Source organism: Rhinoderma darwinii, chromosome 2, assembly GCF_050947455.1.
Source record: "Rhinoderma darwinii isolate aRhiDar2 chromosome 2, aRhiDar2.hap1, whole genome shotgun sequence".
Classification (NCBI taxonomy): Eukaryota; Metazoa; Chordata; class Amphibia; order Anura; family Rhinodermatidae; genus Rhinoderma; species Rhinoderma darwinii.
This window is the reverse complement of record NC_134688.1, coordinates 415027537-415099625: the sequence shown is the minus strand read 5'-3', so window position 1 is coordinate 415099625 and position 72089 is coordinate 415027537. Positions and strand designations below refer to the sequence as shown.

The 72089-nt window shown below is 45.2% G+C and overlaps 2 long non-coding RNA genes across 2 annotated transcripts; both read right to left on the bottom strand.

Annotated features, from left to right (window-relative positions):
- Positions 1–23231: 23231 nt before the first annotated feature.
- Positions 23232–29063, bottom strand: LOC142741451 (uncharacterized). Its single transcript, XR_012881143.1, has 6 exons — positions 29032–29063; positions 27208–27258; positions 26958–27002; positions 26386–26418; positions 23600–23647; positions 23232–23299 (listed from the first exon to the last, which is right to left on the bottom strand). It is a non-coding gene; the product is annotated as an uncharacterized LOC142741451 (long non-coding RNA).
- Positions 29064–32893: 3830 nt separating this feature from the next.
- On the bottom strand, positions 32894–55170 carry LOC142741450 (uncharacterized). The gene is made up of 4 exons (XR_012881142.1): positions 54913–55170; positions 33463–33513; positions 33363–33384; positions 32894–32913 (listed from the first exon to the last, which is right to left on the bottom strand). It is a non-coding gene; the product is annotated as an uncharacterized LOC142741450 (long non-coding RNA).
- Positions 55171–72089: the final 16919 nt, after the last annotated feature.

Genomic DNA, 72089 nt, shown 5'->3' with positions numbered 1-72089 from the left:
TGACGGGAGCGTTGCTAGGAGACGTCTGTAAATAGTCACTGTCCAGGGTGCTGAAAGAGTTAAGCGATCGGCAGTAACTGTTTCTGCACCCGGGACAGTGACTACCGATCCCAATATACATGTATCTGTAAAAAAAAATGAAGTTCATACTTACCGAGAACTCCCTGCTTCTGTCTCCAGTCCGGCCTCCCAGGATGACGTTTCAGTCTAAGTGACGGCTGCAGCCAATCACAGGCTAATAACAGGCTGCAGCGGTCACATGGACTGCCGCGTCATCCAGGGAGATCGGGCTGGATGCCGAAGGAGGGACGCGTCACCAAGACAACGGCCGGTAAGTATGAATTTCTTTGACTTTCACAAGGGAAAGTGCTGTCCCTTCTCTCTGTCCTGCACTGATAGGGAGAAGGGAAGTACTTTTACCGCAGTCCGCAGCAGCTAGTCCGCATCAATTTACTGCACATTTTGTGCAGATCCGCAGCAGAATCTGCAACGCAGATTCTATGCGGCATTGATGCGGACAGTTGCGGAGGAAATCCGCCACGTGTGGTCATGCCCTAACACGTTTTTCTGCATGCTTTTGGCAGACTTGATGTAGGTCTTTGCAAAACATAGCCAGGTTGGATGTTTTTCTTTGTTAGAAAAGGCTTCCATCTTGCCACCCTACCCCACATCCCAGACATATGAAGAATATGGGAGATTGTTGTCACATGCACTACACAACTCTTACCTGTCAGAAAGTCCTGCAGCTCCTTTAATGTTGCTGTAGGCCTCTTGGTAGCCTCCCGGACCAATTTTCGTCTTGTCCTTTCATCAAGTTTTGAGGGACGTCCAGTTCTTGGTAATGTCACTATTGTGCCAAATATAATCCACTTCTTGATGACAGTCTTCACTGTGTTCCATGGTATATCTAATGCTTTGGAAATTCTTTGGTACCCTTCTCCTGACCGATGCCTTTCAACAATCAGATCCCTTTGATGTGTTGTAAGCTCTTTACGGAGCATGGATTTTGCTGTCACATGCAACAAAGAAAATGTCAGGAAAATCCTAATAGAACAGCTGAACTTTATATGGGGGTAGTCAGAATCACTTTAAATAATGGCAGCTGTGTACTGACTACTATTTAACATGAGTTTAAATGTGACTGGCTAATTCTGACATATACATATATTACTTACTCAGGGGCGTAACTGGGGAAAACTGGGTCCCATAGCAAACTTTTGACTGGGCCCCACCCATGGTAGACAGCACCAAACAGCCCCCCCTGTAGATTGTGCCATACAGCCTCCCTGTAGATTGTGCCATACAGACCCCCTGTAGATTGTGCCATACAGCCCCCCTGTAGATTGTGCCATACAGCCCCCCTGTAGATTGTGTCATACAGCCCCCCTGTAGATTGTGCCATACAGCCCCCTGTAGATAGTGCCATACAGCCCCTACTTGTAGATAGCACCCCCACCTCTCCCTTGAAGATAACGCCCCCGCAAACAAATAAAATTATACCCACCATTCCTGTGACTAACGGAGCTTCTCCAAAGCATCCTCAACGCCGATGGGATCCATGTGTAGGCGGCGTCTGTAGCCAGGGTCGGATTGGGAGCTTAAACTGGCCCTGGAAAAAAATCTAAAGTGGCCTTGATATTGCAGGTAGGTCAAAATTGGTGGCAGGCGGGGCCAACACAAGTAGACAGGCAAAAAAAATCATTAGCCATAGTCACATTGGTGGTAGTTCAAGCCAATGCAAAAATACAAAGTCGGAGCATTTACAGTAGGGCGAGGGGCTAACACCCAATTAAGCGAGGCATTGCACCTCAGCGGTCCCGTGTCATACTTTAGGCTGGGTTCACACACTGCGGTTGCCGTTTTTGCAAAATCACAAAAAAAACTGTAGCATTTAGAAACTATATTGCGCTAATCGCAGCAAAAAAAGGACCAAAGCTGCAGCTTGAAAACCCAGCCTGAGGTCGGGTTCCCACGGGTCGGATATGCTGCATAAAAACTGCTCAGTGTATCTGACCTGGAACCCGCAGCACGTTTCGTCTGAAAAAACCGCACCACACCATTTTTTTTAACTGAAATTTTGCTGCAGAATGCAGCGCTGAGGTAAAAATAAAAACTTCCATACTTACTCCTCCCCCTTTTCTACGCGTACTCCAGCCGCCCAAGATGACGTCGCAGCCTATTTGCCGCTGCAGCCTGTTATTGGCTGCAGTGGTCACATGGGATGAAACATCATCCCAGGAGTCCGGACTGCAGGAAGAAGGAGAAAGTTCTGGGTAAGTATGATTTTTTTTTCTGAGTTGCGATTTTTGCGGCGGAATCGCACATGGCTTTCTGTTGCGGGTTTTGCAACCCAATTGAATTCAAAAGGGAAAAGTCACAACAGAAAACACAAAGCATACACAAAGAAAACACAGCATAAATTGACAAGCTGCGGATTTAAATTCCGCACCGCAGGTCAATTTATGAATGTCTACGCTGTGGTTTTTTTCTGCAGTGTGGGCATGAGATTTTCTAAATATTATTCACTTTGCTGTTCCTGTAAATGCTGCGGGATTTCCACACAGATTTCCGTTGTGGAAATTCTGAGGCGGAGGCTGAAACTGGGCTTTCCCAGCGCAGTCAAGACACATTTTTACCACGACGTTAAACCCAAAGTTATAGAACAGGGCACAGGAGTGGCACATATTCATGAGGCTGTGTTCACATGCCATGATCAAAATTAATTTTGTGTGATTTTGCCTAGATTTTTGGAAAATCGCAGGATAATGGTGCGGTTAAACACATTTTTTGATCACTGCATATGAAACCAGCCTTTTGAATGTGGCAATTTTTTTTCACATTTTCATCCCACCTGCCCCAGCACATTAAATATATCAGACATTTTCCCCCAACATTACTCTTAGGCCGGATACACACGAGCGTGTGCGTTTTGCGCGTGCAAAAAACGCAGCGTTTGTACATAACAGCTCCGTGTGTCAGCAGCGTATGATGCGTGGCTGCGTGATTTTCACGCAGCCGCCATCATTATGACACTCCGTTTGTATGTTTGGAAACAGAAAAGCACGTGGTGCTTTTCTGTTTATATTCATAGTTTTTACTGCTGTTGCACGAATCACGCGCGTCACACGGAAGTGCTTCCGTGTGCTGCGCGTGATTTTAACGCACCAATTGAATTTAATTGGTGCGTGATGCACGAAATACGCACAAATATAGGACATGTCGTGAGTTTTACGCAGCGGGCACACGCTGCATGAAACTCACGGACTGTCTGAATGGCCCCATTGATGAACATAGGTCCGTGCGAGGCACATGAAAATCACGCGCGTTGCACGGACGTATATCACGTTCGTCTGAATAAGCCCTAACTTTTACTAGTACATTGCAGCCTAGGCTCTTTTACTCACTCCTGCAACTTGCCTTGCAGGGCCACCTTCATGTCAAGGCTCCTCCCACTATCACTCCATTGGTTCTCCCATAGCTGCAAGAGGACCTGCTCATTGGACTAATGGACTTATGGGCTAATGGACTAAAAACTCTCATCCAATTAGCAATTTCAAGTGGCACAGAGTGTGCTGTGTGCAGGGGAGCTGGAGATATTGGAGAGGCCCGCTGACTGACCAGCCCACCAGGAATAGTTTACATTGCCATTCCGCCCCTACCTGTAGCCCAGTAAATGGCATAGCAGGGAGATATCTCCCTGCTCTGTCATAGTGTTCAATTGTATCTGCGTCCTAAGAACGCAGATACTATTGAATGTGGCGTCGTTACCACTGTAGCAGCCATAGCGGTTGCTAGCGGAACCACAAGGCATGGGGGACACCTCATGCCGCGGGCCCCCTGGCATCCGCTATGGCTGCTACAGCAGTAGTTACGCAGCTGTACTTACTTAAGACAACATAGTTATAAGGCAATTTTCTATGTATGATAATATACCTCTAATGATACAGTAATACAGTTAAAGGGGTTTTCCTATAGTCAATATTTTACATCTATCCCCATATGAAAGGAGCAGTACTGCGCATGCTCGGCTGCACATTACCGCTCCTGTCATATGAGGTGCACCGGGACAGTCAGGTAAGCCCATTCTCAAGATCGGTGGGGATACCAGTGATCGGAACCCAACCAATAAGATATTTATCACATATCCTTTGGACAGGTGATAAATATTGATAATGGGAAAACCCCTTTAATAAATATTACTACTATTTAATACAGAAATATCACCATAATGTTACTGAACAAAACCCAGTATACCAAGGCCTAAAACAGCCTAAGGCTTACAAGAGTAAGTAGTGGGTGCAGCCGGATCCCACCCCACACTGCTGCAGTATCACATTTCCCAGTCATGCACAATTGCTTTCCAAAATCTTAACAACTTTCATCAACTAAATTGAACGGAGCAATTCGACTAATAATATCTACTGATACATTGTATCTTTTAGGCTCGGTCTTCACGCGGTGGATTTCGCGGATTTTGCTGCAGATTTCACCACTCATTAAAAATACAGGAAACATCCGCAACAGCAGGTGACATAATGTGGATTTTAAAATCCGCTACGCATCTCAAGATCGGTGCTGGAATATTCCACACCATGTACATGAGATTTCTTCAAATCTCATCTACATGGCTGGTACTGTATTCCGCAGTCGATTTTCCGGCCGGAAATGCGCAAAGCATGAGTGTTGTAAGTATTTGTTCAAAATTGTGAACTCTGGTTTGGTACACACTTCACAATAGATTCCAGACATTTTAGATTCATAATTATAGCTTCAGCTGGCAGAATACTGTATCACTAAGCACAGGTTTGCCTTAGGCCCTATTCACACGACAGGGTTTCCCTGCCTTCTCGACAAGGTTTCCCTGCCTTCTCCTTTTTCTGATAATAAGGTGGCCTCCTCCTCCCCATATGAGACAAATGACTCCTCCTCCTGATGGTAAGGGCACCTCATTTGTCTATCGATGGTATAGGCACCTTCTACTCTTCCAGACTCCTCCTGATGTTAAGGAAGACTTTTCCACATTCTGATGATAAGGGGTGCCTTTAACACCCCATATAAGACAAATGACTCCTGCTGCTGTTTCTTAAGGGCTTCTGATTTGTCTCTAGATGGTATGGGCAACTCCTGGTTGTTAGGGATCTGCCAGGTACTTCATCTAGGTATACTCCTGGGATTAATCAATCCACACCTGAGGCCAGACCTGTTCGACTGACACCATCTCCCACCAACCAGGGTGGCAGGCTTCGGAGTGGGAGAGCCTATCGCGGCCTGGTCTGTCGGAGTTAGCTCCGCCCCCTGTCCTTTATTACCTGCCCTGTTCTCTCCCTCAGCGCTTGTAATTCTTTTGGATTCCTGGCCCCACTGCTGCTTGCTCCAGCCTGCTTCTGCCGTGCTTCTGCCTTGCTGCAGTTCTGCTTGACCTGCTTTGCTTTGCCCCTGGCTTGCTTCTGTCTCCGTGCCCGCTTGGGTGTACTCACTTCGTCCTGGTCCTGACTGTTCGTTCGCCGCTCCGTTTCCTCGTGGCGTTCCGTGGCTACTGCCCCTTCCCTTGCGTGTTCCCTGTTTGTTTTCCTGTGCACTTAGACAGCGTAGGGACCGCCGCCCAGTTGTACCTCGTCGCCTAGGGCGGGTCATTGCAAGTAGGCAGGGACAGGGCGGTGGGTAGATTAGGGCTCACTTTCCCTTCACCTCCTTCCTGCCATTACATAATTACAAGCCCTTACCTAGTCTACCATTTCTCCTACGCTGACGCTATCATGGACCCCCTTGAGACCCTGACCCAGCAGATGCAGGGCCTCTCCCTACAGGTCCAGGCCCTGGCCCAAAGGGTCAATCAGGGTGACGCTGCTTTAGTAGTACCCCTCACCTCACCTCTAGAACCCGACCTCAAGTTACCTGACCGGTTCTCAGGGGACCGTAAGACGTTTCTCTCCTTCCGGGAGAGTTGCAGACTGTATTTCCGCCTAAAGCCCCACTCCTCAGGTTCCGAGAACCAGCGGGTGGGTATCATCATATCCCGACTCCAGGAAGGGCCCCAAGAGTGGGCCTTCTCCTTGGCTCCTGACGCCCCTGAACTTTCCTCTGTTGATCGTTTTTTCTCTGCCCTCGGACTCATTTACGACGAGACTGACAGGACTGCTTTAGCCGAGAGTCAGCTGGTGACCTTACGTCAGGGTAGGAGACCGGTTGAGGAATACTGTTCTGATTTTAGGAAGTGGTGCGTAGCTTCTCAGTGGAACGATCCGGCCCTAAGGTGCCAGTTTAGGTTAGGATTATCTGACGCCCTGAAGGATCTGCTGGTTAGCTACCCCTCGTCTGACTCCCTTGACCAGGTTATGGCCCTAGCAGTACGACTTGACCGACGTCTCAGGGAACGTCAGCTAGAACGCTTCAGTGTGCTCCCCTCTGACTTTTCTGCGATCCCCCCCGAAGTCCCGTCTCCTCGCCCCTCCACGGAGGACTCGGAGATACCTATGCAACTCGGGGCCTCCATGTCCCCTCGACAACGTAGGGAGTTTCGCAGAATGAATGGTCTCTGCTTCTACTGTGGGGACGACAAGCATCTACTGAACACCTGTCCCAGGCGCAAGAATAAGAAGCCGGAAAACTTCCGCGCCTAAGTGATCATCGGGGAGGTCACTTGGGCGCACAGGTATTTCCCGTTAATGTGAAACGCAATAAAATTTTGCTTCCCTTTCAGGTCTCGTTTGCTGGCCGGTCTGCCACGGGCAGTGCTTTCGTGGATTCTGGCTCATCTGCTAATATCATGTCTGTGGAATTTGCTATGTCTCTAAAGATGCCTTGTATTGATTTACCTTATCCTATCCCTGTAGTAGGAATCGACTCAACTCCCCTTGCTAATGGTTATTTTACTCAGCATACTCCTGTTTTTGAACTCCTGGTTGGCTCCATGCATTTGGAGCAGTGCTCTGTACTGGTGATGCAGGGATTATCGTCTGATCTGGTTTTAGGCCTTCCCTGGTTGCAGTTGCATAATCCCACGTTTGATTGGAATACTGGGGATCTCACCAAATGGGGTAATGAATGTCTTATGTCATGTCTTTCTGTTAACTCTATTTCTCCCCGGGAGGAGGTAAACACGCTTCCTGAGTTTGTTCAGGACTTCGCCGATGTGTTTTCTAAGGAGGCCTCCGAGGTGTTGCCCCCCCATAGAGATTACGATTGCGCTATCGATTTGGTGCCTGGTGCCAAGCTTCCTAAGGGTAGGATATTTAATCTTTCATGTCCTGAACGTGAAGCTATGAGGGTGTATATCCAAGAATGCCTGGCCAAGGGTTTCATTCGCCCCTCGACTTCTCCTGTAGGTGCTGGCTTCTTCTTCGTGGGGAAGAAGGATGGTGGTCTTAGGCCGTGCATTGATTATCTTAACCTGAATAAGGTCACCGTAAGGAACCAGTACCCACTTCCTTTGATTCCGGATCTTTTTAATCAGGTTCAGGGAGCCCAATGGTTTTCTAAGTTCGATCTACGGGGGGCATATAACCTTATCCGCATCAAAGAGGGGGATGAGTGGAAAACTGCGTTCAACACACCCGAGGGTCATTTCGAATACCTGGTCATGCCCTTTGGGTTGTGTAATGCCCCTGCTGTCTTCCAGAATTTTATTAATGAAATCCTGAGAGAGTACCTGGGTAATTTTCTTGTTGTGTACCTTGATGACATACTGGTGTTTTCCAAGGACTGGTCCTCCCACGTGGAGCATGTCAGGAAGGTGCTCCAGGTCCTTCGGGAGAATAATCTGTTTGCTAAGACTGAAAAATGTGTCTTTGGGGTACAGGAGATACCATTTTTAGGGCAAATCCTCACTCCTCATGAATTCCGCATGGACCCTGCCAAGGTTCAGGCTGTGGCGGAATGGGTCCAACCTGCCTCCCTTAAGGCGTTACAGTGTTTTTTAGGGTTCGCCAACTATTACAGGAGATTTATTGCCAACTTCTCGGTCGTCGCTAAGCCTCTTACGGACCTTACCCGCAAGGGTGCTGATGTCCTCCATTGGCCCCCTGAGGCCGTCCAGGCCTTTGAGACTCTCAAGAAGTGCTTTATCTCGGCCCCCGTGCTGATTCAGCCCAACCAAGAGGAGCCATTTATTGTGGAGGTTGACGCTTCCGAGGTGGGAGTGGGGGCCGTCTTGTCCCAGGGTACCAGCTCCCTCACCCATCTCCGCCCCTGTGCTTACTTCTCTAGGAAGTTTTCGCCCACGGAGAGTAACTATGATATTGGCAACCGCGAACTTCTAGCCATTAAATGGGCTTTTGAGGAGTGGCGGCACTTCCTGGAGGGGGCCAGACACCAGGTAACGGTCCTTACGGATCACAAGAATCTGGTTTTCCTAGAATCGGCCCGGAGGCTTAATCCTAGACAAGCTCGGTGGGCACTATTCTTTACCAGATTTAATTTCTTGGTTACCTATAGGGCTGGGTCCAAGAATATTAAGGCTGATGCTCTGTCACGTAGTTTCATGGCCAATCCTCCTTCCGAGAAGGATCCTGCTTGTATTTTACCCCCTGGTATAATCGTCTCTGCCACGGATTCTGATTTAGCTTCTGATATCGCGGCTGATCAGGGTGCAGCTCCCGGGAACGTCCCTGGGGACAAACTGTTTGTTCCCCTGCAATACCGGCTGAGGGTACTCAGGGAAAACCATGACTCCGCTCTATCTGGTCATCCTGGCATCTTGGGCACCAAACACCTCATTACCAGAAACTATTGGTGGCCTGGGTTGCCTAAAGACGTTAGGGCTTACGTCGCCGCTTGTGAGGTTTGCGCTAGGTCCAAAACTCCTAGGTCCCGACCTGCGGGCCTACTACGTTCCTTGCCCATTCCCCAGAGACCTTGGACCCATATCTCCATGGATTTTATCACCGATTTGCCTCCATCTCAGGGCAAGTCGGTGGTGTGGGTGGTAGTCGACCGCTTCAGCAAGATGTGCCACTTTGTGCCCCTTAAGAAGCTACCTAACGCCAAGACGTTAGCTTCTTTGTTTGTGAAACACATCCTGTGTCTCCATGGGGCCCCAGTCAATATCGTTTCTGACAGAGGGGTACAATTTGTTTCCTTATTTTGGAGAGCTTTTTGTAAAAAGTTGGAGATTGATCTGTCCTTCTCCTCCGCCTTCCATCCCGAAACTAATGGCCAAACGGAAAGGACCAACCAATCCCTGGAACAATATTTAAGGTGTTTCATCTCTGACTGTCAATTCGATTGGGTCTCATTCCTTCCCCTTGCTGAATTTTCCCTGAATAACCGGGTCAGTAACTCGTCAGGGGTCTCCCCGTTTTTCTGTAATTTCGGGTTTAACCCAAGGTTCTCCTCCGTCTCCCCTGGTTGTTCCAATAATCCTGAGGTAGAGGATGTTCATCGGGAACTGTGCACTGTCTGGGCCCAGGTTCAGAAGAACCTAGAGGCGTCCCAGAGCGCACAAAAGATTCAGGCGGATAGTAGACGTTCTGCTAACCCCCGGTTTGTCGTCGGGGATTTGGTCTGGTTGTCGTCCAGGAACTTGCGCCTTAAGGTCCCGTCCAGGAAGTTTGCTCCCCGATTTATTGGACCTTATAAGATCATTGAAGTCCTCAACCCTGTATCCTTCCGTCTGGAGCTCCCCCCATCCTTTCGCATACATGACGTCTTCCATGCCTCCCTCCTTAAACGCTGCTCCCCGTCCTGGTCCCCCTCGAGGATACCTCCTGTTCCCGTTCTCACCCCTGAGGGGGTGGAATTCGAGGTGGCCAAGATTATGGACAGTAGGATGGTCCAGGGCTCCCTCCAGTACCTGGTCCATTGGAGAGGATACGGGCCGGAGGAGAGGACTTGGGTACCTGCCCGTGATGTTCACGCTGGGGTATTGATCAGGAGGTTCCACCTTCTCTTCCCCACTAAACCGGGTCCCCTTAGTAAGGGTCCGGTGGCCCCTCATAAAAGGGGGAGTACTGTTAGGGATCTGCCAGGTACTTCATCTAGGTATACTCCTGGGATTAATCAATCCACACCTGAGGCCAGACCTGTTCGACTGACACCATCTCCCACCAACCAGGGTGGCAGGCTTCGGAGTGGGAGAGCCTATCGCGGCCTGGTCTGTCGGAGTTAGCTCCGCCCCCTGTCCTTTATTACCTGCCCTGTTCTCTCCCTCAGCGCTTGTAATTCTTTTGGATTCCTGGCCCCACTGCTGCTTGCTCCAGCCTGCTTCTGCCGTGCTTCTGCCTTGCTGCAGTTCTGCTTGACCTGCTTTGCTTTGCCCCTGGCTTGCTTCTGTCTCCGTGCCCGCTTGGGTGTACTCACTTCGTCCTGGTCCTGACTGTTCGTTCGCCGCTCCGTTTCCTCGTGGCGTTCCGTGGCTACTGCCCCTTCCCTTGCGTGTTCCCTGTTTGTTTTCCTGTGCACTTAGACAGCGTAGGGACCGCCGCCCAGTTGTACCTCGTCGCCTAGGGCGGGTCGTTGCAAGTAGGCAGGGACAGGGCGGTGGGTAGATTAGGGCTCACTTTCCCTTCACCTCCTTCCTGCCATTACACTGGTCCTTCGGACTTCTCCAGATGTTTAGGGAGCCTTCACCTCATTCTGATGGTTAGGGGGCCATTTCCTCCCCATATGAGACAAATGACTTCGCCTGATGGCAAAGGCGCCTCATTTGTCTCTATATGGTATGGGCGCCTCCTCCTCCCAGAAGTTAATGGAGCCTCCTCCTTATTCTGATAGTAAGGGGGCCTTCTCCTCCCCTTATGAGACAATTGAATCCTTCTCCTGATAGTAAGGGTGTCTCATTTGTCCCTAGATGGTATTGGTGCCCCCTACTCCTCCAGATGTTAACAGAGCCTTTTCCTCATTCTGATGGTAAGGGGGTATTTCCTCCCCATATGAGACAAATTTCTCCTCCTCCTGATGGTAAGGGTGCCTCATTTGTTTCTAGATGGTATGGGCGCCTCCTCCTCATCCATATTTCCCCAAATGTTAAAGGAGTCTTCTCCTTATTCTGATGGTAAGGGGGCCATTTCCTCCCCATATGAAACAAATGACTCCTCCTCCTGATGGTAAGAGCACCTCATTTGTCTCTAGATATTACGGGCGCCTCCTCCTCCTCCAGGCTCCTTCAGATGTTTAGGAAGCCGTCACCTCATTCTGATGGTAAAGCGGGTTTTCTACTCCCCATATGAGAAAAATAAATCCTCCTCCTGATGGAAAGGTCGCCTCATTTGTCTCTGCATAGTATTGGCGCCTCCTACTCCTCCAGATGTTAAAGGAGCCTTCTCTTGTTTCTGATGGTAAGGGGGGACATCTCCCCATACGAGATAAATTACTCCTCCTCCGGATAGTAAGGGCGCGTCATTTGTCTCCCGATGGTACAGGCGCCTCCTACTCCTCCAGTCTCCTGATATTAAGGGAGCCTTCTCCTCATTCTGATGGTAAGGGGGCATTTCCTCTCCATATGAGACAAATGACTCCTCCTCCTGATGGTAAGGGCGCGTCATTTGTCTCTAGATGGTACGGCGCCTCCTCCTCCTCCAGGCTCCTTCAGATGGTAAGGGAGACTTCACCTCATTCTGATGGTAGAGGAGGTTTTCTACTCCCTATATGAGACAAATGAATCCTCCTCCTGATGGTAAGGGCGCCTCATTTGTCTCTTGAAGTATAGGCGCCTCCTACTCCTCCAGACACCAGATGTTAAGGGAGCCCTCTCCTCATTCTGATGGTAAAAAGGGCATTTTCTCCCCATATGAGACAAATGACTCCTCCTCCTGATGGTAAGGGTGCATCATTTGTCTCTCGATGGTATAGTCGCCTCGTAATCCTCCAGACTCCTGATGTTAAGGGAGCCTTCTCCTCATTTTGATGGTAAGGGGGCATTTCCTCCCCATATGAGACAAATTACCTCCTCCTGATGGTAAGGCCGCCTCATTTGTCTCCAGATGGTACGGCGCCTCCTCCTCCTCCAGGCTCCTTCAGATGTTAAGGGAGCCTTCACCTCATTCTGAGGTTAAAGGGAGTTTTCTCCACCCCATATGAGACAAATGACTCCTCCTCCTGATGGTAAAGGCGCCTCATTTGTCTCTTGATGTTATAGGTGCCTCCTACTCCTCCAGACTTGTGATGTTAAGGGAGCCTTCTCCTCATTCTGATGGTAAGGGGGCATTTTCTCCCCATATGAGACAAATGACTCCTCTTCCTGATGGTAAGGGCGACTCATTTGTCTCTCTATGGTATAGGTGCCTCCTACTCCTCCATACTCCTGATGTTAAGGGAGCCTTCTCCTCATTCTGATGGTAAGGGGGCATTTCCTCCCCATATGAGACAAATGACCTCCTCCTGATGGTAAGGGCGCCTCATTTGTCTCTAGATGGTACGGCGCCTCCTCCTCCTCCAGGCTCCTTCAGATGTTAAGGGAGCCTTCACCTCATTCTGTTGGTAAAAGGTTTTTTTTCCTCCCCATATGAGACAAATGAATCCTCCTCCTGATGGTAAGGGCGCCTCATTTGTCTCTTGAGGTTATAGGCGCCTCCTACTCCTCCAGACTCCTGATGATAAGGGAGCCTTCTCCTTATTCTGATGGTAAGGGGGCATTTCCTCCCCAAATAAGACAAATGACTCCACCTCCTGATGGAAAGGGCGCCTCATTTGTCTCTAGATATTACGGGCGCCTCCTCCTCCAGAATCCTTCAGATGTTTAGAGAGCCGTCACCTCATTCTGATTGTAGAGGAGGTTTTCTCCTCCCCATATGAGAAAAATAAATCCTCCTCCTGATGGAAAGGTCGCCTCATTTGTCTCTATATGGTATGGGCGCCTCCTCCTCCCAGAAGTTAATGGAGCCTCCTCCTTATTCTGATAGTAAGGGGGCCTTCTCCTCCCCTTATGAGACAATTGAATCCTTCTCCTGATAGTAAGGGTGTCTCATTTGTCCCTAGATGGTATTGGTGCCCCCTACTCCTCCAGATGTTAACAGAGCCTTTTCCTCATTCTGATGGTAAGGGGGCATTTCCTCCCCATATGAGACAAATTTCTCCTCCTCCTGATGTTAAGGGTGCCTCATTTGTTTCTAGATGGTATGGGCGCCTCCTCCTCATCCATATTTCCTCAAATATTAAAGGAGTCTTCTCCTTATTCTGATGGTAAGGGGGCCATTTCCTCCCCATATGAAACAAATCACTCCTCCTCCTGATGGTAAGAGCACCTCATTTGTCTCTAGATATTACGGGCGCCTCCTCCTCCTCCAGGCTCCTTCAGATGTTTAGGGAGCCGTCACCTCATTCTGATGGTAAAGCGGGTTTTCTACTCCCCATATGAGAAAAATAAATCCTCCTCCTGATGGAAAGGTCGCCTCATTTGTCTCTGCATAGTATTGGCGCCTCCTACTCCTCCAGATGTTAAAGGAGCCGTCTCTTGTTTCTGATGGTAAGGGGGGACATCTCCCCATACGAGATAAATTACTCCTCCTCCGGATAGTAAGGGCGCGTCATTTGTCTCCCGATGGTATAGGCGCCTCCTACTCCTCCAGTCTCCTGATGTTAAGGGAGCCTTCTCCTCATTCTGATGGTAAGGGGGCATTTCCTCTCCATATGAGACAAATGACTCCTCCTCCTGATGGTAAGGGCGCGTCATTTGTCTCTAGATGGTACGGCGCCTCCTCCAGGCTCCTTCAGATGGTAAGGGAGACTTCACCTCATTATGATGGTAGAGGAGGTTTTCTACTCCCTATATGAGACAAATGAATCCTCCTCCTGATGGTAAGGGCGCCTCATTTGTCTCTTGAAGTTATAGGCGCCTCCTACTCCTCCAGACACCAGATGTTAAGGGAGCCCTCTCCTCATTCTGATGGTAAGCAGGGCATTTTCTCCCCATATGAGACAAATGACTCCTCCTCCTGATGGTAAGGGTGCATCATTTGTCTCTCGATGGTATAGTCGCCTCGTAATCCTCCAGACTCCTGATGTTAAGGGAGCCTTCTCCTCATTCTGATGGTAAGGGGGCATTTCCTCCCCATATGAGACAAATTACCTCCTCCTGATGGTAAGGCCGCCTCATTTGTCTCCAGATGGTACGGCTCCTCCTCCTCATCCAGGCGCCTTCAGATGTTAAGGGAGCCTTCACCTCATTCTGAGGTTAAAGGGAGTTTTCTCCACCCCATATGAGACAAATGACTCCTCCTCCTGATGGTAAAGGCGCCTCATTTGTCTCTTGATGTTATAGGTGCCTCCTACTCCTCCAGACTTGTGATGTTAAGGGAGCCTTCTCCTCATTCTGATGGTATGGGGGCATTTTCTCCCCATATGAGACAAATGACTCCTCTTCCTGATGGTAAGGGCACCTCATTTGTCTCTCTATGGTATAGGTGCCTCCTACTCCTCCATACTCCTGATGTTAAGGGAGCCTTCTCCTCATTCTGATGGTAAGGGGGCATTTCCTCCCCATATGAGACAAATGACCTCCTCCTGATGGTAAGGGCGCCTCATTTGTCTCTAGATGGTACGGCGCCTCCTCCTCCTCCAGGCTCCTTCAGATGTTAAGGGAGCCTTCACCTCATTCTGTTGGTAAAAGGGGTTTTTTCCTCCCCATATGAGACAAATGAATCCTCCTCCTGATGGTAAGGGCGCCTCATTTGTCTCTTGATGTTATAGGCGCCTCCTACTCCTCCAGACTACTGATGATAATTGAGCCTTCTCCTTATTCTGATTGTAAGGGGGCATTTCCTCCCCAAATAAGACAAATGACTCCACCTCCTGATGGAAAGGGCGCCTCATTTGTCTCTAGATATTACGGGCGCCTCCTCCTCCTCCAGAATCCTTCAGATGTTTAGAGAGCCGTCACCTCATTCTGATTGTAGAGGAGGTTTTCTCCTCCCCATATGAGAAAAATAAATCCTCCTCCTGATGGAAAGGTCGCCTCATTTGTCTCTATATGGTATGGGCGCCTCCTCCTCCCAGAAGTTAATGGAGCCTCCTCCTTATTCTGATAGTAAGGGGGCCTTCTCCTCCCCCTATGAGACAATTGAATCCTTCTCCTGATAGTAAGGGTGTCTCATTTGTCTCCCGATGGTATAGGCGCCTCCTACTCCTCCAGTCTCCTGATGTTAAGGGAGCCTTCTCCTCATTCTGATGGTAAGGGGGCATTTCCTCTCCATATGAGACAAATGACTCCTCCTCCTGATGGTAAGGGCGCGTCATTTGTCTCTAGATGGTACGGCGCCTCCTCCTCCTCCAGGCTCCTTCAGATGGTAAGGGAGACTTCACCTCATTCTGATGGTAGAGGAGGTTTTCTACTCCCTATATGAGACAAATGAATCCTCCTCCTGATGGTAAGGGCGCCTCATTTGTCTCTTGAAGTTATAGGCGCCTCCTACTCCTCCAGACACCAGATGTTAAGGGAGCCCTCTCCTCATTCTGATGGTAAGCAGGGCATTTTCTCCCCATATGAGACAAATGACTCCTCCTCCTGATGGTAAGGGTGCATCATTTGTCTCTCGATGTTATAGTCGCCTCGTAATCCTCCAGACTCCTGATGTTAAGGGAGCCTTCTCCTCATTCTGATGGTAAGGGGGCATTTCCTCCCCATATGAGACAAATTACCTCCTCCTGATGGTAAGGCCGCCTCATTTGTCTCCAGATGGTACGGCGCCTCCTCCTCCTCCAGGCTCCTTCAGATGTTAAGGGAGCCTTCACCTCATTCTGAGGTTAAAGGGAGTTTTCTCCACCCCATATGAGACAAATGACTCCTCCTCCTGATGGTAAAGGCGCCTCATTTGTCTCTTGATGTTATAGGTGCCTCCTACTCCTCCAGACTCCTGATGTTAAGGGAGCCTTCTCCTCATTCTGATGGTAAGGGGGCATTTTCTCCCCATATGAGACAAATGACTCCTCTTCCTGATGGTAAGGGCACCTCATTTGTCTCTCTATGGTATAGGTGCCTCCTACTCCTCCATACTCCTGATGTTAAGGGAGCCTTCCCCTCATTCTGATGGTAAGGGGGCATTTCCTCCCCATATGAGACAAATGACCTCCTCCTGATGGTAAGGGCGCCTCATTTGTCTCTAGATGGTACGGCACCTCCTCCTCCTGAAGGCTCCTTCAGATGTTAAGGGAGCCTTCACCTCATTCTGTTGTTAAAAGGGTTTTTTTCCTCCCCATATGAGACAAATGAATCCTCCTCCTGATGGTAAAGGCGCCTCATTTGTCTCTTGATGTTATAGGCGCCTCCTACTCCTCCAGACTCCTGATGATAAGGGAGCCTTCTCCTCATTCTGATGCTAAGGGGGCATTTCCTCCCCATATGAGACAAATAACTCCTCCTCCTGATGGTAAGAGCACCTTATTTGTCTCTAGATGGTACGGCGCCTCCTCCTCCTCCAGGCTCCTTCAGATGTTAAGGGAGCCTTCACCTCATTCTGTTCGTAAAGGGGGTTTTCTTCTCCCCATATGAGACAAATTAATCCTCCTCCTGATGGTAAGGGCGCATCTTTTGTCTCTTGATGTTATAGGCGCCTCCTACTCCTCCACACTCCTGATGTTAAGGGAGCCCTCTCCTCATCCTGATGGTAAGCGGGGCATTTCCTCCCCATATGAGACAAATGACTCCTCCTCCTGATGGTAAGGGCGCCTCATTTGTCTCTTGATGTTATAGGCGCCTCCTAGTCCTCCAGACTCCTGATGTTAAGGGAGCCCTCTCCTCATTCTGATGGTAAGAGGGGCACTTCCTCCCCATATGAGACAAATGACTCCTCCTCCTGATGGTAAAGGCGCCTCATTTGTCTCTAGATATTACGGGCACCTCCTCCTCCTCCTCCAGGCTCTTTCAGATGTTAAGGGAGCCTTCACCTTATTCAGATGGTAAAGGGGGTTTTCTCCTCCCCATTTGAGACAAGTGAATCCTCCTCCTGATGGAAAGTGCGCCTCATTTGTCTCTGCATAGTATTGGCACCTCCTACTCCTCCACTCCTTCAGATGTCAAAGGAGCCTTCTCTTTTTTCTGATGGTAAGGGGTGGCATTTCCTCCCCATATGAGACAAATGACTCCTCCTCCTGATGGTAAGGGCGCCTCATTTGTCTCTCGATGTTATAGTCGCCTCCTACTCCTCCAGACTCCTCATATTATGGGAGCCTTCTCCTTATTTTGATGGTAAAGGGGCATTTCCTCCCCATATGAGACAAATGACCTCCTCCTGATGGTAACGGCACCTCATTTGTCTCTAGATGGTACGGCACCTCCTCCTCCTCCAGGCTCCTTCAGTTGTTAAGGGAACCTTCACCTCATTCTGTTGATAAAAGGGTTTTCTCCTCCCCATATGAGATAAATGAATCCTCCTCCTGATAGTAAGGGTGCCTCATTTGTCTCTTGATGTTATAGGCGCCTCCTAGTCCTCCAGACTCCTGATGTTAAGGGAGCCTTCTCCTCATTCTGATGGTAAGAGGGGCATTTTCTCCCCATATGAGACAAATGACTCCTCCTCCTGATGGTAAGGGCGCCTCATTTGTCTCTTGATGTTATAGGTGCCTCCTACTCCTCCAGACTCCTGATGTTAAGGGAGCCCTCTCCTCATTCTGATGTTAAGCTGTGTATTTCCTTCCCATATAAGGCAAATCACTCCTCCTCGTGATTGTAAGGGCGCATCATTTGTCTCTCGATGGTATAGCCGCCTCCTACTCCTCCACTCCTTCAAATGTCAAAGGAGCCTTCACTTTTTTCTGATGGTAAGGGGGACCTCTCCTCCCCATACGAGACAAATGGCTCCTCCTCCGGATGGTAAGGGCGCCTCATTTGTCTCTCGATGTTATAGGCGCCTCCTACTCCTCCAGACTCTTGATATTAAGGGAGCCTTCTCATTCTGATGGTAAAGGGGCATTTCCTCCCCATATGAGACAAATGACTCCACCTCCTGATGGCAAGGGCGCCTCATTTGTCTCCAGATGGTACGGCGCCTCCTCCTCCTCCAGGCTCCTTCAGATGTTAAGAGAGCCTTCACGTCATTCTGATGGTAAAGGGGGTTTTCTCCTCCCCATATGAGACAAATGAATCCTCCTACTGATGGTAAGGGCGCCTCATTTGTCTCTTGATGTTATAGGCGCCTCCTACTCCTCCAGACTTGTGATGTTAAGGGAGCCTTCTCCTCATTCTGATGGTAAGGGGGGCATTCCCTTCCCATATAAGACAAATGACTCCTCCTCCTGATGGTAAGGGCACCTCATTTGTCTCTAGATGGTACGGCGCCTCCTCCAGGCTCCTTCAGATGTTAAGGGAACCTTCACCTCATTCTGTTGGTTAAAAGGGTTTTCTCCTCCCCATATGAGACAAATGAATCCTCCTCCTGATGGTAAGGGTGCCTCATTTGTCTCTTGATGTTATAGGCGCCTCCTACTCCTCAAACTCCTGATGTTAAGGGAGCCCTCTCCTCATTCTGATGGTAAGCGGGGCATTTCCTCCCCATATGAGACAAATCACTCCTCCTCGTGATGGTAAGGGCGCATCATTTGTCTCTCGATGGTATGGGCGCCTCCTTCTCCTCCATATTTCCCCAGATGTTAAAGGAGTTTTCTCCTTTTTCAGATGGTAAGGGGGCCATTTCCTCCCCATATGAAACAAATGACTCCACCTCCTGATGGTAAGGGCGCCTCATTTGTCTCTAGATATAACGGGCGCCACCTCCTCCAGGCTCCTTCAGATGTTAAGGGAGCCTTCACCTCATTCTGATGGTAAAGGGGGTTTTCTCCTCCCCATATGAGACAAATCAATCCTCCTCCTGATGGTAAGGGCACCTCATTTGTCTCTTGATGTTATAGGCGCCTCCTACTCCTCCAGACTCCTGATGTTAAGGGAGCCCTCTCCTCATTCTGATGGTAAGCGGTGTATTTCCTTCCCATATGAGACAACTCACTCCTCCTCGTGATTGTAAGGGCGCATCATTTGTCTCTCGATGGTATAGGCGCCTCCTACTCCTCCAGACTCCTGATGTTGACGGAGCCTTCTCCTCATTCTGATGGTAAGGGGGCATTTCCTCCCCATATGAGACAAATGACTCCTCCTCCTAATGGTAAGGGCGCCTCATTTGTCTCTAGATGGTACGGTGCCTCCTCCTCTTCCAGGCTCCTTCAGATGTTAAGGGAGCCTTCACCTCATTCTGTTGGTAAAGGCGGTTTTCTCCTCCCCATATGAGACAAAAAAATCCTCCTCCTGATGGTAAGGGCGCCTCATTTGTCTCTTGATGTTATAGGCGCCTCCTACTCCTCCAGACTCCTTATGATAAGGGAGCCTTCTCCTCATTCTGATGGTAAGGGGGCATTTCCTCCCCAAATAAGACAAATTACTCCTCCTCCTGATGGTAAGGTGCCTCATTTGTTTCTAGATGATATGGGCGCCTCCTCCTCCTCCATATTTCCCCAGATGTTAAAGGAGTCTTCTCCTTATTCTGATGCTAAGGGGGCATTTCCTCCCCATATGAGACAAATGACTCCTCCTCCTGATGGTAAGGGTGCCTCATTTGTCTCTAGATGGTACGGCGCCTCCTCCTCCAGGCTCCTTTAGATGTTAAGGGAGCCTTAACCTCATTCTGATGTTAAATGGGGTTTTCTCCACCCCATATGAGACAAATGACTCCTCCTCCTGATGGTAACTGCGCCTCATTTGTCTCTTGATGCTATAGGTGCCTCCTTCTCCTCCAGACTCCTGATGTTAAGGGAGCCTTATCCTCATTCTGATGGTAAGGGGGCATTTCCTCCCCATATGAGACAAATGACTCCTCTTCCTGATGGTAAGGGCGCCTCATTTGTCTCTCGATATTATAGGTGCCTCCTACTCCTCCATACTCCTGATGTTAAGGGAGCCATCTCCTCATTCTGATGCTAAGGGGGCATTTCCTCCCCATATGAGACAAATGACTCCTCCTCCTGATGGTAAGGGCGCCTCATTTGTCTCTAGATTTTACGGCGCCTCCTCCTCCTCCAGGCTCCTTCAGATGTTAAGGGAGCCTTCACCTCATTCTGTTGGTAAAGGGGGTTTTCTCCTCCCCATATGAGACAAATAAATCCTACTCCTGATGGTAAGGGCGCCTTATTTGTCTCTTGATGTTATAGGCGCCTCCTACTCCTCCAGACTCCTGATGATAAGGGAGCCTTCTCCTCATTCTGATGGTAAGCGGGGCATTTCCTCCCCATATGAGACAAATTACTCCACCTCCTGATGGTAAGGGCGCCTCATTTGTCTCTAGATATTACCGGCGCCTCCTCCTCCTCCAGGCTTCCTTCAGATGTTAAGGGAGCCTTCACCTTATTCTGATGGTATAGGGGGTTTTATCCTCCCCATTTGAGACAAGTGAATCCTCCTCCTGATGGAAAGGGCGCCTCATTTGTCTCTGCATAGTATTGGCACCTCCTACTCCTCCACTCCTTCAGATGTCAAAGGAGCCTTCTCTTTTTTCTGATGGTAAGGGGGACCTCTCCTCCCCATACGAGACAAATGGCTCCTCCTCCGGATGGTAAGGGCGCCTCATTTGTCTCTCGATGTTATAGGCGCCTCCTACTCCTCCAGACTCTTGATATTAAGGGAGCTTTCTCCTCATTCTGATGGTAAGGGGGCATTTCCTCCCCATATGAGACAAATGACTCCACCTCCTGATGGTAAGGGCGCCTCATTTGTCTCTAGGTATTACGGCGCCACCACCTCCTCCAGGCTCCATCAGATGTTAAGGGAGCCTTCACGTCATTCTGATGGTAAAGGGAGTTTTCTCCTCCCCATATGAGACAAATTAATCCTCCTCCTGATGGTAAGGGCGCCTCATTTGTCTCTAGATGGTACGGTGCCTCCACCTCCTCCAGGCTCCTTCAGATGTTATGGGAGCCTTCACGTCATTCTGATGGTAAAGGGGGTTTTCTCCTTCCCATATGAGACAAATGAATCCTCCTCCTGATGGTAAGGGCGCCTCATTTATCTCTTGATGTTATAGGCGCCTCCTACTCCTCCAGACTCCTGATGTAAAGGGAGCCTTCTCCTCATTCTGATGGTATTGGGGGCATTTCCTCCCCATATGAGACAAATGACTCCTCCTCCTGATGGTAAGGGCGCCTCATTTGTCTTTCGATGGTATAGGCACCTCCTACTCCTCCAGACTTGATATTAAGGGAGCCTTCTCCTCATTCTGATGGTAAGGGGGCATTTCCTCCCCATATGAGACAGATGACTCCACTTCCTGATGGTAAGGGCGCCTCTTTTGTCTCTAGATGGTATGGCGCCTCCTCCTCCTCCAGGCTCCTTCAGATGTTAAGAGAGCCTTCACCTCATTCTGATGGTAAAGGGGGTTTTCTCCTCCCCATATGAGACAAATTAATCCTCGTCCTGATGGTAAGGGCGCCTCATTTGTCTCTAGATGGTACGGCGCCTCCACCTCCTCCAGGCTCCTTCAGATGTTATGGGAGCCTTCACGTCATTCTGATGGTAAAGGGGGTTTTCTCCTCCCCATATGAGACAAATGAATCCTCCTCCTGATGGTAAGGGCGCCTCATTTATCTCTTGATGTTATAGGCGCCTCCTACTCCTCCAGACTCCTGATGTAAAGGGAGCCTTCTCCTCATTCTGATGGTATTGGGGGCATTTCCTCCCCATATGAGACAAATGACTCCTCCTCCTGATGGTAAGGGCGCCTCATTTGTCTCTCGATGGTATAGGCACCTCCTACTCCTCCAGACTTGATATTAAGGGAGCCTTCTCCTCATTCTGATGGTAAGGGGGCATTTCCTCCCCATATGAGACAGATGACTCCACCTCCTGATGGTAAGGGCGCCTCTTTTGTCTCTAGATGGTACGGCGCCTCCTCCTCCTCCAGGCTCCTTCAGATGTTAAGAGAGCCTTCACCTCATTCTGATGGTAAAGGGGGTTTTCTCCTCCCCATATGAGACAAATTAATCCTCCTCCTGATGGTAAGGGCGCCTCATTTGTCTCTAGATGGTACGGCGCCTCCACCTCCTCCAGGCTCCTTCAGATGTGATGGGAGCCTTCACGTCATTCTGATGGTAAAGGGGGTTTTCTCCTACCCATATGAGACAAATTAATCCTCCTCCTGATGGTAAGGGCGCCTCATTTGTCTCTAGATGGTACGGCGCCTCCACCTCCTCCAGGCTCCTTCAGATGTTATGGGAGCCTTCACGTCATTCTGATGGTAAAGGGGGTTTTCTCCTCCCCATATGAGACAAATGAATCCTCCTCCTGATGGTAAGGGCGCCTCATTTATCTCTTGATGTTATAGGCGCCTCCTACTCCTCCAGACTCCTGATGTAAAGGGAGCCTTCTCCTCATTCTGATGGTATTGGGGGCATTTCCTCCCCATATGAGACAAATGACTCCTCCTCCTGATGGTAAGGGCGCCTCATTTGTCTCTCGATTGTATAGGCACCTCCTACTCCTCCAGACTTGATATTAAGGGAGCCTTCTCCTCATTCTGATGGTAAGGGGGCATTTCCTCCCCATATGAGACAGATGACTCCACCTCCTTATGGTAAGGGCGCCTCATTTGTCTCTAGATATAACGGGCGCCTCCTCCTCCTCCTCCAGGCTCCTTCAGATGTTAAGGGAGCCTTCACGTCATTCTGATGGTAAAGGGGGTTTTCTCCTCCCCATATGAGACAAATGAATCCTCCTCCTGATGGTAAGGGCGCCTCTTTTGTCTCTTGATGTTATAGGCGCCTCCTACTCCTCCAGACTCCTGATGTAAAGGGAGCCTTCTCCTCATTCTGATGGTAAGGGGGGCATTTCATCCCCATATGAGACAAATGACTCCTCCTGATGGTAAGGGCGCCTCATTTGTCTCTCGATGGTATAGGCACCTTCTATTCCTCCAGACTCCAGATGTTAAGGGAGCCTTCTCCTCATTCTGATGGTAAGGGGGCATTTCCTCCCCATATGAGACATATGACCTCCTCCTGATGGTAAGGGCGCCTCATTTGTCTCTAGATGGTACGGCGCCTCCTCCTCCACCAGGCTCCTTCAGATGTTAAGGGAGCCTTCACCTTATTCTGATGGTAAAGGGGGTTTTCTCCTCCCCACATGAGACAAATGAATCCTCCTCCTGATGGTAAGGGCGCTACATTTGTCTCTAGATGGTATGGGCGCCTCCTGCTCCTACAGATGTTAAGTGAGCCTACACGTCATTCTGATGGTAAAGGGGGACCTCCTCCTCCCCCATATGAGACAAATTACTCCTCCTCCTGATGGTAAGGGCACCTTATTTGTCTACAGATGGTACGGGTGCCTCCTTCAGACTCCTCCAGATGTTAGGCGAGTCTCCTCCTTCTCCTCAATCTGATGGTACGGTGTGACCTAGATTGGAGATATACCAAGCAAACATATTAGCAAAACATAAACACAAGTTCTGTATTAAATTATAAGCATATCATATTTCACATTTCTAAGCTTCATTTTAAAATAAAAACAGGAAAACAATGATCCACAGCATTCCCAATTTGCTATTACATAATATACAGGTCTGGCCTGTCCATGTGTACCTTTTTGTGTCGTATAAATATGGTTTATCATTAGGATACTTAACGAGTAACACTTTATATTTAGCCTGAGAGCAGGACAGCCGATTGTGTTCAGATTTAAATTTTCGGTACTCACTTTTAATGATCTTGAATGCGCGAGGAGCAGCAAAACAGAGATCTTAGTCTAAGAAAAAAAGAAAACCAATCATTACTTTCATGACATTAGACACATCACAGCAGTGATGGAGAATACGCTTTTGCCTGGATAGAAAGGAATCAGTGACACCCTAGTGGGTGTGATGTAGACACTGGTAGTGGTTACAGGGGGCTGTGCCATGCAGGAGGGTTCACGTACGGGTAGTAATACAAGCCAATGTGATGGTTACACAAAAATGTTTTCTTACATAGTCTATGCCTAGAAAAAGTTTGTCAATATCGCTTTCTGAGGGGCTTAACCCCTTAGTGACCACCAGTATGCCGTTTCACATTGGTCACTATGGGGCCTTAGGCTAGGCCAACACCTTTTCACGTTGGCCCAGTCTAAGTCCTGCACGGGTCTCCCATGCAGGCTGGTGCCGGGGCTCTGCTGTCTAATGACAGCTGGGCTCCTGAACCAACAGCCGCAATCGAAGTTTACTTAGATCGCGGCCGTTTAACCTGTTAAATGCCACCGTCAATAGCGACCGCGGCATTTAACTTGTTTACAGAGGGAGTGAGCTCCCTCTGTCACCCATCGGCGGCCCGCAAATGCAATCGCGGGTCTCCGATGGGGTGTTATGGCAGCCAGGGGCTTGATAAAAGGTCTGCCCTGGACATATGCCTATTAGGACGCGCCGGAGGCAAGTCCTAATAGATTGCCTGTCAGATTTACACTGACAGGCAATAATGCTCTGGTATATGAAGTATACCAAAGCATTATAGCAGCGATCTTAAGATAGCACAGTAAAGTCCCCTAGTGGGACTAATAAAATAAGTAATAAATGTGAAATAAAGATTAATAATAAAAATGATAGTAAAAAAAAACAAAAACATTTTTTTCCATAAAAAGTGGTTTTACTTAGTAAAAGTGTAAAAAATAAATAAAAGTACACATATATGGTATCACCGCGACCATAATGACTCAATTAATAAAGTTAATATGTAATTTAAACCGCAAGTTGAACACCGTAAAAAAAAAAGCAAAAAACAATGGCGAAATTGCAATTTTTTTCCATCGCCACCCAAAAAAGTCATAATAAAAATGAATCAATAAGTCCCATGCACCTCAAAACAGTACCAATCAAAACTACGTCTCGTCCCGCAAAAAACAAGCCAAAAAAATCACTACATTGATGGAAAAATAAAAAAGTTACGGCTCTTGGAAAGCAACGATGCAAAAACAAATAATTTTAGTTCAAAAGTGTTTTTATTGTGCAAACGTCGTAAAACATAAAAAAAACTCTACATATGTGGTATCGCCGTAATCGTAATGACCCATAGAATAAAGTTAACTTGTTATTTACGCCGCACAGTGAACGGCGTCAATTTAAAAACACATAGAACAATGATGGAATTTCAGGTTTTTTTATAATTCCCCCCAAAAAAGGTAATAAAAGTTAATAAAAAAATTATATGTACCCAAAAATGATGCTATTAAAAAGTACAACTAATCCCGCAAAAAACAAGTCCTCATACAGCTATGTAGACGAAAAAATAAAAACGTTATAGCTCTTTGAATGCGACTATAGAAAAACGAATAAAATAGCTTGGTCATTAGGACCTAAGATGGGCTGGTCACTAAGGGGTTAAAGAGGATCTGTCACTTGTTTATTAATGCCCCATCTCCTAACTAATCTAATAGGCGCTATTATGCTGATAACTACAATGTACTTTTTTTTTTCAAAAACGTTTATTATTTGCAAAGTAATGTGCATTTTTCTAAATACAGTATGCTCATTTGGCTATACTTGCCAAATGGGAGGTAACTCTGGGCGGTGTATTGTTTTCAGTAGGACGCTGTCCAATCAGCGTCATACAGTTCTCCTCTTCCAAGCCCAGCAACATAAAATCATCATACAGTATACAGCTTCCATTCCAGACTGTATTTTCAACTGGTGAGACCTCCAGTTGTTTCACAGCTAGAACTGCAATCGATTAGAATCTCATCTTTTATATGCCACCATAAAAGATTTCCAAAGCCGGAGTTATGGCTATTTGGAGTGATCCCCCTTCCTTTCAGCCTCAGTCTCTCACACTGTGTGAAGCAGCTTCATGCTGATAGGACAGCGTCAGAGACTGTGAGGTAGCTCCACCTCAGGAGAATCGCTGGTGTTGACACCCACTTGTCTGGTATAGATTCATTTGCATATTTAGAAAAGAGCTCATAACTTTTTATATAATATACATTTTGGGACACAATTTTTACTATCATTAGTGTTAGAGTTTTAGATTAGCTAGGAGATTGGGCATTACTAAACTAGTGACAGATCCTCTTTAGGCCTCAACAACTTCTGATAGTTATTTACTTATCCACCGGAGAGACCTATGGCTGACACAACGTAATTTACTTTACTGTGGGATGTGTTAGATAAATGAGCCCTTTGTCTATTGAAACCGGGTTATATCACATAAAGATATTTACTCCAACATTATATCACACAATAAAACGTATAGGGGGAATTTATTACAACTGGCGTTTCATATGCCAGTCTTACCCTAAATAGCGCTGAAGTAAGATGTTTCTTACTTTATTACACCTCTTAATAAGTTAGGAGCATCTCTGGATGCTCAGCTCTCGCGCCAGAAAAGAACATCTGCGCAAACTATGAGATGTGAACAGAGTCTAACAAGTGTAGAAAAAAAGAGGGTGACAACACTGGAGCGCTGTTTGTCCCAGTAGCAGTTTCTTTATAATGTAAATGCATTGACCACACTTGTATTTACCTGGATAGCCAACTGGTTTTCCTGTTGCTTTTCCTGAAGAGAAATGACCAAGAAATGATCAGAAATAAATTATTACTTTAACAAAACTAGAAATATTATATGGAAAAGGATATAAAGAAAACGTAATCTTGTAGCCAGGTCACCAACGCATGCAGGTGGATATATTATGTTCATTATGATTATAGTTACATCCTTGCAGCAAAACATTACTGCCCTGCAATATTCTAAACATATTATAAAAAGTCTTCTAAAACGATATACAATATTGTTCTGGTAACGAAGGGTGACATTACGCAGTCAATGTCTTTACATTTCCTTCTATAAAGTACAGATGGCAAAACGAATGTAAAAGAATTCAGTAAAATGCCGCTGCAGCAACAGTGTTGGCCGATTATACTATAGATGTGAACAGAGTCTAACGTCTCTGGACAATCTGTTTAGGTCATACAGGACTTCTCCGTTCTTCCATATTTGGAGCAACTGCTGGCAAAAGCCATGTAAGAGAAAACTACAATTAATTTCTGTTTAACCCCTTGATGCCATATGCTGAGTTATAACTATTGGTTCCTCACCTGGGAATCTGCACGGGATCCTCTGTCTCTTCTACTGCAACCTCCCTGTTTATATATATTACATAAAACAGTTCTTATATAAATATATAATATATATGACTGGCAGTCAGCGGGGATACATGATTATACAAATACTTGTTGGGGGGGGGGGATTATAGAGGAAAACCTCACAACAGATCACAATGGGTTCATATGTCAACCCATAGTCTCCAGCAGTATGATGTCCGCTCTTCTGCTTCTTCATACTTACATGGTGGTCTCCAGTTTAGGGCGCCATTTATATTCCTTGAACTTAAATGGTCTATAACAAAAAGCACATATTTGTTTAGGATTATTGACACTTTGTCCTATTTGAAAGTTACAGAAAATCTCATGTAGGTTAGGAACACACACAACGTATTCAGTGCGGATACACTGCATCAAGCTGTGCAGCGTATCCGCCCTGAACACCGCAGGGAATGCCGTCCGAAATCCCACAACACACTGTGGTGCATTATTTCGGGTGTACATTCTGCTGCATAAATAATCGCACATACTTACCCCCTCCCTCCTCTGATGTCCGCTCCGGCCTCCCTGTGATTGGCTGCAGTGGTCACATGGCCTGCAACGTCATCCAGGGAGGCTGGACTGGAGAAGAAGCAGGGAACTCTGGGTAAGTATAACTTTATTTTAATTTTTTCTTACTTGCGGTTTTAGCGGTGCATCGCTGTGATTCCGCCACAAATATCGCAACACACGCTGCTAGGTTGCAGGTTTAAAGAGGCTCTGTCACCAGATTTTGCAACCCCTATCTGCTATTGCAACAGATAGGCGCTGCAATGTAGATTACAGTAACGTTTTTATTTTTAAAAAACTAGCATTTTTGGCCACGTTATGACCATTTTTGTATTTATGCAAATGAGGCTTGCAAAAGTACAACTGGGCGTGTTTACAGTAAAAGTACAACTGGGCGTGTATTATGTGCGTACATCGGGGCGTTTTTACTTCTTTTACTAGCTGGGCGTTGTGTATAGAAGTATCATCCACTTCTCTTCAGAACGCCCAGCTTCTGGCAGTGCAGACACACCGCGTGTTCTCGAGAGATCACGCTGTGACGTCACTCACTTCCTGCCCCAGGTCCTGCATCGTGTCGGACGAGCGAGGACACATCGGCACCAGAGGCTACAGTTGATTCTGCAGCAGCATCAGCGTTTGCAGGTAAGTCGATGTAGCTACTTACCTGCAAACGCCGATGCTGCAGAATGAACTGGATCCTTTGTCGCCTGCTGCCGATGTGTCCTCCTCGCTCGTCCGACACAGGATGCAGGACCTGGGGCAGGAAGTGAGTGACGTCACAGCGTGATCTCTCGAGAACACGCTGTGTGTCTGTGCACTGCCAGAAGCTGGGTGTTAACGAACAGAAGTGGATGATGCTGATTCGTCAGCATCATACACTCCCATTCCTAACGCCCAGCTAGTAAAAGAAGTAAAAACGCCCGATGTACGCACATAATACACGCCCACTTGGACTTTTACTTTTAAACACACCCAGTTGTACTTTTGCAAGCCTCATTTGCATAAATACAAAAATGGTCATAACTTGGCCAAAAATGCTCGTTTTTTAAAAATAAAAACGTTACTCTTATCTACATTGCAGCGCCGATCTGCTGCAATAGTAGATAGGGGTTGCAAAATCTGGTGACAGAGCCTCTTTAAGCACCCCTTTGAATTAAATGGGTAAACCCGCAACAGAAGAGTTGCGTATCCGCAGAAATCATCGACATGCTGCCGTTGAAGTAACCGCACCGCAGGTCAATTTATGTGCGGTTATTCCGGCGGAAATTTACCGCAGTGTGGGGGACAAGATTTGTTGAAATCTCACCCACACTGCTGCCACTGTAATATGCAGCGGATTTTCCCAATTAATCCGTTGCGGAAAATCCGCAGTGTTTACGCTGTGTTTGTTCCTACCCGTATAGTGAAAGCTCAATAAACTACATGAATTAAAACCTCAGGATTTAATGTTGTTAAATTGACACAAATCCCAGACTAATTCCGAGTCCCTATGTCAAGAAGACAGATAACAGATAAATACCTGAATTCTCTCGGTGTCTTCATCACCTTCTCAATCCATCTATTGTGAAAAAAAGAAGAAATGTTACATATAATAAGGGGGTAACAGTCACTCCTCCAGGTGCTACACATTGGGGGAGATTTATCAAAACTAGTGAATTGAGGAGTAGTTGCCCATAGTAACTAATCTGGTTGCAGTCACACGCTGTGTTGTTGAATCATAGTTTGGCTGCAATTTTGCACAAAACCGCAGAAAAAACTGCAATTCAACCTCAATGTGTGAATACAAGGCTGGAATCACACATGCAGTTTTTATCTATGTAGTACATTTTATATTGTACTATAGACTTTAGGCGACATGCACACGGCCGTAGATTTAGTCCGCAATTACAGACCCATTTATTTCTATTGATCACGGACACCTTCCCATATATTTTCGAGAAGGTGCCCAGGCCGTAGAAATCCGCCGCAAAAGATAGGACATGTCCTATCTCTTGCTTTATACGGACGATACTCACATACTTTGTATGCAAGCACGGGCCGAAAATGCAGGTGGCTGTCCGCGGCCGCCAACGGCCGGCCTTGCACGTAATTGCAGATCGTGATTACGGGCACTGCCGTGTGCATGGGGCCTAAGTATAACATCTAACCGCACAAAAAAAAAACATAAAATAATGCTGCGAAACCACCATTAAAACGCCACGAAAAACGCAGCATAACGCTGTATGTAAGTCCAGACTAGGGCCACTTTCACAGTATTTAGGTCAGTATTTTGTATCAGTATTTGTAAGCCAAAACTAGATGTGGGTCTAAAACACAGGAGAGGTGCAAATATTTCCATTAGACTCTTTCTATTTATGTTCCACTCCTGGTTTTGGCTTCAAAATACTGACCAAAATACTGCTGTGTGAAAGTGGCATAAGGACAAGTTCACACAGAGTTTTTATATGCTGATTTTGACGTGGAAACCGCTTCGGAATCAGCACCAAAAAACAGCTGAAATCGCCCCCCATTGATTTCAATGGGAGGTGGAGGGATTTTTTTCCGCAGCAAGTTTTAGCCGTTCGCAGTAAAAAAAAAGTGTCCCGGTTTTTTTTGCCGCTCTTACGCCTCAATGGGAGGCAGAAAAAGTAGTTTTCGTGGCGCTTTTTGCCTGCGGCGCTCAATGGCCGCGAGTTCAAAATGCAGCGAAGATCGCAGCAGAATTTACAGGCAGGTCATAATCTGCCTGCAAAAAAAACGTGCGAACAGGGCCTAAGGATTTATTCACGCTGTTTTTATGGACTTTTTTTTTGCTAGCGCTTCTTAATAGAACATGCATTTTTTTAATGCATTTTTTTCAAATATAAAAAAGTCTATATAAAACTCCTATGGAGAATGTTGCGTGTTGAAAAAAAACACCACTGACCCATAAAGCGCACCAAAAGGTCAGAAAAACGCCACAAGTAAAAAACATTGTTTATAGTGTGTTTAGTATTTCCCTGTTGAATTTCAGCAAACATCTGGCCGCCACTGTTTCTGCCTTAAAAAAAAGCTGGAGAAATGCAGCAAAAAGCGCAGGGTTTTTCCTAAAAACGCTATGTAGGCTTTTGCTCTACTTCTCACTTGCATCATTTTTTATAAATCTCCTCCATTGTCTTCATTCATTACACAATATCTTACAATGATATACTTACAGCACGTCCTCTGGAAACAGAGTCCTGATAGTCACAGAATAGAGAAGACAGTGAGTACAGTGAGAATTATTTATGTCATTTCATCAGTTTTCTGGCGTAATAGTATCTAGAAGAATCTAATTTATAAGTGAATGTCCTCCCAGCAATAATACAGTCGTCATTTGTATCTGTGAGGCTAAATTCACACTGCGTTCCATGTTTATGTTTGCTGAACATATAGACAAACTTATGGAACTGTGTCTGTACAGTTGCATGTGTCTGTCTTAGGCCCCATTCACACGAGCGTGAATCACGTCCGTGTGCTGTGCATTGAAACAACACACAGCACACAGACCCATTGATTTCAATGGGGCCATTCACATATGCTTGATTTTTTACGCAGCGACAATCCGCTGCATGAAACTCACTGCATGTCTTATATTGGTGCGTTATCACGCACCTACGCGCCCATTGTGTGCGGTGCGTGATTTGGCCATCAATTCAGTAGAAAGTGCCAATACTCCCCCTGTATATAGTGCCATATACGCCCCCTGTATATAGGGCAACATACTTCCCCTGTATATATTGCCACATACTCCCCCTGTAGATAGTGCCACATACTCCCCCTTTACATAGCCCCCACCTCCTGTAGATAGAGCTGTTGTGGCTCCCTCTATGAGCAGAATCCCCGGCCAGACGTCAGCAATGCTCTGGCCGGTGATTCCGCTGCAGGAGGTGCCCCTGACGTTACTGCCCTTAATGATGTCATGGGCTACTCATGGAGTGTCGGAATCCCGGCCAAAGCGTTGCCAGCGCCATGGCTGGGAATTCCACTCTTAGAGAGAGCCCTGACTTCACTGTCCATATAAGGGCAGCAACGTCAGTGGCACCTCCTGCAGCGGAATCACCAGACAGGGTGTCGGCAAAACCCTTTGGCCAGGGATTGCGCTCCAGGAGGAGTGATTGGCAGAGCAGGAAGCTGATAGTTTTCTGCTTTGCCATAGTATTCAATTGTATCTGCGTCCTGAGGACGCAGATATAATTGAATGTAGCACTTGCCGGGACAAGTCCTGGGACAGTAATTTTCCGGGACCATCTCTGAAAACTTGGGACATTCCCAGCAAATTCGGGACAGTTGGCAATTATGTGATTGCCCATGATAGTTTATGGGTATGTTGGCTTATATGACAGAAGATTTTCCTGGCGTATACATCACACCACAAACAGAAGGGGTGACTTTAGCTTCAAAGGGACTTTTCTGTTCAGAACAATGCCAGTGAAGTGAACAATGTTAGGTTGTTCAGCAGTGTGCGTCATAACAGACGTGCTGCGTTGGGGAGTACATTCCCAGCTACACCTGTTATACCAGATAGGGAGCATAGGAGACTTGAAGCTTTCCCCTTTGTCATCCACTGAGCATATGGCTGTAACCACACGGCGAGTTCGGTGGCACAACATCAAGTTACATTAAAATTGTGCGACAAGAAAAAAAAAAGTGTGCGTTTTCTCTGCGACATGCTGTTACATTAAAGTTGCAGGACTATTTTGGTGTGCTATTTGTTTGCAAGTCGCATACGATTTAGGGTTTGCGACATCCAAAATACAACCACATGTCAAAAATGAGTCACAGTCACATGCGATTTAACTCTGTGCTGGAAAAGTCGCTTGCGATCTGCGACCAAAAATCCAGCAGATGTGGTCGCATCACGTCACATGTTGTAAGAGAACCACATTCACAAGCATACTTGTGATGTCGCAATGCAACCTAGCGATCTTTGTATCACGCGACCAGCCATGTAGCCCTAGCCTTATTTAAATATCCCGGATTTTATAAGAGAAAAATAGTGCAGCATGGAATATAGAAATTATACTGGACTCCAACCAATCAACATGCTGCCTTGCGCCAAATATTATAGGAAACAGAAAGTAGTACCTTGATTATTCACTATATGTGCACACACTTACTAAAAAAACATCTGAAAATACAGAGCTGTTTTTCAAGGGAAAACAGCTCCTGATTTTCAGCCGTTTTTTTAGCAACTCTCGTTTTTCGCAGCTTTTTTAACGGCCGTTTTTGGAGCTGTTTTTCTAGAGTCATTGAAAAACGGCTAAAGAAGTGACATGCACTTCTTTTTCGTGGGCGTTTTTTTGACCCTTGAAAACAGCTCCGTAATTTCAGACGATTTTGATTTTGTGTGTGCACATACCCTAACAATGAAGATTTACTTACCGGAATCTTCGTTCTGCAACTGAAAAAAGAAAAACAATAATTTAAATTGAGATTTGCACAAGCAATTATATAAAATAAGAATGAAATTAAAAGTCGTTCATATTATTGGTACAAGATCAGGACCCCACTCAGTTGTCAGATCACTATAGACTCCGATCATCTTAGATCTTAGCCAGTGAAGCCGCAGGTCTGGGTCTTACAGATATAATACGTATGGACACTAAAATGCAGCCATATTATGACTCAATTGCTTTGTAATGGGCTTTACTGACCCTTTTACTCCTATCACAGAGATGCCATATTTGATCAGCACGACTACAATGTGTAATAGGACGATTTTCTTTCAACCTCACCATGTAACTATCACAATATTATAACATAATGGGGGGTTATGAAGTGACAAATGTGTCAGTAGAAGATGTCAAACATGGAAACTATGGAGATAAATTGCTATAGAATGGCACTCACCCTGTGCTTCTTTCACTGCAGCCTGCAATAGTAAAGACAGAGGGTAAGCAGAGAATAGAAATGTGCCACGCGGTATACGGTTATGTAATATTACGTTTACCTCGATGTAGCTCTGCGTCTGCAGTTCCTTTATATATAGAGATGCCGGAACCTGAAAAGTAAGAAAAAAACCTACATGTTATCTGCTGAACATCAAATATCTCTCTTTATCCATCGAATCTATTGGATTGTATGTGATAGTCTGGTGGGGGCAACAAGTAAAGTTATTAACACTTTCCTGGCTGGACTGTTTGCTGTTCCAGTTTTTGGGATTTACTCCTATATAACAGGCTCTATACTTATGTTTTGGTTGGCACCACTCAATATATCACTAGTGCAAACATGCAAAGCACCTTACACAAACATGTACATACTTATTTATAAGATAGAGTAAGAATAGCATACATGCACTGATATTATGTCAAAATATAATCCTTCATTTAAAGGGGTTATGTGGGGACCAAAAATGATTCGCCGTGTACTCACTGCAATATATGAGTACACTGCTAATATATATTCCGGTCCCCCGTCACGCTGATTCCGAGATTTTTTATAGATTTTTAGTGTTACCAGGGGACTAGAAGTCTAATTGCACAGTCTTCTTTGATGACGATACGACTCTTTGTCATGTGACTGGCTCCGCTGTAATCACTATACTACTGCTCCTGCATATACATGGAGTACAGCGGTGTCGGTAACATGATGAAGAGTCATATCGTGATCAAAGAAGACTGTGCATCTAGACTTCCAGTCCCCCAATGTTCTTTTATTGGAATTTTTAACTGCATACAGAGCAGCTGTATCTAGCGTTATTTACTCAATCCGTCAGTCCTGCGAACCTGACGGGTTCAGTGACAGCGGTTCCTGCGTGCAGGGCCGGCCTTAGGGGTGTGCGACCATTGCACAGGGCGCATCACTCCAGCAGATGGAAGTGAATAGCGTTAGAAGATACAGCTGCTGTGTATAGAGAATACGGAGCAGCTGTATCTAAAAAAGTAAAAATATTTTTTAATAAAAAGTATTTGTAAAGTTGCACCAGACACACTGATACACCTTTTTATTAAAAAAGAAATAAAAAAATTGCCTTACAAATGTTTACATAGCCTTTAATTTACATAAAAGTCCCCGTCCCCCCCCAAAATAAAATAAACCTCTATTTTTTATTAAATATTATAAAAAATTAGGTACTGCCACAATCGTAACGACCCATAGAATAATGATAACTTGTTATTTATACAACATGGCACATGGCATAAAAAAAACTAATTTGTCAATAAGAAAACAATAGTGGAATTGTTCTTTTTTTGTATTCCCTTCCCAAAAACATAATAAAAGATAATCAATACATTATATGTACCCCAAAAAAACAAGCCCTCATAAAGCTACATCGACAGAAAAATAAAAACTAAAGTTATGACTCTTGGAATGCGAGTATAAAAAATAACAGTTTGGTCAGTAAGGCCCAAATAGGCCCGGTTGTTAAATGGGTTGTCCAGGTTGGGGGCTGTTTTTTATACTGATGACCTATCCACGGGATAGGTCCTCAGTATATGATCGTGGGGGTCCAAACCCCGGACCCCACAACTGATCAGATGTTCCAGTTGCCTCCGGGCGCCGAAAACTATGTAGGGTCGGTGCTCCTCCAGGAAGACGGTCCCTGCATCGCCTCCAGCTGTGCTAGAATGACTGTCATCCGCAGCAGCAGCATGGAGCGATGCAGGGACCATTTTCCTGGAGGAGCGCTGAGTCGCTGTGTTGAAGGACCTGTGGCCGGAAGTGACAACACAGCGTGATCTCGCGATTGAAGATGGGATCACGCTGGGCTGTGAAGAGGAGAACTGTATGACACTGATTGGACAGCGTCATACAGAAAACATTGCACAGCCCAGAGTGAAAAGAAAGTCCCCTCCCATTTGACAGGTATAGCCAAATTAGCATATTTAGAAAAATGCTCATAACTTTGCAAATAATAAACATTTTAGATTTTTTTTTTACACTGTAGTTATCAGCATCATAGCGCCTATTAGATTAGTCAGGTGATACGGAATTAAAAAACTAGTGTCAGAGCCTCTTTATATACACAGCATAATAATTTTTGGGGTCAGTGGCGTTTTTATCAAAATGCAGCATGCTGAAGGTATTAAGATTTTTTTAGTAATTTTTCTCCACAGGTTTCTCTATAGAACTTCAAAACTGCCTGGAAAAACACATGTACAAAATTATACAAATTTAAAAAAAAATGTTTTCAAAAATGCTTGTGGCGTTTTTGAGGCAATTTTGTAGTCAGTGTTTATTTTTCCAAACGCAGCATGCTCTGGGTATAGCAATTTTTCAGGCGTTTTCCCATTGGATTCTCTATAGGCATTCAAAAACGCCATAAATAAAGCACGTACAAAATTATACCAAATGAAAAACACCATAAAAAGGCATGTTGCCTTTTAATAACGCTAGCATTTTTAGAAGTGTTTTATTTCGCCGTTTAAATTGCCTAAAAATACTCAGTATGAAGGAGGCCTTTGGGCATGTTCACACGTGGCGGAATTGCTGTGGAATTTCGCTACGGACAGTCCGCACTGGAAATTCGCAGCATACATCTGTCCATTGGTTTTCACACCTTTTTAGTTATCTTCGTGCAGGCATTGCAGACTACTCTGCTGCGGACCATAGGCTGCGGTGCGGAATTTGGTGTCCGCAGCATACACTGGCTGTTGCGGACTTGATACGTACTTGTGGCAGAATTTCTCCATTGACTTCAATGGAGTTGCAAAATAACGCAATGAAATCTGCAGATGTTATGTGTGTTGCGTTGCGGATTGCTTTCACGAACAGGATATTTCATCATTCTGGCTGGACCTATCTGTGTCGAGGTCTATAGCTAGATTGAGAAGGAATGTTTTAAAAGAGAGCAGGATGTACTCTTCACCTGAATCCGCAAACGACTAATCCGCAGCAATTTACTTCACATTTTTTTCAAAGGCGCAACGGAAACTGCAATGCAGATTATGTGCGGCATTGATGTGGACAGTGTCTGCAGAAATCAGCCACGTGTGACCATGCCCTTAGTGTCATACTCAGAGCCAGGGCCGCCATCAGGGGGGTATTACTGGTACTCCCGTCAGGGGCCCGGCCACATGGATGAAGAAAAGGGGCCCGCCGGGCTGCCGTCGCCCCCCCCCTCGGACTGTTGCCGTCGCCCCCCACCCCTCGGACTGTTGCCCCCCCCCCTCGCAACGCTCACGACCCCCCCTCGCAACGCTAACGGGCCCCCACTCGCAACGCCCGCGGCACCCCCCTAGCGACCCCCCCCTAGCGACACCCCCCTAACGACAATCCCCTAGCGACACTCCCCTAGCGACACTCGCGGCAGCCCCTGCATACCTGTTGTAGCTTCACTGGATGGGGAAGATGCAGCATGTGCTGAAGCTGCGTGTGGAGATCCCGCCCCCCAGCTCCTCTACACTGCCGACCGGACCTGCAGGCTGGTGAGTATGTTCCCCTATCCCTCCTGCTTCCCATCCCCCTGACCCCATTTGTAGATTGTATAAAGTTGGTTAAAAAGTTTTTTAGTATTCTTTCGTTTTCCTAGCGTTTTTTTGCCGCGATTTTCGTAATCGCGGCAAAAATGGCGCAGTTTTGCCGCGATTATATAAAAATTGCGGCAAAACCGCGTGATTTGTGCCGCAGTTACGAAAATTGCATAAAAAAAGATACAAAACATTAAAAGTGCTGTTAGGCTATATTCTCACAGTGCGGTCAAGTCCCGTTTTTGCAAAAATGTTGGCAAAAAAATGGGATTTCACCGCACTGTGTAACTAGACTAAGGCCTTATTCAGATGGCCGCATTCGGTCCGTGACATACGGAGCGTGTATCGGCCGTATTTCCCAGGCTGACCACAATTCATGGAGCCGGACTCCTAGCATCATAGTTATCAGTGTTGCTGGGAGTCCCTGCCTCTCTGCGGGAATACTGTCCCATACTGTAATGATGCTTTCAGTACGGGACCGGGGACAGTATTCCCACGGGAAGGGAGGGACTATGATCACAGATAACTGTGATGCTAGAAACCCGGCTCCCTGAACTGTGGTCGGTCCGGGAAATATGGCCGATACACGCTCCGTATATCACAGACCGAACATGGACATCTGAATAAGCCACTTACTTGCCTCCTATTTTTGGTGCGGATTGCGCACTGAAAATACACTACAAATTACAATATAAGGCCTTATTCACACGAACGTGTTATACGTCCGTGATACTTATTACGTCGCACGGACTTATGTTAGTGAATAGGGGCCGTTCAGACTGTCTGTGAATTTCACACAGCGTGTGTGCGCTGTGTAAAACTCACGACATGTCCTATACTTGCCCATGTTTCGCGCAGCACACACCCATTGAAGTCATTGGGTGCGTGCAAATAGTGCACGGCACACGGAAGCACTTCCGGGTGACGCGCGTGATTCGCGCTACAGTAGGTAAAGAAGTGAAGGGAAACATAAAAGCCCCCCCTTCTTTACTGTGTTGTAACATCAAAACAGAGTGTCATAATGATGCCGGCTGCGCGAAAATCACGCAGCCGCGCACCATATGCTGACGGCACACTGAACTTTTGCTCGGGCAAAATGCAGCGTTTTTTGCGCGTGCAAAACGGACACGTTCGTGTGAATAAAGCCTAAGGCGATATTCAGACCAACGTGTGTGAAATCAGACGTGAAGAACGGCCATTTTTGTGGCCGATTTGCAGCCGTTCGGGACCCGTTCTCACAGACTTGAGTCTATTGAGGGATCCGTGAAAACGCACAAAAATAGGACATGTCCTATTTTTTTACAGGCCCTTCACACGATCCGTTAGAACAACAACCGTGTGAATAGCCCCATAGAAATACCTGCAGCCGTGTGACGGCCATTAAAAAAACGTCCTTCACACGGACGATTAACACGTTAGTCTGAATAAGCCCCAACTCATGTGAATGGGGTTTGTCAGAACGTCATGCACGTGTAGCATTTCACCCCACAAATATTTTTTTTTCAGCTTCCCAGTACATTATGCGGTACAATAAATGGTGCCATGAAAAACTACAACTAGTACCGCAAATAACAAGCCCTCAAGTAAAAAAAATTATAGCTTTTGCAAGGTGGAGAGGAAAAAACAAAAGTTAAAATCCAAAAAATGGCTGAGGAGGGAAGGGGTTAAATAAGCTTCATGCCTATTAGCCCTTATTCACACGACAGGGTTTCCCGGCCTGGTGACGGCCGTTCATAAATCAGCCGTCACCCGGCTGCAGTAGGAACAATAGACCCCTAAAGGGCTATTCACACGACCAATTTTTTGACGGGCCGGGAAAACCGGCCGTCAAAAAATGGGACATGCCCTATTTTCGGCCGTTTACCCGGCCGCCCGGCTCCCATAGAAGTCTATGGGGCCGTGTAATACACGGCCATCACCGGAATGTGTCCCGAGTGATGGCCGTGTCTACCGTCGCTCTCTCCTCCTCACATCGCAGAGTGCATGTGAGGAGGAGGAGTGTATCTCATTCAGAAGAAGCGCTCTATGCTGGAGGTAACACTGTGGGGGTACTGCTGTTGCGACGTCTCTGCTCTGCTATGTGCAGGGGTACTGTGTGGCAGGGCTGTGGTGTACAGCAGGTGGAAGGGGGCGCTGCGCTGGCTCCCTTCCCAAATCGCCCTGGCCCGGCGAATCAGCCTCCTTTCCGCCCTGGCGCTTCTTCAGGCATCGCTACAGCTATAGCAGCCATAGCGGCTGCTAGCGGCGACACCCACCATGGCCGATGGCGCCGCTAGCAGCTGCTGTGGCTGCTACTGCTGTAGCTTCGTCCCAGCTCTGCTATGTGCTAGCCCCACTTTAGCTCCCTGAAGGAGCGGAATCCCTGTGTGTTCGGGGATTCCGCTCCTGGACAGAGCTCTTGATGTCTCTGTCCATATATGGGCAGTGACATCAGGGGAAACTCCTGAAGCGGAATCCCCGAACACTCTGTGACCGGGGATTCCACACCAGGAGAAGCCAGTAACGTTCAGTGTCCATAAATGGACACAGACGACAGGGGCTTTTCCTGAAGTGGAATCACCGGCCACATGGGGATTCCCCTTCAGGAGTTGCCCCTGATGTCACTGTAGAGATATGCCCGGCCCGGAACAGATGCAAAACTAATGCAAACCGACCGGGAAAAACAGTGGGACACTGTGGTGTGAATAAGGCCTAAGGGTATGTTCACACAATTAGCAAAAACAGTCTGAAAATACAGAGATATTCAAGGTAAAACAGCTCCTGATTTTCAGAAGTTTTTTTAAGCAAACTCGTGTTTGCTCATCCACTTCTCTTCGTTACCACCCAGCTTCTGGCAGTGCACAGACACACAGCGTGTCCTCGCGAGATCACGCTGTGACGTCACTCACTTCCTCCCACAGGAACTTAATTGCGTCGGATAAGCGAGGACACGCTGTGTGTCTGTGAACTGCCAGAAGCTGGGTGGTAACGGAGAGAAGTGGATGATGCTGATTCGTCAGCATCATACACTTCTATTCACAACGCCCAGCTAGTAAAACAAGTAAAAACGCCCAGATGTACACACACAATACACGCCCACTTGGGCATAACTTTAAAAACGCCCAGTTGTACTTAAAAAAGGCTCATTTGCATAAATATAAAAATGTTCATAACTTGGCCAAAAATGCTTGTTTTTAAAAAAAAAAAAAAACCTTACTGTTATCTACATTGCAGCGCCGATCTGCTGCAATAGGAGATAGGGGTTTGAAAATCTGGTGACAGAGCCTCTTTAAGGCCCCTTCACATCGTATTGTTGCCCTAAGTTTATTGTGTAGTCAGGAAATCTCCTACCTTACAGTATAAACAACGTAGACGATAATTCACAGGCCTCCATTATGTCCTTTTAGCCTCCGTCGGGCTGGTGGACGTCGGTTTACCTTCTTTTTGAAGGATGAAATGGCGTAGTAAACTTTGTTATTCCGGAGTCCCCAGGCAGCATCACAAGTGCTCTACCCGTGGACTTTGTCCCTGGGAGCTCCTGACATCACTGTCCATATATGTAAAGTGACATCAGGGGATTCTCCAGGGCCAGAATCGCTGGCCAGAATGTTGCCGACGCTCCAGCCGTGTACTCAGGCTTTGTGCAGCTTCGGACGTCACTTTATGTATATGGACATCAGGAGCAGCGCCATAGTCCCTGGGCAGAGCGCTAGTAGAAGGCTCCAGCCCTGTTCATGAACAGTGACTTCAGTAGTTTCCCCTGGGCCATTCCCCAGGCGACGTATCCCACTATATGCCATACAGTCGGATACGTTTTAGCTAAATAGATCAAAATCCGGAGCATTAACCGGTCACTGCCGGCTCCATGGTTTCCTTCACTGTAATTGACATCAGCACCAAAATCATTTAATGCGAATAACGTACAAACATGAGCGCCACACTTTCCGTTGCCCACCCCCGGTAATGGAAGGGGGGGCCCAGACATCATGGCTGTATGGGGCCCAGAAATTCCTGATGGCGGCCCTGCTCAGAGCATGCGGTCTTTGGAAAAAAAAGCCACTGACTAAAAAATGTACTCAAAATTGCCAAAAACACAAACGCAGTGTATGTAGTGCTCTTGATATTTTACTATGGACTTTAATGTAACATCTGGCTGCAGCAAAAAAGCACCACAAAAACGATAATAATAACATCAGCAGATTTCATCCTTTGCATTGCGTTTGAAAATCTGCACAATGTCCTAAAATCTTGGAGCATTTTTTCTGCTACATGTAAATGGAGTTTTTAAAATCACATTCATATGTATTATACTGTAACTTTATTGCAGATTTTTGGTGCGGATTCCCCATAATAAATTTGCTGTGTCTGAACATCACTATACGCTTTTAATTCCTTTAGGCTATGTTCACAAAACATAAAATATACTCTTTAGAACTATCCTAAAGCCTTATTCACACGAGCGTATTTCACGTCCGTGTTATGCGCGTTAAAACAACAGACGTCACACAGACCTATGCAATTCAATGGGGCCAATCAGACATTCAGTGTTTTTCACGTAGCGTGTTTCCGCTGCGTGAAACTCACCGCATGTCCTATTCTTGTGTGTTTTCTGCACATCACGCACTTATTGAAGTCAATGGGTGCGTGAAAAAACGGACAGCACACGGATGTGCGTGATTCATGCAACAGTTCCTAAAGAAATGATGCGGAAAAAATAAAACACCTCCTTCAGTTTTTTTTTTGCTGACGTAAAAAATTCATGACATACGGATGACATACGTGCGTAAAAAATGCAGACGCACACTGTACACGGATGCAAAATGGAAATGCAATGCAGTAAAAACGCTGCATTTTTTACGCGCACAAAACGGACACACATGTGAATTAGGCCTTTTTCTCGTGGATTTTTGGTGCAGATTCTGCAAAAAAAATCTGTGACAGTTTACAATACAATACATGTGGACAGTGTCCTAACAATCACGGTCGCAGAGGGTGCGACTACCACAGGGCCTGGACGGGAAGGGGTCCCGGCAGTAGACCTTGTTCCCCTGTTGAGTGCCGCTTACTAGGGCATCGCAGAGAGCCATTGGCTCCCTGCCCTGCCACTTACTCTTGTAAGCCATAGTCTGTTTTAGGCCTTAGTATACTAGGCTTTGTTCAGCGATATTTGTTTATTGAATAGTAGTAGCATCTATTAAAGGGGTTTTCCCATAATCAATATTTATCACCTATCCACAGGATAGGTGATAAATATCTTATCGGTTTGTTCTGACCACTGGGACACCCACCGATCCCGAGAATGGGCTTACCTGACTGTCCCTGTGCACCTCATATGACAGGAGCGGTACTGTGCAGGTAAGTCCATTTTCGGGATCGGTGGAGGTCCCAGCAGTCGGACCTGCAGCTATGGGGGCATTATACTGTATGGTGCAGCTATGGGGTGCATTATACTGTATGATGCAGCTATGGGGGGCATTATACTGTATGGGGCAGCTATGGGGGGCATTATACTGTATGGTGCAGCTATCGGGGGCATTATACGGTATGGGGCAGCTATGGGGGCATTATACTGTATGGTGCAGCTATGGGGGGCATTATACTGTATGGTGCAGCTATGGGGGGCATTATACGGTATGGGGCAGCTATGGGGGCATTATAATGTATGGTGCAGCTATGGGGGGGGGCATTATAGTGTATGATGCAGCTATGGGGGCATTATACTGTATGGTGCCGCTATGGAGGGCATTATAATGTATGGTGCAGCTATGGGAGCATTATACAGTATGGTGCAGCTATGGGGGGCATTATATGGTATGGGGCAGCTATGCGGGGCATCGTACTGTAAAGTGCAGCTATGGCGGGCATTATAATGTGTGGGGCAGCTACGGGGAGCATTATACTGTGTGGTGGATTTATACTGTGGGAGCAGTTATGGGGGGCATTATACTGTCTGGGGGCATCTATGGGGGGCATTATACTGTGTGGGGGCATCTATGGGGGGCATTATACTGTGTGGTGGATTTATACTGTGGGAGCAGCTATGGGGGTCATTGTACTGTGGTGGTCAGCTATGGGGGCATTATACTGTATGGGGGCATTATACTGTATGGGGCAGCTATGGTGGGCATTATACGGTATGGTGCAGCTTTGGGAGCATTATACTGTATGGTGCAGCTATGGTGGGCATTATACTGTATGGTGCAGCTATGGGGGCATTATACTGTTTGGTGCAGCTATGCTGGGCATTATACTGTATGGTGCAGCTATGGGGGCATTATACTGTATGGTGCAGCTATGGGGGGCATTATACAGTATGGGGCAGCTATGGGGGTCATTATACTGTACGGTGCAGCTATGGGGGACATTATACTGTATGGTCCAGCTATGGGGGCATTATGCTGCATGGTGCAGCTATGGGGGGGCATTATAATGTATGGTGCAGCTATGGGAGCATTATACTGTATGGTGCAGCTATGGGGGGCATTATATGGTATGGGGCAGCTATGGGGGGCATTATACTGTGTGGGGCAGCTATGGGGGCATTATACTCTATGGTGCAGCTATGGCAGGCATTATACTGTGTGGGGCAGCTACGGGGAGCATTATACTGTGTGGTGGATTTATACTGTGGGAGCAGCTATGGCGGGCATTATACTGTGTGGGGCAGCTACGGGGAGCATTATACTGTGTGGTGGATTTATACTGTGGGGCAGCTATGGGGGGCATTATACTGTGGTGGATTTATACTGTGGAAGCAGCTATGGGGGGCATTGTACTGTGGTGGTCAGCTATGGGGGCTTTATACTCTATGGGGGCTTTATACTGTTTGGTGCAGCTATGGCGGGCATTATACTGTATGGGGCAGCTATGGGGGGCATTATACTGTACGGTGCAGCTATGGGGGACATTATAATGTATGGTGCAGCTATGGAAGCATTATACTGTATGGTGCAGCTATGGGGGGCGTTATACGGTATGGGGCAGCTATGGGGGGCATTATACGGTATGGGGCAGCTATGGGGCATTATACTGTATGGTGCAGCTACGGGGGGCATTATACTGTATGGTGCAGCTATGGGGGGCATTATACAGTATGGGGCAGCTATGGGGGTCATTATACTGTATGGTGCAGCTATGGGGGACATTATACTGTATGGTGCAGCTATGGGAGCATTATACTGCATGGTGCAGCTATGGGGGGGCATTATAATGTATGGTGCAGCTATGGGAGCATTATACTGTATGGTGCAGCTATGGGGGGCATTATATGGTATGGGGCAGCTATGGGGGCATTATACTCTATGGTGCAGCTATGGCGGGCATTATACTGTGTGGGGCAGCTACGGGGAGCATTATACTGTGTGGTGGATTTATACTGTGGGAGCAGCTATGGGGGGCATTATACTGTGTGGGGCAGCTATGGGGAGCATTATACTGTGTGGGGCAGCTATGGGGGGCATTATACTGTGGTGGATTTATACTGTGGAAGCAGCTATGGGGGGCATTGTACTGTGGTGGTCAGCTATGGGGGCTTTATACTCTATGGGGGCTTTATACTGTTTGGTGCAGCTATGGCGGGCATTATACTGTATGGGGCAGCTATGGGGGGCATTATACTGTACGGTGCTGCTATGGGGGACATTATAATGTATGGTGCAGCTATGGGAGCATTATACTGTATGGTGCAGCTATGGGGGGCATTATACGGTATGGGGCAGCTATGGGGGGCATTATACGGTATGGGGCAGCTATGGGGTATTATACTGTATGGTGCAGCTATGGGGGCATTATACTGTATGGTGCAGCTATGGCGGGCATTATACCGTATGGTGCAGCTATGGGGGGCATTATAATGTTTGGTGCAGCTATGGGAGCATAATACTGTATGGTGCAGCTATGGGGGGCATTATACAGTATGGGGCAGCAATGGGGGCATTATACTGTGTGGGGCAGCTATGGGGGCATTATACTGTATGGTGCAGCTATAGGGGCATTATACGATTTGGGGCAGCTATGGGGGCATTATACTGTATGGTGCAGCTACGGGGGGCATTATACTGTATGGTACCGCTATGGTGGGCATTATACGTTATGGTGCAGCTATGGGGCATTATACTGTATGGTGCAGCTATGGGGGACATTATACTGTACGGTGCAGCTATGGGGGACATTATACTGTTTGGTGCAGCTATGGGGGCATTATACTGTATGGTGCAGCTATGGGGGGGCATTATAGTGTATGGTGCAGCTATGGGAGCATTATACTGTATGGTGCAGCTATGGGGGGCATTATACGGTATGGGGTAGCTATGGGGGCATTATACTGTATGGTGCAGCTATGGGGGGGCATTATAGTGTATGGTGCAGCTATGGGAGCATTATACTGTATGGTGCAGCTATGGGGGGCATTATACGGTATGGGGTAGCTATGGGGACATTATACTGTATGGTGCAGCTATGGTGGGCATTATACTGTAAAGTGCAACTATGGGGGGCATTATACTGTATGGTGCAGCTATGGCGGGCATTATACAGTATGGAGCAACTATGGGGTGCATTATAATGTATGTTGCAGCTATGGGAGCATTATACTGTATAGTGCAGCTATGGGGGCATTATACAGTATGGGGCAGCTATGGGGGGCATTATACTGTATGGTGCAGCTATGGGGGCATTATACGATTTGGGGCAGCTATGGGGGCATTATACTGTATGGTGCCGCTATGGTGGGCATTATACGTTATGGTGCAGCTATGGGGGCATTATACTGTATGGTGCAGCTATGGGGGGCATTATACAGTATGGGGCAGCTATGGGGGCATTATACTGTACGGTGCAGCTATGGAGGACATTATACTGTTTGGTGCAGCTATGGGGGCATTATACTATATGGTGCAGCTATGGGGGGGGCATTATAGTGTATGGTGCAGCTATGGGAGCATTATACTGTATGGTGCAGCTATGGGGGGCATTATACGGTATGGGTAGCTATGGGGGCATTATACTGTATGGTGCAGCTATGGCGGGCATTATGCTGTATGGTGCAACTATGGGGGGCATTATACTGTATTGTGCAGCTATGGCGGGCATTATACAGTATGGAGCAACTATGGGGTGCATTATAATGTATGGTGCAGCTATGGGAGCATTATACTGTATGGTGCAGCTATGGGGGCATTATACTGTATGGTGCAGCTACGGGGGGCATTATACTGTATGGTACCGCTATGGTGGGCATTATACGTTATGGTGCAGCTATGGGGGCATTATACTGTATGGTGCAGCTATGGGGGGCATTATACAGTATGGGGCAGCTATGGGGGCATTATACTGTACGGTGCAGCTATGGGGGACATTATACTGTTTGGTGCAGCTATGGGGGCATTATACTGTATGGTGCAGCTATGGGGGGGCATTATAGTGTATGGTGCAGCTATGGGAGCATTATACTGTATGGTGCAGCTATGGCGGGCATTATACTGTAAAGTGCAACTATGGGGGGCATTATACTGTATGGTGCAGCTATGGCGGGCATTATACAGTATGGAGCAACTATGGGGTGCATTATAATGTATGTTGCAGCTATGGGAGCATTATACTGTATAGTGCAGCTATGGGGGCATTATACAGTATGGGGCAGCTATGGGGGCATTATACTGTATGGTGCAGCTATGGGGGCATTATACGATTTGTGGCAGCTATGGGGGCATAATACTGTATGGTGCCGCTATGGTGGGCATTATACGTTATGGTGCAGCTATGGGGGCATTATACTGTATGGTGCAGCTATGGGGGACATTATACTGTACGGTGCAGCTATGGGGGACATTATACTGTTTGGTGCAGCTATGGGGGCATTATACTGTATGGTGCAGCTATGGGGGGGCATTATAGTGTATGGTGCAGCTATGGGAGCATTATACTGTATGGTGCAGCTATGGGGGGCATTATACGGTATGGGGTAGCTATGGGGACATTATACTGTATGGTGCAGCTATGGCGGGCATTATACTGTAAAGTGCAACTATGGGGGGCATTATACTGTATGGTGCAGCTATGGCGGGCATTATACAGTATGGAGCAACTATGGGGTGCATTATAATGTATGTTGCAGCTATGGGAGCATTATACTGTATAGTGCAGCTATGGGGGCATTATACAGTATGGGGCAGCTATGGGGGGCATTATACTGTATGGTGCAGCTATGGGGGCATTATACGATTTGGGGCAGCTATGGGGGCATTATACTGTATGGTGCCGCTATGGTGGGCATTATACGTTATGGTGCAGCTATGGGGGCATTATACTGTATGGTGCAGCTATGGGGGGCATTATACAGTATGGGGCAGCTATGGGGGCATTATACTGTACGGTGCAGCTATGGAGGACATTATACTGTTTGGTGCAGCTATGGGGGCATTATACTATATGGTGCAGCTATGGGGGGGGCATTATAGTGTATGGTGCAGCTATGGGAGCATTATACTGTATGGTGCAGCTATGGGGGGCATTATACGGTATGGGTAGCTATGGGGGCATTATACTGTATGGTGCAGCTATGGCGGGCATTATACAGTATGGAGCAACTATGGGGTGCATTATAATGTATGGTGCAGCTATGGGAGCATTATACTGTATGGTGCAGCTACGGGGGGCATTATACTGTATGGTACCGCTATGGTGGGCATTATACGTTATGGTGCAGCTATGGGGGCATTATACTGTATGGTGCAGCTATGGGGGGCATTATACAGTATGGGGCATCTATGGGGGCATTATACTGTACGGTGCAGCTATGGGGGACATTATACTGTTTGGTGCAGCTATGGGGGCATTATACTGTATGGTGCAGCTATGGGGGGGCATTATAGTGTATGGTGCAGCTATGGGAGCATTATACTGTATGGTGCAGCTATGGCGGGCATTATACTGTAAAGTGCAACTATGGGGGGCATTATACTGTATGGTGCAGCTATGGCGGGCATCATACAGTATGGAGCAACTATGGGGTGCATTATAATGTATGTTGCAGCTATGGGAGCATTATACTGTATAGTGCAGCTATGGGGGCATTATACAGTATGGGGCAGCTATGGGGGGCATTATACTGTATGGTGCAGCTATGGGGGCATTATACGATTTGTGGCAGCTATGGGGGCATAATACTGTATGGTGCCGCTATGGTGGGCATTATACGTTATGGTGCAGCTATGGGGGCATTATACTGTATGGTGCAGCTATGGGGGGCATTATACAGTATGGGGCAGCTATGGGGGCATTATACTGTACGGTGCAGCTATGGAAGACATTATACTGTTTGGTGCAGCTATGGGGGCATTATACTATATGGTGCAGCTATGGGGGGCATTATAGTGTATGGTACAGCTATGGGAGCATTATACTGTATGGTGCAGCTATGGGGGGCATTATACGGTATGGGGTAGCTATGGGGGCATTATACTGTATGGTGCAGCTATGGCGGGCATTATACTGTATGGTGCAACTATGGGGGGCATTATACTGTATGGTGCAGCTATGGCAGGCATTATACAGTATGGAGCAACTATGGGGTGCATTATAATGTATGGTGCAGCTATGGGAGCATTATACTGTATGGTGCAGCTATGGGGGCATTATACTGTATGGTGCAGCTATGGGGGCATTATACTGTATGGTGCAGCTATGGGGGGCATTATACTGTATGGTGCAGCTATGGGGGCATTATACGGTATGGGGCCGCTATGGGGGGCATTCTACTGTATGGTGCAGCTATGGCGGGCATTATACTGTGTGGGGCAGCTACGGGGAGCATTATACTGTGTGGTGAATTTATACTGTGGGAGCAGCTATGGGGGGCATTATACTGTGTGGGGGGCAGCTATGAGCATTATACTGTGTGGGGGCAGCTATGGGGGGCATTATACTGTGTGGTGGATTTATACTGTGGGAACAGCTATGGGGGGCATTGTACTGTGGTGGTCAGCTATGGGGGCATTATTCTGTATGGGGGCATTATACTGTATGGGGCAGCTATGGTGGGCATTATACTGTATGGTGCAGCTATGGGGGTATTCTACTGTATGGTGCAGCTATGGGGGGCATTATACTGTATGGTGCAGCTATGGGGGGCATTATACTGTATGGTGCAGCTATGGGGGCATTATACGATTTGGAGAAGCTATGGGGGCATTATAATGTATGGTGCAGCTATGGGAGGCATTATACTGTATGGTGCAGCTATGGGGGGCATTATGCGTTATGGGTTATGGTGCTGCTATGGGGGGCATTATACAGTATGGGGCAGCTATGGGGGGCATTATACTGTACGGCGCAGCTATGGGGGACATTATACTGTATGGTGCAGCTATGGGGGCATTATACTGTATGGTGAAGCTATGGGGGGGCATTATAATGTAGGGTGCAGCTTTGGGAGCATTATACTGTATGGTGCAGCTATGGGGGGCATTATACGGTATGGGGTAGATATGGGGGGGCATTATACTGTATGGTGCAGCTATGGCGGGCATTATACTGTGTGGGGCAGCTACGGGGAGCATTATACTGTGTGGTGGATTTATACTGTGGGAGCAGCTATGGGGGGCATTATACTGTGTGGGGCAGCTGTGGGGGCATTATACTGTGTGGGTGGCAGCTATGGGGAGCATTATACTGTGTGGGGGGCAGCTATGGGGGGCATTATAATGTGTGGTGGATTTATACTGTGGGAGCAGCTATGGGGGGCATTGTACTGTGGTGGTCAGCTATGGGGGCATTATACTGTGTCCCGGGGGCAGCTATGGGGAGCATTATACTTTGTGGGGGGCAGCTATGGGGAGCATTATCCTGTGGTGGTCAGCTATGGGGGGCATTATACTGTGTGGGGGCAGCTATGGGGGGCATTATATTGTGGGGGCAGCTATGGGGGCATTATACTGTGGGGGCATTCATGGGGTCTGTCGGGCAAGGCAGCTGGGCATAGGTGTGCGCAGGGGTATGGTGGTGTTGGGTAGGGGGGCCTAAGCTGAATTATGGGACCAGGGCCCATGAGCCTTTTGCTACGCCACTGCCAGGCAGAGTGCTAGTAGTGCTCTGCCCGGGACTATGGATCTGGGGTTGCCCCTGACAACACTATCCACAGTAACAGCAGGAGCCTACCTGGGAGGAGGGGGATGTGTGGCACTACCTCACTACCTGTAAGGTGGGCTGTGTGGCACTATCTACAGAGGGCACTAAATTTATTGGGGTACAAACTGGGGCCTAACTTCTATATAGGGGCATAAACAGGGCCTAACGTCTATATGGGGGCACAAAGTGACGATTTTTGGCATTTTACTGCCGCTGTGAGTTTCCCTGCAAAGGGGCCCACTAAGTCTGTGTCGCCCAAGGGCCCACATAAAACTGGAGCCGGCTGTAAAGGATCTGCCAGACACAGCTTCTGTGTCGACGCCCGTGGGTAATTTGTCTGCACCTGCTCCTAAGTCTGAGAGACTGACTCCATCTTCTACCACTCAGGCTGGCAGGCTGTGATAGGCTCTCCCACTCCCTCAGTCTTAGGAGCAGGTGCAGACAAATTACCCACTGGCGTCGACACAGAAGCTGTGTCTGGCAGATCCTTTACACCGGCCCTGTGTGTATGTGTGTGTGTGTGTGTGTGTGTGTGTGTGTGTGTGTGTGTGTATACAATGCATTCGGAAAGTCTTCAGACCCTTTACATTTTTTTCACATATTGTTATGTTGAGGTTTTGTGCTAAAAAAAAAAGGTTTTCCCCATTATTCTGCACTCAATACCCCATAATGACAAAGTGAAAACAGATAAATATAGAAGTAACCGTGGAAAAAGTAACAACCCAAGTTGTGGTCCAGTGCGGCTGATCTATATTAATCTATTGAGGACTTCAGGATGGATGAAAAAAACATTGGTTTAATCACCAGAAAGTGAGCGATGTTTCGGTTCACATTTGAAACATTCAACTTCGCTAACTTTCTGGTGATTAAACCAACTTTTTTTCATCCATCCTGAAGTCCTAAATAGATTAATATAGATCAGCCGCACTGGACCACAACTTGGGTGGGTGCACGCCGCCTGGGTCACAGCCCAATGACCCTTCAATGTAGAGAAAAAGGAAAGTAAAGTAGCATAGCCAAATGAGTGAAAAAAGTGATCGTGTTTAATTTCACATACGTTTCAGGTCAGTCGGAGCCTTTCTCATGTATAACAGTGCAATGAAGTGAGCAGATATATATGCATTTCATAATTACAAATCTCAACAAAATATTTCATACAAAAATAGTGAAAAGAATACAAAATCACACACAAATACAATATCAATAGAATCATATAAAAAGGTACTTATGCTTATACAAAAATAAATTTAACAGTGATAAATGTATATAGTGTAATACTCATATTGTGTTAATAAGGTCAATCAAAAAGATTGACAACGTACCTGTGAATACATGTGAACATTATATAGTCACTCAGGTGTATGTAACATACAAAAAACTCCATCGCAATCATAGAAAATCCACCATATACATATAGGGAACATATCCACTCCCCTAAAGAAACATAGCTAAGGTCACAAACCTATACCAAAAGGACACAATTTTATGGTGGGATATAACATAACATATAGACCACAGAACGGTCCTCAAATCAATCAGGTACCATAAACGGGATATATTGTAAACAAATACAAGGCGACTATATTCTCAGAAGCGGAGAGGATAATTATTCATTATATCTATACATAATACATCATATTGCATGGATTTCAATTATCTCACTACTAGCTTGTTTGATACATATTCTGTTAATGTTGACTAACTAGATATAGTGAATAATTATCCTCTCCGCTTCTATGAGAATATAGTCGCCTTGTATTTGTTTACAATATATCACGTTTATGGTACCTGATTTATTTGAGGACCGTTCTGTGGTATATATGTTATATCCCACCATAAAATCGTGTCATTTTGGTATAGGTTTGTGACAGTAGCTATATCTCTTTAGGGGAATGGATATGTTCCCTATTTGTATATGGTGGATTTTCTAAGTTCACGATGGAGTTTTTTTTTTGTTTTTTTAAATATATATATATATAATAACTTTAGTTTGTATTATACCCCATTTAGTATGAATTCATACTAGATAATTAAAGAGGCTCTGTCACCACATTATATGTGGCCTATCTTGTACATAATGTGATCGGCGCTGTAATGCAGATTACAGCAGTGTTTTTTTATTTAGAAAAACGATCATTTTTCACGGAGTTATGACCTATTTTAGCTTTATGCTAATGAGTTTCTTAATGACCAACTGGGCGTGTTTTACTTTTTTACCAAGTGGGCGTTGTACAGAGGAGTGTATGACGCTGACCAATCAGTGACCAATCAGCGTCATACACTTCTCCCCATTCATTTACACAGCAGCATCGTGTTCTTACTAGATCACTATGTGCAGCCGCATACACACACATTAATGTTAATCAAGTGTCCTGACAATGAATAGACATTACATCCAGCCAGGACGGGATGTGTATTCAGAATCCTGACCACTTCTCTGCACTTCTCTGTGAGCTACAGCATAGCAGGTGTAGTCTCGCAAGATTACGCTGTAAACTGTCATTCACAGCGAGATCTCGCTGTGCTGTGCTATAAATCACAGAGAAGTGCAGAGAAGTGGTCAGGATTCTAGATACACATCACGTCCTGGCTGGAGGTAATGTATATTCATTGTCAGGACACTTGATTAACATTAATGTGTGTGTATGGGGCTGGGTATGACGCTTATTGGTCACTGATTGGTCAGCGTCATACACTCCTCTGTACAACGCCCACTTGGTCAAAAAGTAAAACACGCCCAGCTGTCCATTAAGAAACTCATTAGCATAAAGCTAAAATAGGTCATAACTCCGTAAAAAATGATCATTTTACTAAATATAAAACACTGTTGTTATCTACATTACAGCGCCGATCACATCATGTACAATATAGGGCACTTATAATGTGGTGACAGAGCCTCTTTAACTAAACTTAAAATATATATGTGTGGGTGGGACACATACCCAGGTTGTACTCTGGGATGTACCAAACCTGTTTGGGATATGATAGTAGTGGCACCCTCTTACAAGAGGGGGTTCGCTGCATACAAAAACATAATTGCGCATGCGCGAAATAACGTTTGACGTCGTGACGCACATGGACGCGAAAATAGACATGACATAATCAATGGACATGCGCAGCGCTCAGTGTAGGACACTGACAGCCGATCCAGCGATGGTGGAGTAGTTTGTTTTAAATTTTTGTATGTTACATACACCTGACTATATAATGTTCACATGTATTCACAGGTACGTTGCCAATCTTTTTGATTGACCTTATTAACAAAATATAAGTATTACACTATATACATTTATCACTATGTTAATATATTTTTGTATACGCATAAGTACCTTTTTATATGATTCTATTGATATTATATTTGTTATATATGTTTTTTTCTGTCTCCCATTGATTTCAATGGGGTTTTTGAGGTGGAAAACGCCTCAAGATAGAGCATGTCATTGCTTTTTCCCGTGAGCTTGCGAGAAAAAAACGCCTCCACCTCGCATTGAAATCAGTGGGAGGCGATTTCGGGCGTTTCTTGCCGTGGTTTTTGACGTGGTTTCCGTAGAAAAAACCTCGGGAAAAAAACTCTGTGTGAACAGGGCCTTACAGTGTTTTGAGGAGTGCTGTGTTTGTTCTCTTTTGGCATTTATATATAAATATATACAGTATTTTTTTTTAAGGGGGGGGGGGACATATAGTTGTAGGGTCGTAGTTGAAGGCTCGGTTCACAAGGCAGAATTTGCGTGGCGGGTCCCACTGCAAAATTCGCTGCGGAATTACTCCTGCAGGAAGATTCCTCCTCCCATTGACTTCAATTTTTCCGCTAGCTGAAAAAATCAGCTAGCGGAAAAAAGAAGCACCAGACTCCCATTGAAATGAATGAGAGGCGGTATTTTTTGGCGTAATCCGTGGCGGGTTCCGCCGCAAAAATTCCACCGTGTGAATAGGGCCTTATAGTTCCTAGCAAGGCCACTGGGTCCTGCAGATGCGATCAACATACAGGAAGGGGGGAGTGGGACTAAGTCCAAAATTGCCCCTGGGGCCCATAGGACTCTAGTTACGCCCCTGCATGTAGATAGCGTTTTCAAAACTCCATCCACATGTAGCAAAAAAATGTGCAGCACGTCAATTCTGTTGCAGATTTTCACCTTAAACTTCACCCTTTACCAAGCAAAAGAGAAAATCTGTGACAAATCTACAGCAAAATCTGTGGCAAATTTGGAATGTAACAGAAGCTTTACACCATAAAAAAAACTTAAAACATTTTCACTAACATTACAGATGATAAAACCTGAACTAGTTCTACAATTCTGTAATACTGCATGTTATTGCAGTGAAGTCTGAATAAGGTCTTAGACCAGGTTCATGCTTTATGTTGACAATGTGATTTCTCTTTATATCTATGGAATATATTTCTGCTTATCAGAAGAAAAACAAAAAAGTAGAGACTACATAACACCCACAGTACATGAGCCCGGCCATAGACCACACACTAACCACACATCATTATCAGGTGCACAGATTCATGCTCCAACTAAGCTCCGCCCACTTCAGGGGAGAATTCAAATTGGCAGTTGGAAATGCTCCATCATGGGAAATAACTGACAATAAATGTAAGGTATTTATTGGTCTCCATACTACAAATTTCCTCCCCTATCACCACTGGTCTCCTATAGGGGGGTCATCAATGTTACATCATGTGATCACTGGAGGATTTTAAATAAGTACAGACAGAACAATCTACACAGACAGCCCAGAGTACAGACTGTCTGCTATATTCTCCTATATTGTATCCTGTACAAGTAAATCACACACTGGGGAATATCTGGATTATATTATCAAATTAACAAAATGTCATTCTCCCCAAATTCTTTATTGGATGGGAAATTCTGACTTACATAATCCGGGAAAAATAGTGGATAGTCCATGTCCTCGGCAGGTCTTTATCCACGTAATCCGCTCCTCTTCCTCCTCCAACGGTAATCCGCTCCTCTTCCTCCTCCAACGGTAATCCGCTCCTCTTCCTCCTCCAACGGTAATCCGCTCCTCTTCCTCCTCCAACGGTATACCGCTCCTCTTCCTCCTCCAACGGTAATCCGCTCCTCAAACGCTCCTCTTCCTCCTTGAACAGTCGTTTGTCGCAAAAATCTCACAAAAAACGCCTATAAATAAGAGGAAAAAACATAAACATGAAGGAAACATTTACAAGGTAGGTGGGAAGAAACAAAAAATAAACAGTGGTCAATGAAAGGCATACTTACAATCCAACTCCAACTGAAACCCTCAAAGAAGTGTCTGGTCGGCGGCTGCTTATATAACCTCCCTTCATGATGTCACAATGGGACAGCTTCATGCCATTTAAGGTGGTACCGTCTATAAAATTCAATACCACTGAAAAGTGGGAATAAATTCCCCTTAGCGTACAGTCTTTTAAATCTAATGTATTACATAATAAACTATTGACATGATATGTGTAGATTGTGTTTCTTTCATGTAATGTTAATAAGAATAACTGTATATTCTGTACCTAATTGTTATATTCTTTTGCTATGTTTTTTGTGGAGAAGCGCATGTAAAAAACGCCAGCAGTCTGAAGCATTTTGAGTGGTGTTTTGTATTTTGTGTCATTTTGTACAAGCGTTTTTCCTGGAGTTTTCAAAGATATATTGTGAAGTCTATGGAGAAACACCCCAAAAAAATGCCATACATAGAGCATGCTATATTTTGATAAAATTGCCACTGACCTAAAAAAATGCCACTAAAACGGCACAAAACGCTATGTATGAAGATAAGTTCATAATTTATTAGAGACTGTTTTAGCCCCCAATGCGAAATGTGTAAAATAATGTGAAAAAGTATAGATGGTTTATCTGCAGATTTAAGTGTAGATTTTGTACATTTGTGACAAAATTGAAATAATGGAGGCAAATAGCGGCCAAAGGCTTTTAAAATTGCGCAGGCCATATTCACACCTGATGCACTTCATTATAAGAATTGTGTGACGTCGCCGCAGGAGCTAGGTAAGATCTGAATTATGTGTTTTTTCTTTATTTGATGAAAGTGAGATGGAATTATTTACCTATACTACCCTGTCAAATAAGTGATAGACTGTACAAGCACCCTTAGTCACAGTGACCACAGAAGGGCCATTTTGCCATGCTCTATGGAGAGCTACGGAAGTAAACATTATTTTTCTTTATTATAAGATAATACAACAACATATTAGGTGGAAATATTCACCATATATCACCAAGGCCGACGCTGATGAGGTAGTCCATCAATGCTGAAGAAAGGCTGCTCACCACCGTGCAGTTGTAAAATAAAAAAATACTTTAGACACAATTTAGACACAATTTTTTTATTTAAAAAGTAATCCCACCGATCACTACAATGGTGGTCCCAAGCCCCACATTCCGCCTTGCTGCACAATCGCAGTGAGAAGGTGCATGAATGGAGCAGTGATCAAGTATGTTCCCTGCTAGTCCATTCAAGGTCACCTGTGGATAGGCTATAATAAGGAAATTACATATTACAATATTAATCACCATTAAATTGAAGGTGTTTTACCCAAAATTGACATTTGTCACCTATCCATTGCTAGGACCTCCATCGATCACTGAAATGGAAGTCTAGAGCCCCTTGAAGGTGCTTGAATGGAGGAGCGATCGAGCATTTACCCTGCCGCTATATTCAATGTCACCTGTAGATAAGTGATAAATGTCAATTGTGGGTAAATCACTTTTAATTTAACCGTGATTGTGTCATTTTCTTACTGTTTTCTTCTTTGAGACTTTTGGCCACAGAAGAGAGTTTTGCATTTCTGCACCTCCAACGTAGGGTGGGTAAATAGACCATTTCCATCATAGTGTGGTGCACATGCCATATTGACGCCAAACCTGTTATCCACACAGTCATTAAGGGAACTTAATGCCGGAGAAAGATTTTTAGACATTGGCTGAGCTGGGCATGGAGTGTGCCATCAGAATTATGGTTAGTTAGTGCAGGGTCTTTTCCATGACCATCCAATTGGATCTAGAAAAAGCTGATGCTATAATCAAAGCATTCTGTGCACTCCACATCTATGCTCAAGTTGGTCATACATGCCTTTTGATTGACACAGCCATCAACTTGATTTCCGGATGTCCACCCAATTGTGGTGGTCTAGAGAAACATTTGCTGACTATTTTGTATCTTACAAAAGTGCCATGCCTTGGCAATAATTCTGTGTCGGTGGTGACCAGTCCATTCACCAGTGATGAATCTCCAAGGCAACTGGGATGGATTATATTATTCTGATTAGAAGATTAGCCTGATGTTTTCATCATGTGTGAATATTTTAAAAGTTATAATGTATATATGTATTGTGAGACAGTGACAGGAAAGTTGTTGGGGATTGCTATATTTCCCCAAGATTCCTCTCATATGTGTACTAGGCTCCGGGAAGTATCTCTTATCTAGGGAAAGCTCGATGAGATGGAAGGAATTCAGGAAAGCTGAATATCCATAGCAAGGACTAGTTTGCTAAGGGTTTTGGTAATTGCTAAGTTCAGGCCTGGATTTTTATGGAATGATAGGCAGGTTGGTAGTGGGAAATAAACCCAAAATATCAGCACGGATCTAATATCCCAAGTGCAAATGCACAAGAAAATTATACATTATTCATATGGACTGATCCTAAATGCATCAAGTAACATATGGCGAACCTACAAAAAATAGATGCTACAACAACCAGACGTATAGGAAATTGAAAAAAATATTTATTAAATTTAACAATAAAAGCTGAATACAGGACAATAAAAAGAATCCACAAACCTACAGATAAAAAGGATTAAACGCTGTGCGACTCGCAAATGAGATGCTAACAACAAGAGACGCTCCCAAAAATTATGCAGACCAAAAGAAATGAAAAGTACATGTATTAGTACATAGGTGCCGAATTACACGAATAGGAGCAATGCAGCTCAATTAAAGGTCAGTATAAAAATGAGAACAGGTAGTAGAATGAACAATGCAAGAAAATATCTAGGGACATAACATACCCATGTTAGATTGCAAGAGTAGCCTCCCAGTGAACGTCCGTCCCAACGCGTGTTTCGGCACTCAGTGCCTTCGTTTGGGGGTGGCGTTGAACACTGTACACACAACATTTAGATGGGCACTAGCCAATGACCACAATGCATATCCAGGTGGAGGAAGACGGCAATTAGATAGAACTATTCACTGTGTAACTATAGGTTGCGTTGTGTTGTTGGAAAATGTGGTCGGCCTCCGGAAATGACGGCCACGATACACCGGTGCTGGAAACACATCCGCGCATCACAGGATGTGGTCACTTGAGTCCGGAGCCTGGCGCGTCAGAGGCGACGGAGCGCAGGCTGGTCACTAACCACCAATCAGAATGCGACACAGTGGGAAAGGGCGTGAAATAGTAACAGAAGGTTGTTAACCCTATCTGAACCAAGAAGAATGAATAGAGCAAGTCCCAATAACGTGAAATATATAGAATATACAAAGTATAATATCAGATCACATAATATATAACAAAAAGACAAGAGCATGGAAGCAGCACTCACGAAAAAAAGTGACGTTTATTCACCCAACAAATGCTTAGCTAGAGATCCCAGAATGATCTCCACCATATACCTGTTTGTTGATTATATATCAGCATATTGGTTGAGTGAGGATTGAGACTTCAGTCTCCCCGCAGGTTTATTTGTGGGGGAATTTTTTGTCTATAGGGATGCAATGCTTCTAATGCAGCTTTTGACCTCTGGGAGCTAATATGGATCTTAACATGTACATGTATTCCATTGGCGGAGCACACTACCCCTGATTCATATACTATCCCAACATGACGTAATCCATATAGATTAATGTATACTGGCATTTTGCCCTTAATAAAGATGGTGGTACACGGCGCATTTTACCTAGAAATGTTTGCACGGCCGGAATGGCCTTTTTCAGCTGCTGTGTTTAATCTTGACACCATGTTGTTGTACTTTGTCATGGCAACCTTGGAACACGAGGATGGCCTTACCCAATAGACAGCTAGGATGCGGGCATGTGCTGTCCGGCGTGTGAAACGCCCAGATTCAAGTAATTAGCACATGAGTCATTCAGTCCATGAGGTTTGCATTCAACTCAGTGTGGTGAGTGTCAGCTGTTTTTATGTTTTATTATTTAATCACTAATGACACCTAATCTACAGAACATACGTGTTTACATGGATATGGTAGATAGTACACATTTGTAATTTTTATTATTATATGTCCAGATGAGACTCTTAAATCACGTTTTTTGTACATGGTCACATTGTTACATTGTGCGATTTTTATATGTTTTGTATAAATTGCTATTAATCACAACCCTTGTTTTTTTTAACTGTGTTCTCTGTATTTATAAATACCTATAACTGTATGTGAGGACAGATATTAGCACCACTAAGGGAAAAATATAAAACCAAGTACAACCAAAGAATTTGCAAAAAATATATAATCCTTTATTACAATAAATACAAGAACATGTTGGCCATCAAGACCTAAAAACCACAAACAATTAAAATATGCACAGTGGACAACATGAGATTTATTGACAAATGGCATATATACAATAAATCAGAAGATGCCAAACAAGAGTCATACTGACAGTCATGCCATAAATGTGTATAATCAAATAAATATATAGCAGAAGCCTGGAGCTGTATCTCCAGAAAGATATGCAAAGACTGAACAGTATAATATAGACCCTGGTCAAAAATGACATGCAAAAAGGACTAAGTAGCCAACACTGAGTAGTCAGTGTGAGTATGTAGGTATAGAAACCAGGAAATCACCTAAAGTCATAATAAGTCCCAGAAGCCATACCAACCAATATATTGCATGCCAGATCAATGAAAATGAGTGTCCACAGCAGGAGCCCCGACGCGCGTTTCGCGGTAGCTTTTTCAAGGGGTACTAGCTAGTGAGGTGACCTCCGTTGTATCTATACTGAGTTGCAAGGAAGGTGTGTTGACAAATAGCGAATGGTAGCACAGATCACCAACACAAAACACCTGAAGCATATCAGGTGTCATGCATTGGTGAATCAAAAAAAGAGGCCGGCACATAGCTCCCACAAGCTCCCGATCAGTGGGCAGCGAACCGGCACCACTTATGATGACAAGTACGTACGAGGAGTGAGATGCGCGCATGCGCGTACGCGTCAATCAGAGGCGCAATCCAAGACAGAAAGTAATCGCGTATAGATGACGAATCATTCAATAGTGGCCATCTTAGATATGGGCACGAACAGAAATGAGGAGTTACGTTCTCTGTATTTATGCTCGTGTGACACTATCACTGTTTGCTTGAAAATGCTTCCATTGAGGAAGTGAAACGTTGTATTTGTTGGGTGAATAAACGTCACTTTTTTTCGTGAGTGCTGCTTCCATGCTCTTGTCTTTTTGTTATACATCATATGGGGAGAAGTCACTCCTATCATTTGAAGCTTAGCACCGACCATTTATTTGGTAATTTGCACTTGTGCTGCTCCTACCTGCCTTACTATTTAGATCACATAATATGATACATAGTGCATAAAATAGCACATAATATAATATGAATGTAAAAGTAAATCAAGTACAAAATATGATGAAATATGATCAAGTAACATGATACATGTATGATAGATAAATACGTATTGAGAAAAGTGTGGTATGAAGACATATATATATATATATATATATATATATATATATATATATATATATATATATATATATATATATATATATACATGTGGAGTCATTATAAAAAAAAATACTCCTAATCAGATGAAATCCTATGGAGATAGTGAAGAGCATATACAAAAATCTGTGAACGTAGTAACATAGTGAAAAATAATGTGCAAAGCATGTATAAGACCATAGACTGGCAAACTATGACTGGTATTGCAAAATAACTATGTGAGGATGTCAAAAACATGCATGAAATAAAGCAAAAAAATATAAAGTAACGTGTGAAAGTATAAAAATAAGTGAAAAAAACATAATACAATGTTTTTATTGTCCTGTGTTTAACTTTTATTGTTCAATTTAACCCCTTAGTGACCAGCCTATTTTAGGCCCTAATGACCAAACTATTTTTTTTGTTTTTCTATAGTTGCATTCACAGAGCTATAACTTTTTTATTCTTACGTCGACATAGCTGTATGAGGACTTGTTTTTTGTGGGATTAGTTGTACTTTTTAATGGCACCATTTTGGGGTAGATATAATTTTTTTATTTACTTTTTTGGGGGGAATACACCGCGTTCCAAATTATTATGCAAATGACAGTCAGTATAATCTTCAAGCCATCAACCGTTGGAGTATAATGCGAATTTTATTGAACAAATCTCCTAATGATAACAGATTTTTTTTAGAAGTAAAAAACTCAAAATGCACTGTTTCAAATTATTATGCACAACAGAGGTCAAAACATTTTAAAGGTTGTAAAGAGAACTAAAATGGTAATTTGTTGAATTTGCAGCATCAGGAGGTCATATTTACAGAAATCAAAAGGTCTTTCAATAAAAAAAACCTTAACAGGCCAAGTTACATGTTAACATAGGACCCCTTCTTTGATATCACCTTCACAATTCTTGCATCCATTGAATTTGTGAGTATTTGGACAGTTTCTGCTTGAATATCTTTGCAGGATGTCAGAATAGCCTCCCAGAGCTGCTGTTTTGATGTGGACTGCCTCCCACCCTCATAGATATTTTGCTTGAGGATGCTCCAAAGGTTCTCAATAGGGTTGAGGTCAGGGGAACATGGGGGCCACACCATGAGTTTCTCTCCTTTTATGCCCATAGCAGCCAATGACACAGAGGTATTCTTTGCAGCATGAGATGGTGCATTGTCATGCATGAAGATAATTTTGCTACGGAAGGCACGGTCCTGCTTTTTGTACCATGGAAGAAAGGGGTCAGTCATAAACTCTACATACTTTGCAGAGGTCATTTTCACACCGTCAGGGACCCTAAAGGGGCCTACCAGCTCTCTCCCATGATTCCAGCCCAAAACATGACTCCGCCACATCCTTGCTGACGTCGCAGCCTTGTTAGGACATGGTGGCAATTCACCAACCATCCACTACTCCATCCATCTGGACCATCCAGGGTTGCACGGCACTCATCAGTAAACAACACGGTTTGAAAATTAGTCTTCATGTATTTCTGAGCCCACTGCAACCGTTTCTGCTTGTGAGCATTGTTTAGGGGTGGCCGAAATATAGCTTTATGCACACTTGCAAACCTCTGGAGGATCCTACACCTTGAGGTTCACGGGACTCCAGAGGCACCAGCGGCTTCAAATACCTGTTTGCTGCTTTGCAATGGCATTTTAGCAGCTGCTCTCCGAATCCTATTAATTTGTCTGGCAGAAACCTTCCTCATTATGCCTTTATCTGAACGAACCCGTCTGTGCTCTGAATCAGCCACAAATGTTTTCACAGTACGATGATCACGCTTAAGTTTTCTTGAAATATCCAATGTTTTCATACCTTGTCCAAGGTATTGCACTATTTCACTTTTTTCGGCAGCAGAGAGATCCTTTTTCTTTCCCATATTGCTTGAAACCTGTGGCCTGCTTAAAGAGGCTCTGTCACCACATTATAAGTGCCCTATCTCCCCAATAAAGAAATCGGCTCTATAATGTAGGTGACAGTAATGCTTTTTATTTAAAAAAAACTATCTATTTTCACCACTTTATTAGCGTTTTTAGATTTATGCTAATGAGTTGCTTAATGCCCAAGTCGGCGTACTTTCACTTTAGACCAAGTGGTACAGGGAAGTATGACGCTGACCAATCAGCATCATGCACTCCTCTCCATTCATTTACACAGCGCATAGGGATCCTGTTAGACCCTTATGTGCTGTCTTATACTTACACATTAACAATACTGAAGTGTTTAGACAGTGAATAGACATTCCACGGAATGTCTATTCACAATCTCTGCACTTCGTTACTCTGTCTGTGGTAGTTACAGCAGAGGACGCGTAATCTCACGAGATTACGCAGTAAATGACAGGTTAGAACGAGATCACGCTTCCTCGGCTGTAACTACCATAGAAACAGTAACGAAGTGCAGAGATTGTGAATAGACATTCCGTGGAATGTCTATTCACTGTCTAAACACTTCAGTATTGTTAATGTGTTAGTATAAGACAGCACATAAGGATCTAACAGGATCCCTATGCGCTGTGTAAATGAATGGAGAGGAGTGCAGGACGCTGATTGGTCAGCGTCATACACTCCCCTGTACAACGCGCACTTGGTCTAAAGTAAAAATACGCCCACTTGGGCATTAAGCAACTCATTAGCATAAATCTAAAAACGCGAATAAAGTGGTAAAAATAGATAATTTTTTTTAAATAAAAAGCATTACTGTCACCTACATTATAGCGCCCATCTCCTTATCTAGGAGATAGGGCACTTATAATGTGGTGACAGAGCCTCTTTAATAATGTGGAACGTCCTTCTTAAGTAGTTTTCTTTTGATTGGCCACACATGGCAAACTAATTATCACAGGTGTCTGAGATTGATTACAATGATCCAAAGAGCCCTAAGACACAATACCATCCATGAGTTTAATTGAAAAACTAATAATTAAATGTTTATGACACTTAAATCCAATGTGCATAATAATTTGGAACATGGTGTACAAATAAAACCTGAAATTCTGACATTGTTCTATGAATTTTAAATTCACGCCGTTCACTGTGCGGTGTAAATAACATGTTACCTTTAATCTATGGGTCGGTACGATTACGGCGATACCACATATGTAGAGGTTTTTGATGTTTTACTACTTTTGCACAATAAAAACTCGTTTGAACTAAAATTATTTGCTTTTTGCATCGTCGCTTTCCAAGAGCCGTAATTTTTTTATTTTTCCGTCAATGTAGTGATATGTGGGCTTATTTTTTACGAGACGTAGTTTTGATTGGTACTGTTTTTGGGTGCATGGGACTTAAAGATTGAGGCTGGGTTCACACGACCTATTTTCAGACGTAAACGAGGCGTATTATGCCTCGTTTTACGTCTGAAAATAGGGCTACAATACGTCGGCAAACATCTGCCCATTCATTTGAATGGGTTTGCCGACGTACTGTGCAGACGACCTGTAATTTACGCGTCGTCCAGCTGTCAAACGACGACGCGTAAATGGACTGCCTCGGCAAAGTAGTGCAGGGCACTTCTTTGCCACGTAATTTGAGCTGTTCTTCATTGAACTCAATGAAGCACAGCTCAAGATTTACGAGCGTCTCAGACGGCTCGCAAAATGCGAGGAGGAGCATTTACGTGTGAAACGAGGCAGCTGTTTTCTCTTGAAAACAGTCTGTCTTTTCACACGTAAATGACAGCTACCGTGTGCACATACCCTAACTTTTATTATGAGTTTTTGTGGCAATGGAAAAAATAGCAATTTCGCCATTGTTTTTTGCTGTAATTTTTACATTTTAACTTATTTTATTAGTCCCACTAGGGGACTTTACTATGCGATCTTTAGATCGCTGCTTTAATGCTTTGGTATAATTAATATACCAGAGCATTATTGGCCTGTCAGTGTAAGGCGAAATTCACACAAACGTGTTCGTTTTGCGCGTGCAAAAACGCAGCGTTTTTTGCGCGTTGCAGTTCCGTGTGTCATAAGTGTTTGGTGCGTGTCTGCGTGATTTTCGCGCATATGCCATCCTTATGACACGCGGTTTTGAGGTTTAGAAAAAGAAATGAAGGAGGTGGTTTTATTTTTCCCCTCATTTCTTGATCTACAGTTGCGCGAATCACGCGCAGCATACGGAAGTGCGTCCGTGTGCTGCCCAAGATTTTCACGCACCCATAGACTTCAATGGGTGCGTGATGTGCAAAAAACGCTTAAGTATAGGACATGTCGTGAGTTTCACGCAGCGGACACACGCCTTACATAGGTCCGTGCGACGCGCGTAAAACACGTTCGTGTAAATAAGGCCTTAAACTGACAGGCAATCTGTCCTAATAAGCATATTCCCTGGGCAGACCAGGGGCCTTTATTAGGCCCCCGGCTGCCATGGCACCCCATCGGAGGCTCGTGATTGCATTGGCGGGCCACCAACGGGGGAGAGAGGGAGCTCCCTCCCTCTGTAAATTATTTAAATGCCGCAGTCGCTATTGACTGTGGCATTTAATGGGTTAAACGGCCGCAATCTAAGTAAAGTGCAATCAGACAGCTAAGCCCTGGCCCCAGCTTGCACGGGTCTCCCGTGCAGGACTTAGAATGGGCTGCCGTGAAAAGGCGACGGCCTAGCCTGAGGCCCGTTAGTGACCGCCGTGAAAAGGCGTATTGGTGGTCAATAAGGGGTTAATAAAGATGTTTTCAATTTCCTATACTTCAGGTTGTTGGTGGGGCCTATCATTCCCTTCTTGTCCAGTACATGACTGTATTGAATGAATGTGTGAGAGAATAATTTAATGGTTTATTGCAGGTTCACATAGGGAGAAAAAACGTTTATTAATAATTTTGCAATCAGGCCCTAAAACAGACATTGCACCTTAATGGCTATGTACACCTTTGAATTTTTATTTTTTTTAAAAAATATGATTTTAAGCAATTTTTTAATTTACTTTAATTAAATCTATAACGTTCATGGACTTAGGACTAGTTCACATCTGCGTTGGAGGATCCGTTAGGGGTCTATGTTGTAGATTCTGCCGAAAATATTGGAAACAATAGCACAGCATGCTGCATTATTGTTTCTGGTAAAATCACAGACACGGATTCACGATGGAACCCATTAAGTCTTTGGGTTTCTTCAGCCACCGGTACTGTCTGTGGTGCAACGGATTCGGCATTTCCGGTTATTCCCTTGTTCTGCTCCTCTGACAGAGCAGAACAATGGAGAATGACAAGCGCCGGTGTGTCTGACCTGGTGGAATCGGCTTTGAAGGCAAGATACAACTTTTATGTATGCGGCATGCAAAGAACCTGTATCTTAAAAAGTAAAAACAATTTTTAACTAAGTCCTTTCAAATGTTGCTTAAAATCACCTAAAACATTGTTTTATTGAAGAAAAAAAAATTACGTTTAAAGGTGTACGAAGCTTTAAAGGGAATGTGTCGCAAATTAAAAACATTTTTTAAGTAAGTTACTTACATTTATTCTTTTTTTAGTGTATTTTCTTTTACTTCCACAAGGTGTATTAAAAATGAAATAATAATTTGTCATGTTTTCCTATATTGGCTACCAGGGGGAGCACTTCCCAGAATTACAACAAGGTGAATCAGGCAAAGCAACCTGACTCACAGCTGCTGTAAATGTAGGAGGGAGGCTCACCACCCCTCACTATTTTTGGCTACAAGCCAGGAAGAGGTGTCTTCAAATTGTCAAGCATTGTCCAGCTCCATTTTGGGAGTGATTCTACAATGGTAGCTGGCAGCAGCAAAAGGCTAAGAATGATGAAAGTCAAGAGAGAAGACCCTGTGGTGAATTAATTTTCAGTTGACAGGTACACACTGCGTGCATTTGACGCGTTTTTTCACACATTTTACAAGCCGAAAAACACGTTAAAAAATGCTTGATTAAGCTTCCTATTTACATCAACGGGAAGGCGCGCCGTTAGTACATACAATGAAATGAAATAAAATGCGTTGCGTAAAAAAATAAGTGTTGCATCCATTCTTTGGCACGTAAAAGGCGACAAATGTTCCTATAGTCAACGGGAGTCCAAAATCTGCACCAAAAAAAGGCGCAAAAAGTGCGCACAAAAAACACGCAAAAGAAGCGTCAAAAAACCTTTCATTACGCTTCCCATTTACATGGGGACACCAAAAAAACGACTTGGGGTCCCCCCCATTTTCATAACCAGCCAGATACAATAAAGCACCCGCAGCCTAGCATAGCCAAGGTAGGGAGGGACACTGTTTTCGGCCCTTCCTAGCCTGATAATACCAGACTGTGGCCACCCAGTGCCCGACCATCACTACAGATGGTCGGGTACTGGATTGTACCCGGCTCTTCCCGATACCCCTGATGCCGTTGGGTACCGGGTAATAATGGGGGCTTTTTACTGGCGAACACTGAGCCCCACCTTCGTAATGGACGTCGTCAAACAGACAACTGCCATTACTAAGGAGCTAATAAAGTATTAAAAAATACAGAGACATAAGAAAATATTTTTTTATTGAAGTAAAAACTCCCCCACACAACCCTTGTTAACAATTTTATTTAAAACAAAACAAAAAAACGTAGATCGAAGTAGTCCAACGACTCTACGACAAAGTCCAAACGGAACCTGCAAAGCAAAAAAAATTAAGTTAGTAATATGAAAAATAAAAATACTTATACTCACCTACAGCAGACGTCTGTCTTCTCCCCTGCGCCGCAAAAGAAACTAGAGGTCAATGAACTGTGGTTTATATTGAGGCACACGGGATCTAGAGATGGGCCAGAAATATCAATAGTTATTAATAATTCTGGCGCATCATGGATGCCCATGCCCCAGAAAAATGTTAGGCAGGGACTCCTAAAGTGACAGAGTCCCCGCATTAGCTATGTGACCGGGGTTACTAGTCTGTGACCGCTGTTATCCAGGTCACATTGAACTCTCCATTCATAAGAAATTGATGGCCTATCCTCAGGATAGGCCATCAATATCTGATCGGTGGGGGTCCAACTCACAACAACCCCGCTAATCAGCTGCTTTGATGGATCAGCGGCGCTAGAATGCTGCTGCGCCTTCATTCCTTTTTCCTACTTTGAATTGCTAGCTAGACTGCGATTCACAGTAAGTGTACGTTCACACGGCCTATTTTCGGACGTTTTTCGGGCCGTAAACGCCAAAAAAACGGCTGAAAAATCGGAAGCAGAACGCCTCCAAACATCTGGCCATTGATTTCAATGGGAAAACGGCGTTGTGTTCCGATGGAGCGTTTTTTGCAGCGTTTTTTTAATGCAGGACACTACTTGGGACGTTTTTGGAGCCGTTAGACTCTAGTGAAAAAAGCTCCAAAAAAAAACGCAGCGAAAATCGCGAGTGGCACAAGAAACGTCTGAAAATCAGGAGCTGTTTTCTCTTGAGCAGGGACTGAAAGGGAAGCAGCGGCATACGAGCGCTGCTGATCCTTTAAAGCCGCCAATCAGCTGTTTTGAAGGATCAGCGTCACTCGTATGCAGCTGCTCCTTCATTCCTTGCTTCTACTGTGAATCGCCATGTAGCAGAGGTTCACAGTATTACAGCCTTCTCCCATTCACTTGCAATGACTGCAGGGGTTGCAGCTCTTCAAAAAAAAATGGCGCCCTTGCCTCTTGAATCGAGAGTCGATGTGTACTATACATGCCACAGAGCATGCGCAGTTTGGTTAGAGGGGCGCCAGCATAGGAGATAGGGTCCGATTCCGTCCTTAGCCTCCTATGCTGTAGGTATTCCATATAGCACCGTGTATGTGTCATGAAGAGACACATACACAGATGCTAATAAAGATGGCTGCCCCCACAAAAGTAAAACACCCACATAAATAAAGTTACATCAGGGAACACATTAAAATAATAAAACAAAAATAGACCCATAACTTGAAACACATCAAATAAATAAAAAATAATAATTGTGACACCTTTCCTTTAGGGTATGTTCACACTGCTTAATTTCGGACGTTTTTCAAGCCGTAAACAGCCGAAAAACGGCCGAAAAATCGGAAGCAGAAAGCCTCCATACATCTGCCCATTGATTTAAATGGGAAAAACAGCGTTCTGCCCCAATGGGGCGCCTTTTTACGTGGCCGTATAGAAAAATGGCCACGTAAAAAAACTGCCGCGAATAAGAAGTGCATGTCACTTTTTGAGCTGTTTTTGGAGCTGTTTTTCATTGACTCTGTAGAAAAACAGCTCCAAAAACGGCTGTAAAAAACGCAGCGAAAAACGCGAGTTTGCTTAAAAACCGGATGAAAATCAGGAGCTGTTTTTCCTTGAAAACAGCTCCGTATTATTAGATGTTTTTGATTTTGTGTGTGCACATACCCTTAAAGTGATGCTCAGTAAATATACAATTCAGCTTCTTTGTTTTTTTAACCTGTGACCACTTCAGAATGAAAGACACACTAAGGCCTGGTTCACATCTCGTTTTGTGCACACATTTGTGGTATACGACTACGAACACGTTTTTAAAGTTACAAAAACGCATGCATACGTTTTTTTGTAGTTTACGTCATATATACGTTTTTGATACAGATCACTGGTTATTTTCTTTTTGTGTCGCTAGAAAGTTGTTGTTTTTTTTTAGTTAAACATTTAGTATATAAATGATTAGACATTGTTCTAATTTTTTTAATTTTTTCACAAGTCAGGAAATATTATAAATTAGATTCTAATTTATAACATTTCCATGTGCTGGTCACTAGAGGGAGCAATTCCAAAAATTGCTGCATTGCAACGTGGTAAAGCAACCACATTGCTTTATGCTGCAAAATTGGAGAAGACACACTCGCTCTAGTGTGCTCCAATTAATCCCCCTCCTTTATCCTGGCTAGTACCAGGAGAAAGGAGGGGGTTGAATGTCCAAACCTCCTACACTGTGTGCCGCCAGTTTTTGAGCGAATGCACATTGTAGTAGGCTTACATACAGTGGTAATCACACAGTAAAACACGAACATACACAAACATAACTTACCTGCTCCTGCCGCCGCCGCTGCCGCCGCTCCCTCCGCTGTGTCCGTTCCCTCCACTCCTAGTCCTTGCTTCTGAACACATGTCCGGAAGCCGCGACCGGAAGTAGTCATCTTACTGTCCGGCCGCGGCTTCCGGTCCACATGAAAATGGCGCCGGATGTCGCTCGGCCGAAGACATTCCTTCTGGACTGTGTGGGAGCGGCGCATGCGCCGTTCCCACACAGACGGCGTACACCATAGTGAATGGAACGGCTCCCGTTCGCATTCTCTATGGGGATGTACAGTATGTGCCGTATTCCATCTCTGTATGTGTCGTTAATCAACACATACAGAGATGAAAAAACAAATGGCAGCCCCCATAGTGAGGTAAAAGTTAGACACAAACACACAAATAAATAAAATTTATTTTAATAACACACTAAAAGGTCATTTATATTTAAAAAAAATTATTCGCGACACCTGTCCTTTAACTAACAAAATAGTAGCTTGGCAGTTTAAAAAAAAAATATATATATTTAACTCGAAGAATTGATGTCAATGGGAGGTCAGAGATGGAAACTCCCGAAGAAAGGGCATGTCGTCTCCTATTGAAATCAATGGGAGGCGATTTCAGACGTTTTTTGGTGCGGTTTCCAACACGGCTTCTGAGTCAAAAACAGCGCCAAAATACTTTGTGAACTGTAGAACTTCTGTTTATTTGATATCTGCATTGTATATTTGGTACTATGTACAATTTATTTATGACTATGATAAGTTACATGTTGGCATTATCATTCTAAACCTAAAGGAAGAGCAATGCTTCAGCCATGGTTTCCTAGAGATTTCTTCCACAGGGGTTTTTTGGACTCCTGTGCCGTGTATGATGACTATTTATAAGGTCGGACGCAGGGTCGGCGTCAGCACCCGGCAAACCCGGGCAAGTGCCGGGGCCCACTCCACTTGGGAGGGCCCACTCAGCCGCAGTGTGCTGACGCTGCCGTCGTTTAGGCATCGTGATCACTGTCCATATATGGACAGTGATATAAGAAGGGGAGGAGTCCCAGGCAGAGCGCTAGCGGTTCTGCTCCGGGACTCTGTCTCTGGGAAAGCCCCTGACATCGCTGTCCATATATGGACAGTGAATATGGACAGTGATGCCAGGACTAGAGCAGTGTGCCAACCGACCGCGCTCCAACTGAGCATATTCAGTTGGGTTGAAGGCTCCAGCCTTCACTGTGCCGTGAGCCGCTCAGCACAGGAATGCGCGATGTAGTGACGTCACTACATCGCGCCTATCTGCGACGACTCACTCACAGCACAGTGCAGAGGAGGAGAAGGATCCTCCACACGTCTTGGGAACGTTATTATTTTTCTATTAGGTACATATGGGGGCATTATACTAGGTATGGGAGGGGGGTCGTATTGTAGCTGCTGAGGGGGCATTACACTGTATGGGGGACATTAAACTGTAAGGGACAGCTGTGGGGGGCATTATACTGTATGGGGCAGCTATGGAGGGCATTATTCAGTATGGGGGCAGTATACTGTATGCGACTCTATGGGGGGCATTATACTGTATGGGGCAGCTATGGGGGGCATTATACTATATTTGCATAAAACTCCTAATGCAATTCAAATAACGGGCTAGATACTGCTATAGACAAAGCGTTCTCCCTTGGTTGAAGCAAAGGCCACTCCTAAGTATATATTTAAACAAAAGAGAAAAGACGAAGCATACAAGCCATATATGTATAAAAAATATAACAATTTTTATTGGTCACATAAATTTGGACAAACATCATTTAAAAAAAGTTACAAAAAGGACAAGAAGACTCTTTAATTTTCCAGTTTGAACATGGGAGGCAGACTCCCTATGTCTTTAAGGGAATATGTAATACATCCTAAAAATAGGGGTGTGGAGGATGGGTGTTGGGAAAATCTGTGAACACTGAATCATCATATAGTATCAGTTAAGTATAGACATAATAGGCAAGTAAATTTCAAACAGTTATATAGGAAGGACAGTTAGTCACAGAAAGATTTGTTTTCCCCCCTCACCCTTTAAAAAACCTTACCCATATTAGTGCTCATGGAAGTCTGGATACCATGCAACGGACCCCAACGGGGGCATTATACTGTATGGTGCAGCTATGGGTGACATTATACAATATGGTGCAGCTATGGGGGGCATTATACTGTATGGTGCAGCTTTGGGGAGCATTATACCGTATGGTGCAGCTATGGGGGAATTATACGGTATGAGGCAGCTATGGGGGCATTATACTGTATGGTGCAGCTATGGGGGGCATTATACTGTATGGTGCAGCTATGGGGGTATTATACTGTATAGTGCAGCTATGGGGCATTATACTGTATGTTGCAGCTATGGGGAGCATTATACTGTATGGTGCAGCTATGGGGGCATTATACTGTATGGTG